The sequence below is a fragment of the Camelus ferus genome, chromosome 24 (genome assembly GCF_009834535.1).
Source record: "Camelus ferus isolate YT-003-E chromosome 24, BCGSAC_Cfer_1.0, whole genome shotgun sequence".
Taxonomy (NCBI): domain Eukaryota; kingdom Metazoa; phylum Chordata; class Mammalia; order Artiodactyla; family Camelidae; genus Camelus; species Camelus ferus.
The window spans coordinates 10,288,477-10,360,565 of NC_045719.1; the positions used below are offsets into that span (position 1 = coordinate 10,288,477).

The window sequence follows — 72,089 nt, forward strand, 5'->3', positions numbered from 1 at the left end:
TCACCTGATCAGCACAGTTAGGTCATCTGCCTAATGGACTCCTGCTGTCTTCTAACAAAAGGAACTTGGCAATAACCAATCTACCTTTCTTCCTAGTGTAACTTCCCTTTTCTTGTTCCCTTCTGTCTAAAATAGTCTTTCACTTTGTACAGCTCCTTGGAGCTCATTTCTGTCTGCTAGATTGGATGCCCGATTCATGGATTGTTGAATAAAGTCAAAAAGATCTTTAAAATGTACTCAATTGAATTTTGTTTTTTAACAGTGCATATATGTGTTTCCTTGCTAAAGTGTCAAAATCAGGTAGATTTTCTTCCAGAATTGTATGATTGTGGAGGTGCAACTAGGCAACCCTACAAATAACACATGATTTTGTATTTAGTTACTCTTCAGAATCCCTAGGAGAAAAATGGCTCAGGATAGAAAATGAAAGTATGTTGAAAATTTTGGCAGGTTTCCTAGAAATCTGGAAGCATGAGCAAGCTGTGGAGAAGTGTTAAGGGGGTTAAACAGATATAAATGGACAAACTCATACTAATGTTGAAGTGAATAGGGCAGGATGAACTATTTTGGGAGACCCCTGTGGCAGAAACTATTGATTACTTATCCCAAAGCAACCAGACCCTTCTTCCTTCCTGATAGATCACTGCATATGTTTAGAAATTGGGTTTATAGGAGCCTCTAACACCCCTCTTGAGCCCTAGAGGCAACCACTGTTTGGAACAGTGCATAGTAAGAATGTGGTCTTTGAAAAATCAACCTCTGTTTAAGCTGACCAAAAATTAGAAATTGAGGAGAGAACTGTCACTTGTTTCCAATTGATATACTTTGAGTTATCACATTCTATTTAAGAATATTCATCCATATGTCATCTTGAGCCAAGCTATGAGTATATGCCATTTGTCATAAAGGTGGAGTCAATAATGTGAGTTTTCTGATTAGTAATTATAAATAAGTAGATAGGGTTTACTAAAGAGACTTAGGCTGTACTTTGTACTGTAGGCATGTACTTTATAATAAACTTATCAGGCAATGTCCTTTTGAATTTACTTTAACGCTGAGAGCCTTCATAAGGGAGAAAAAATGATGAAGTCTGGATGTATAAAGTTTACTATTGTAAAAAAAATAGAATTTAGGTTAGATATGTATTAAGTTAAATGTATATGGGGTACTAGTGACAAGCAGGTCACAGAAAATGACTATGATTATAGGAGGACCTTATTCCCAGGCTTTCCAAGTCTAATTCAGTTTCAAATACGTTGTCCTATTGTAAGGACAATGTGAATTGATTTTTGGCTTGGGAAGGAAGGTCTGTCTGAGGATGTCATGTCCATTAACTCTGCCCTGCAGCAAGCACTCAAGTTGCTTGTGGGGGTGAGTGGGAAGGGAGAGTAGATGGAGGGGAACCGGGGGAGCACCTGTATCTACAGCCCAGAGGGACCTTCTCCCTAGACTTCTCCACCCACTGCAGTGGTCGCCTGCTCTTGGGTGCAAAGAGTGTTCCCCTTTTTTTCCTCCTCATACCATCCTTCATCTTCTACTTCTGGGAAAAGGTTATAGGACAAGTTTGGCCTCTTCACTGATCTCTCTCCATCTGAAACTTGGGCCCTGCCAACCCTATATGTTGTTCTGTGATCAGTACACGGGAGGCAATACTGGAGGAAATAAGTCTGCAGGAAGCTCTTAGAACAAGTACCTTGAAATATAACCCAAAGAATTGTGTTAGAATAGGTTCTCATTTCCTTCTTGAATCCTCAAAAGAAGAGGTTGGAGGGAGGGGAAACATTTTATACTTAGAAAATGACAGTTACTTTTAGAGTGGGACACCTGGAGAAAGAATGAGTTTCAGAGGCAGACAGAACTAGGTTTGAATATAGGTCTCACTTGTTGTATGACCTTGAACTTGAACGTTGCTGAATCTCAGTTTCATCCACTCTAGAAATGAGAATTCTGATGCCCTTGCCCAGTTGTGGTCATCAAGGTGGAGAGATCGCATACCAGGAAGAACCCAGCACAACACCTGGTGCACAGTTGGTGTTCAGTAACTACTGGAAAAGAAATCAAGGATTCTGCTACCTGGTAATCTAAAAGTGACATGAAAATATGCTTTGAAAGGACACAAGTATGAGAAAGGCTGTATTTTTGATAAAATGCAACCTGAAACCCACCAGATAATAAAATGAATTACAAGACATAGCAAACTCAAGGATCTAATTGCCACACTGAGAGAGGAAGCTTTTACTTTCATGATTGTGCTCTGAATTAGGACATTTGATTGATTAGGTTCCTAAGAAGATGGCTTTTTGAAGCCCCGTTTATGATTTAGTAGCAACATTATTAAAGAGTTAGTGTCCTTTCCCCTTGTGTGTCTTGGGGTTGACCATGAATCTTACCTTGAGAATCTCTCAAGTGAAAAAGATTTTTAGGTATTAAACTGGACTGCCTTTCCAGGGAAGTCTGCTCAGTTTGTTATGGGCAGCAACACAGAATCCAAGCTGAGCTACCTTTTCTGCATTTTTTTTTTTTTCCAGTTTAAGGCAGCTCTGTGGAATTGTGTTTCTCTGTAGGATGATTTCCTTAGCACTGATAGAGTCATACATTTTCTAGTTGCTCTAGTTTTTTGCTCATTTTTTTGTTTTGTTTTATTTTGTGAAACTGGATCATTTTAGGAAAACTGAGTACTTTAAGTGAGTCACTAGAGTTGTCTTTGGGGTTGGTTTTCTCTTAAGAACCCTCATGAATGGAGAGTTGAAAGTGACAGCATTGGCATGTGAATCGTATGGCTGAGGCAGGGGTGACAAACATCACGGGCTGGTTATTGTTTATATCAGTCGGAGTCATGAAACACAGACCATCTCTCTGGGCTGAGGATGAAATCACCTCCAAGGCATCAGCAAGGCTCTCAGTTACCTGGTGCCAAAGGAGACTGATGGAGGGTGGCCACAATGCACTGGTGTTTGAGCCCATCATGACCTTTGTCAAGGTAGATGGGCTGAAGTGTGAGCTTCCCAGCACTCCAGCTGCTCTTGAGATGCCTTTCCTGGAGGAGGAATTCTTCCTGGTTGGCTGTCTGAGGGCATATCTGGTGTCTAACTCATGAGAAAAGGATTTTTTTTTAAAAGAAAGCAAAGAACATCAGACTTTGGCCACTAACTCAGACATGGCTGCTCATTTGGAAGTCATGCCTACTACTCCCTGATGTTATTCATTGCTTACAGTGACATAGGACTTGAATCTGGGCCACTTATTGTCAAGTTTCCAAGGGTGTAGATAGTATTAAGGAAAAACACCTCAAATGCCAATTTTTATATAGATGAACAATGAGAACAATGAGGATAAGTCATAGAAATCAATGAACACACTTATATTTTGCAACAATTATAATAACCCCTATGACTAATAATTGTAGATTTTGCTGTTCAACCAGTTGAGCAAAACGATGGATAGTACTTGATCTACAGTGACTTTCAGCAACACCTCCAGCAGCTCTGTTGTCAGATGTGGGCTGTAGCTGCTCCAGGTCAAAGACACACCATCCTAAGGTGCCAAAGTCACCTCTACTCTAGTCACTCCTGTTTTTAAGGTTCTTAGCATATTTTTTTCTGGGGCAAGAATCAACGAGTATTCTTCACTTGATAGTGGAGTCAGGTGGGGTCCACACATGCAGGTGGGCTCACGGACAGCCAGCAAAACAGTGGGAAAGATAAGGGCTTTTCTAGACAGAGCTTCACCTGCTCCCCGAGCTGTTACCATTTTTGGTTGTCCATGGAGGCAACCACTCCACCAATGACAGATGCTTGAAATCATATTATTCAAATGCCATCCTTTAAGAATTTTAATCCCATTAAAAATGAATGATTGCAAATACATGTGACCTTTTATCTTCATGTATGTTCATAATTATTTATCTATTCCAATTAATATGTTATGTATTTCTTGGTAGTGCTTAATGTGTCTGAAGAAAATATTAATGCTGTAAGGATTTAGAACAAACTAATAATCTGATTTTGTTCTCTTGTAATGAGGTTAAGGTTAAATGATTTTCTGAGGTCACTATTCACTAATTCCATTTTTCAATGAATATCTATGCTGCTCCTCCCACATTCCAAACATTGGGCTGGGGGCTATTGATGATAACTGAAGGGCGATGGATAAGGCATGGTCTGTCTTCAAGGAGCTCACAGTCTAGAAGGGAAGCAGACCCACATCAAATAATCACAACTGAGTGTGGCACATTGACAACAAAGGGAGGCACTGGGTGATGGGCAAGGCTGGGACAAGGACCCTGAGTCCCAGCCCAGTGTGGTTGCTGCTTGTGTATGAGCCCCTTATCCTTGTGTGGGGGAGGACTTAGGAGTTCTTGGGAAAAGTAACACTTCAATGATCCGAGATGCTCTGTACAGCATAAAGAGCTTCATTAAAGCAGATTTATTTATACTTTTCTTATATACTGTTAGTTTCAAGCACGTATTAACAATGATTAACCTGCCTACCAAAATTAAGAAATAACTTTATATGAATACATGCTTTTTAATTCACAGTGGGCTGGATCTCACTTGCATTTTCTCATAGAACTCCAATTACCCTGTGAGGTAAGTCGAATGAGCTTAGTTACTATTATCTCCATTTTTCAGATGAGAGATCTGAGGCACAGAAAAGTTAAGGGACATTCCTTAGGTCATAGAGCTAATTAATTGGAAGATTGAAAGATGTAAACCTAGGCCTTTCAGACTGCTTGGACCCTGAGTTTTCATAGTCCGTATTACACAGAACTTCTTAGTCTCACATCACAGGTGGGCTTAATAGGTAACCTGTGCTGATCATTTCTTCCTTTTGGAGACTCTGGTCCCTTGGATCCTGCAGTACCTCATTCTGCACATTTCTTGTATATTTATGATTATTCTTTCCCAGTCTCCAAGGAGCTCTTTTTCCTCTACCCACCAGGTAAATGCTGGTGTCCCCCCAGGGTCTGTCCTTGACCTGTTGTCTCTCTCCACACTCTCTGGCCAATTACATACATTTTTACAGCATCAGTACTGCATGAAGTGACAGTTCTTAAATGTACATCTTCTGACTCTGATCTCTTTCCCAAGCATCAGACTTAACTATACCAACTGCCTGACGGACGACTCCCCTTGATGTCAGCAAGTACCCATTCCCTCTGAACCCTTCTTCCTTCCACTTGGCACTGGAAGCTCTGCCTTTATTCTTAAGTCACTTCATATCAGCACCACTGACCCGGACACCCAAGCTCAAAATCCATGAGTTTCTTTCCTCTTCTTTTTTCATCACATCTAACTGCATCACCACAGTCCCCTAAATAGAAGTTTTGAAATCCATTCCCTCTTTCTCATTTATGCTGCCACTGCCTTGTGTATTTAAGTGGGTTCTCTGTATATGTGAGGGTTTCTTGAGAGCATATTGAGGAAAAGGGTGAGTGATATACCTACTTATGCAATTCCCTCACTAATTTACTCCAAAAAATTTATTGAGACAAATAAATCTCACTGCTACTGGGGAAAATTGTGTTGATCCTTTTGAAAAAATTAAAATTGACCTGGAAAACCCTAGCCTTTCTCATACTGTCTCGATTAATTAACTATGTATTACATAGTGGTTTCAGATGGGATATTTAGCTGTTATGTAGTTGGAGAGCAAAGATCCAATGACAGTTTTTATCCATCACTCCCAAAGTAACCTCTCTCAACACTGCCACCTAGGATTCTGCTGAACACTTGCTTAAGGCTTTGATTCAGAAGATGTTTTGGGCACTTATAAGTCATTGAGTTATCAGACTTTTCCAAATGCAAATGTAAAAATTCTAACCTGCAGTAAGGTCTCAGCAAAAATGTTAGTATGTCTTTGGTAATTCTAGCAGTGAATTTTTTCTTCTTTGTCAACTTATTTATGTGAAATGCTTGTAATTTATAAAATTAGGTTTTCTTTAATAATATATTTATAAACATATTCAGTATCATATTTATGGAGTAGTCTTGCTGAAATGAATAAAGATAATCAGAATTGGAACTGTCTTGGAAATAAGCAAGCTAAGAAATTCCTGCAGAAGAATAGATTTCCTTTAACTAGTCAACTCCTTTGATGCAATTAAAATGTGATTCATTTTCCAAAATACTAAAGTATAAATATATTTCAGGAACATATACTATGTGTCAAGTAAAGTATATCTATTACATATTACAGTAGTGAGGAATTTATTCATGCTAAAAAATGTGCTGATTGTGAGGATTTATATTCTTATCTTGGTTGGCCTAGAACTTTGATGTTTGGTGTATCCAAAGTTTATCAGGAAAAAGAAGTGTGGTGGATTAAAGATGATTATAAATTCCTTGCCTTCCATCTTTCATTGTTTCTGCTCCTCTTGAATCCAGGATGACCCTGTGACCAGTTCTGACTGATAGAATGTGGCAGAAATGACTCTGTATTTCTGAAGTTGGGGCCCAGGAGTTCTGCGGCTTTCACTTTCCCTGGTTGGGAAGCCAGGATCCATGTCAAAAGTGTGATGGTACTAGCATGCTGCAAGGAAGCCCAAGCTAGCCACATGGCCACCAGGAGGTCCTGAGGTGCCAACTGTGTATCTCGAACCTTCTGGAACTTCTAGCTCAGTTGGGCTGTTGATTCAATGCCTCTGACTGAGCACCTGATCCCAACCAATACCACCTGGAGCAGGGAAATTACTCCGCTGTCTCTGTCTAAACTCCTGACCCATACAATTGTGAGCAAGTAAAAGCAGCTATTTTTAAGCCCCTGTGTTTTGGGATAGTTTGTTACATAGCAATAGATAATAAAAAACAATTGGCTCATACCAGCTACCATCTTACCCCCAGGAAGGTTTACTTAGGAAATCAAATCTCCTGATGAATAAAGGAATCAGGGCAGAGAAAATGTCTTCAAGGATGTCCAGGCCTACACTTCCCAGGCTTTTCCTCATTGGATCCAGGTATCATCTCCCCTTGCCAGTATGAGAAACCATTGCTCTCAGTTTGTCTCCTCATAAGCCTCATTTCACATTGTTATTAGATGTTTTTTGGTCAGTTCTTCTGATTACTGTAAGTTTTATATCAAATTATAACAGGTTTGTGTCAGGCAGTGGGCCTTCAGTAGATACTCAACAGGGCCATTCAACAAAATGTAGTGAGTCCCTGCCTTGTGTGAGACACTGAGCTGGGTACCAAGGGCACAAGCACGAATATGCAGGTATGATCTGATCCCTCCCTCACCGGGCTTATAATTTATTAATTTATTAGGGGGAGCAAGGTCACATTCAGATAATCATAATTCAATTTAGACTCTGATGCTAGCCTGGGAACACAGGAGTGCTTATTTCTGGCCTGGTGGGAGATTTCATAGGGAGAGTCACATTCCATCTGGGCCCTGGAGAGTGAGGAGTTTGGCAGGAGGGCAGTTTATCAAAGTCATTCCAACCAGGAAGGAGCAGTATAATTGAAAGTTTCTGATGAACTTGGGGGCCTGCAAGGTGGCCAGTGAGGCTAGGACATAGCAAGAATTAGGAGCGATGAGCTTAGAAAGGTAGGTTGGGATCTGATTGTGCAAGTCTTTGGATACTCACTCCTTAGAAAGGAGTTAGAAATTTGTCCTTTTAAAAATTATCGAGCTATGGAAGGTTGAGGGGAGAGGTGGTCACATCTGTGTTCATACACCAGTGGTTGTGGGTCTTCTTTTTCCTCCCATCCCATGTACTGGAGACCTTCATTCATAGTCAGAAGAGACCCTGGGGAAGGAAAAAATAGGTAATTGAAAGCAGGACCTTAGAGGAAGGCTGCTTGATAACCTGAGAAGTAGCTTATCACTTTACCACTTAAACATAGGGAAATATATTCAAATGCTTTTTGTTCAATTGTTTTAAAAACAAAAAGAGTGACCAACTCTTAGAAAGTGTAACATTTGCAGAAAGTGAGAAGATGTAACTTTGGGGAGATCTTTTTCCTGGTCCCAGAGATCAGAGTAGGGATGGTTCCCAAAGCTCTCAGAAAGGTCTTTGTTGTGGGGGAAGGTAGCAGTTTCCCAACCTGTGTCATGTTGTGTGCCAGGAATAATTACATATCCTCTCAATCACAAAGTAAACATTGCTCCTTGCCAAGTGTCCCCTTTCGCCTGAGTTTATTTAGAAAGGATTCTCTGAGGTCTTTGTAAGCTGTGCTTGTTTACATTTTTGCAGTATGATTATTGACAAACAGCTTGCTATCTGGTCATGTTTTGTGTGAGAAGTGAGGTTGAGGATCTGGATTCTGTCATTGACCTGCTGAGCTGTACACCCTCGGGGTAAAGAATGGGTCTTCCCCTGCCCTTAAGGAGCAAATAGTGCAGCAGGGGAGAAGGATGTGGCATGATGTGGAAGTCCAGAGGTAAAGATCTTTTTAAAAGAATATAATATAATCTATTTATTTTATTTTATTTTTTATTGAAGCATAGTCAGTTTATAATGTGTTAACTTCTGGTGTAGAGCATAGTTATTCAGTTATACATATATATGTATATATTTCTTTTCATATTCTTTTTCATTATAGGCTGTAACAAGGTACTGAATGTAGTGCCCTGTGCTATACAGTAGGGCTTTGCTGCTTATCTATTTTATATATGGTAGTTAGTATCTACAAATCCCCAACTCCCAGTTTAACCCTTCCTACCCCTTCTTCCCCCTCGGTAACCACAAATTTGTTTTCTATATGAGTCTGTTTCTGTTTTGTAAATAAGTTCCTTTGTCTCTCTCTCTCTCTTTTTTTTTAGATTCCACATGTAAGTGATACCATATGGTATTTTTCTTTCTCTTTCTGGCTTACTTCACTTAGTATGGCAATCTCCAGGTCTATCCATGTTGCTGTAAATGGCATTATCTTATTCTTTTTCATGGCTGAGTAGTATTCCACTCTGTGTGTGTGTGTGTGTGTGTGTGTGTGTGTGTGTGTGTGTGTGTGTGTGTGTGTGTGTGTACCATGTCTTTATCCAGTCATTTGTCAATGGACACAGAGGTTGCTTGCATGTCTTGGCTGTTGTAAATAGTGCTGCTATGAAAATTGGGGTGCATGTGTCTTTTTGAATTAGACTTTTCTACAGAGGTAAAGATCTTAACTACCACTTTATTACCACCTTATAGAGATAAATTTATAGTTTTTTCCCTTTGTGTTATTTATTTTGGGATTTGTATACAAGAATTAGGCTAGCTCTGTAAAATGATTCACAAAACTTTTTTTTATGCCATGGAATACTTTGTATAAACTTAGGAATTATCTGTTTCTCGACTGTGCATACACAGTTGGTGGGAACAATTAATGGGTCTGATATCCTTCTTGCATATAATTTATTGACAGCCTTTTCCCCTCCTTGTATCTCCACCGATTATTTGTTTATTTAGGTTTCCTGCTTCTTTCCAAGGGAATTTTGACAATTTGTATTTTCTTGAAAATCAGACATTTCATCAAGACTCCATAGTATCCTGTTGTCAGTGACTTCCTCTGTATCTGTTATATCCCTGTCTCACTCTTAATTCCATCTGTCTTAACATCTTTCATTTTTCTTTAATGAATTAACTACAGGACTGTCAAATTTATTTATTTTGTGCTCCCTTTAACAGCAAGCACTTTCTCTTCTTGACAGGCAGTGGGCAGAGAACTGTTCTAATAGTTTCATCAAACACCATCTTGAGGCCCCCTCTGTGTGAGAGCTGGGCTTTCTAGGCACATAATTTTCAGCTTTGATATTATCTGTATCTAAAGCTTTTGGCTGTGAGATGGGAGTCAACTTCTCCTTTAGTTTCACAATCAGGTATTTATCATTCCTAAGATCACGTGTAGTTTCCACTGAAATGATGAGACTATTGGGAAAATGGGGTCACATTTCAGGACCCCACTTTGCGAATGATGTGAGACTAACAAAGGAAAAGCAAATTAAAAATATATCTATTTGTATGTAAATGAATTACTTTGCTGTACACCTGAACCTAACACAATATTGTAAATTATACTTCAATTAAAAAAAAAAAAAGAACCCATCTATTTGCAGATAGGGTAAGAGGTGTAGTCTGTTATAATCTTCTTGTCCAGCTTCTTATCCCATAAATCCAGATCCTCTGTTTTTCCACATACCAGGAAGTTATATTCTCCAGGAAGTTATTGGCATGTAACTGAACAGTTGCAAAATTTTACCTGTAGCTCTATCTTCCATCACCACACATCTGATGGCCTGCATCTGGGCCACTTGCTGGGTGGCTTGTGGCTGTGGCTAGGCACAGAGGCAAGAAGCAGTGGGTTCAGGGGTGCAAGAGCCTCTATCCACACCACCTCACCCTCTGCAGGCCAGAAGTTGAAGCCTAGCAACAGACACCACCCAAAGAGCCCTGGATCTTTGCAGCTCAGTGGGGATTCTTTAAGGCCAGAACATCTCACTTGCCTAAAAGAAACAAACTTACAATAATAGAAGTTAAGAGAGGTGGAAATGGTGATAGATTGTTTGGTCTGCAGTGGTTTATCCAGTGTGATACAAGTTACTGCAAGTAGTACAGCAAGACTTGCATCTAGAGTGGTTTTCATGAAATGGACTATGGATGTGTGTGCACCCAAGACAATGCTAGGGGCTCCATTTATAAACAACAATTTGAGTATCAGGCCGACCAGAGTACCTTTCTAAAAGAAAGATTCAGCACAAGGTAGTAGAAGGACTTAGAATTGTAGTCACAGGGCAGGGATTTGAATCCCACTTCTATCATGAATGAATTTCTGACTCTGCTAAGTGTTTCTTAGTCTTGTTGAACCTTAGTTGCAACATCTCTAAAATGGAAATAATAACACCTACCCACCAAGAGTGTTCTAAAGATATAAATCAATGAAATTAAATGGAAAAAAAAGGTAAAGTACCTTACAAACTGTAAAGTACCTTGAACACGAAAGTTATTCATACAACAAACATTTGTTAAGGGATTGCCATGCACATAAACTGTATTAAGGATTACAGCAATTTGCCAGATATTTCTTTAAATATCTCATACTATTTTAGCTTAACAGTTGAGAAGTTTCTGTGGGAAAGACTTTCTCTGAAATAACTCTATTTTATATAGTATTTTCCCTATACCGCATTAGCTGGATTCAAGAGATACATAATGATTTTAAAACATCAAGGAGCATGAAGATTTTCAACACTTGCTGTTTGCTTTTATTAATAAAAAGAGACCTGTGCCAAGGGTGTATGCTTCAGTGAGAAATAATGAGAGAAAATTGTTCATGGGCTTACTTGGTTAAGTGCAATTAGGCTAGCCTGTAATTTTTGTATTAAACTGCTTGGTAGTTGGGAACCAATATTTGGAGCTACTCATTAAATAAATTACCTAGATTAAGGAGTTTTCCCTGATTACAAACATAGGAGCAAGGTTGTCTTTTAAACCCGTGGTCTCTTAAAATAGAAGGTTGGCGAAAATGCAGCCCTAGACCTTGGCTGCACAGCCCACGGAAGCTGCTGATTGGGCCTGATAGCACATCAGGGGAAGGAATCAGTGGGGCCTAGAACTGGGGGTGCTCCTGCTGAACCTGCCCCTTCTAAATGTGCATGACCTTTGGCCGGCACATCAACCTCCCGAATCCAGTTTCTTTATCTGTAAAGAAGAGTAATAATGTCCATCTGGACTATTGTGCAGAAATGTGGTGGTGATCTGATTTAAGATGCAAGTTTCAGGAAAAGCTGATTCAAAGGGACTTGGTGAATTCTCAAATGTCAATGTATATAAAATCACCTGGGAATTTTGTTCAAATGCATATTCTGGTTCTGGAGGATCCACAGTGTGGTCCTGATTCTGTGTTTCTGACAAACTCCCAAGTGATGTTGATGCTTCTGCTCTAAATACCGATCACATTTTGAGTACCAAGAGCTTCAAAAATAAGGACAATTTTAGCCCATTAAACTGCACAGTCTGGGAATAAAGACTGGCCTCAGTTTAGGCTTGTTCCAGGTGCTCAATAAAATTATGAAAGTACTGGTTTCCTTTTGCTTTTCCAGTGTTCTGTAATGTCAGCTTCACCTTGAGGCTGGCTCTCCTTGTGGTTCCAGGGTGACTGTCTGCAGCTCCTGGGTTTTTGGTTCAGACATTCTTGGTTGTGGCCAGTATAAAACTATGTTTGGTGTTGCCAGCCAAAGCCAAAGCCCTAAGATTCTTCCTGACTATACAGATGAAATAAATTGAGTGGCTTAACCTAGGTGATAGGCTCCACTTGTGGAGCTGGAAGTGGAGTGAAATTCCCAGAACCAAATGGAAATCAGGTCTATGGAAAGGGGAAAACAGATACTGGGGAGACAACCAAAGAATGTCCTTTTTGGAGTGTTTATCAAATCTGTTTTCACAAGTGTGATATGTTAATACGAAATATCACAAACAGATAGTTCGCACATGTCCCCATCTGATTTAGGAATCTTCTTTGAGTTAGGAAATAACAGTTTTTGTCAATACTGAGTATGTTTTGGAGATCATGACAGTCTGTTAGGGATTCCCAAGATGTATTTTTATGTATTAGTTTTGATAAATTTAATGTGGCTTGTGACAACAGGAGTCATTAAGAAGGATTGCAGTGAATAATCTTTCTATAAAAAGATCAGAAAATCCACAGCACAGGAAAATGCTTTTAAGGTGTTTTGTAGTTTGTTTTTCAAATTTTCAAATTTAACCATAAATTTAACTCTGCCATCTGGCTTGACTTGGAGGAGACTAAGGGAAATATGAGAATACCAAGAAAGAACACAATAGGAATGGGGCTGCTCTCCCCAGGACAGAAGGAATGGCTTGATGATTAAGACAAAACAAATTGAATTTATGAGAATCGTTCACAGTTAGTGATGGTAAACTTCTTGCAAATTTTGCCATTCCTATGCCCCAAGCTTTCACAGTATTGTTCTATCTTTTACTACATGCTTGTCAACCAACCAGCATACAAAAACTGGGAACCGTTTGTGTCAGGTCCAGAATTTACCATGGAAAATGTGCCAGGGATGAAAGGAAGTTCTCCTTAGGAAATTCCTCTCCATAGATGGACTTGCCCCAGTGCCATAATGGCAATGATGTCACCATGCTGTCAAATAAACTCAAGATTGAGTCTGAGCAAGCAAGAATCCTAACCAGATTATTTCTCACCAGTGCCCAGAGCACTGAAATTTACTACAGGCTTTGGAACTTTGTGTACAGATAACTCAATAGACAGGACTCATGAGTTTACTCTATTGGGCAATGTCTGTGGGCATGATAGGGTTCGTCATGGTTGGGTATAGATGTGGCACCAACTGGATGAGGCTACGGATCTAGGTGTTGGCCTCTGCAAAGCCTAGTTATTTTATAGGTTGTGTGCAATTAATAATCTTACCCAAAGAGTTTTATCAAAATTGAGGGTAATCTTGGGAACCCACAACTTGCAGTTGGTGTCAGAAATGGGGGTGGTCTTGTAGGGTATCCACCTTTAGCTTTGCAATTGTCATCAGAAGTGGGATACCCTAGAATGACCCTCACTCACTGACAGGTGTGGTTTGGGAAGAGAAAAGATGAGCGGTCCGGGATGAATCTTTGATTTCTGCATGGCTCCCTGGTCACCCAATATATGGAACTGCAGTTGTCCTGAGATCGGTTATTAGAGGTGAAAGTTACCAGTGGAATTTAGAGATGGATCCACCTTCCAAGGAGTTAGCTCACTGGATACATAAGGAAGTGTAGAATAGTAAGAAATAAGCTAAACATATACTACATTGGCCATTATTGTTCATAATAGCTAAAATGAAAATACAGAGTGTTGGGGCAGATCCTGACTCTGAGGTAAGCTCAGATTTCAGCCAGCCTGAGCCATATTTCTAGCCTCAGGGCTGCTACCAAGGGGAGAATTATGCTGGGACAACAGATTATACCCCTAGGACCTCTGGTTACCAAGTAGGCTGGGGAAAGGGCAAAACCAAGGAACTAGTGAAACCAGGGGTTATAATGTGAAGGAGTTGTTTCATTTTTGCACTGGTATCACCAGCTTCCTGAAGAACCATTCCTAAAATGGGTTGTGAGTGACTTAGAGGTGGGATCTTTGGTTTTGGATGCTGTGGAGTAGAAGAGCATGTGTGGGTTAATACAGGACCCAGCTGACAATTAAAGATGGCTCTATGTAGTCCAGACACACAGCAAGTTGTTTCCAAAAGGACAGCTAGCCTGGTGGAATGGATAAAAGTAGCTGCAAATTGAGTTTATCCTGAAAACAGGGACTGTCCAACTTTCCCTTTAAATGTGAAGTGGCACATCCTAGATGAAACGGCTGAGATGCTTCGTATGTAAGCCATGCTGGGATTATCAGGCTATTCATCCACTGAATATATGCCTTACCCAGGGCATAGTAAATGCTGTGATTAAAGGCATCCCTTTGGACATGGCCACTCCATGTAACATTGCTGCTTTGATATCCAACCACAGTTTGAGAAGCCCTGTCAGATTTGTTGTTTCAGCTTCCCTTATGGATTTTATAGATGTTAGAAAAAATTAGAATGATTCACAGGCAAATGGGGAAAGGCAAAAGGAGGATTCAAGGGCGTTGACTCAGCAGAGTAGAAATCTTTAGATGGTTGTTGGAAAATGAGATGACTAAAGTGGACGTTGATGAGTCAAAACAAGTATCTTAATGTAGTACTTTTGGAGGTTGGCTGGACCAATGGGAGCCTCTACTGATTCCTGTTGTTTAAAGGGCCTAAACAAATCTTCCCTATTAACAGTGTGTGGAGGAATTTGAAAAGCTGGAAAGCAAAGATGACAATGAGAAACCTGACCTGGAATCACCATGGACAGTGGTCTAGCATAGTAATCACGATGGAAACTGACAGAGGAGCCAGGATCTTTTGGCTCAGCCCTGAGCTGAGCCATATGCACATATGTGGGTAAAGGGCTGGTGGGGTTAAAGGAGAGAGAATGTTCTAGGGCTTCTTAACATGGGATCCCAATGCACTATGATTCTCAAATCTATTGGGAAGTCCTAATAAGATCTATACTTGGATTGGGAGGACATGGAGATGCAATGGTTTGAAGTGAAAGTTTGGATTAAAATTGGAATGTGAAGTGGTTATTTTATGTGGTGTGATTGCATTTCCTTCGCCTGAATTGGGTAAAAATAAATGACAAATGAAGAGCAGGAGAAATGGTAGCTGAGGGTAAAGAAATGAATAAATGGGTTATGCAATGAGGGAACTCCCTCATTACCTTGGTGACTTGAAAGAGGCTCAGAGCAAGAGAATAATATTATCTCTTAGCTCACCTGTACCAGATGCTCAGAAAGGTGAAGCTACATGTTTGCCAAGACCACCCCAGCTTTGGGAACCTCACAGAGTCAAATAGAGATCTGCAAACCTGAGTGGCATCACTTTGGGAGACATATTGGTCATTCCATATGATGATGAACTAGACTGAAGTTTAATGAATGAGTAGGATTCCAGTAATGTGCCAACGTTTTTTGACTCTTATTTTTCAAGTTACATCTGCTACAAAGGATATCATTTGGGAAGGAATTTCTGGAAACTTCTCCCTAATGAGCAATTGGACCATGTGGAGTACAACTTCTAGCCAGTTGATCATTGTGTAACTATAAGCCTGGATGATCAAATGCTTAGAAAGATTCCTGGCTATAATGAACGAAACACGTGGTGGCATGCCCACTATGCCACAGCGTGCTGTGCGCAAATACATTTACTCTTGTTTTTGTGGGTGGAAAGCTATTAAAGAGAATAGGAAAAAACTTTGGGTTCCTGATGAGAGCAGAGTAACAGGCACCACGTGATGGGTCTGAATTCCCCTGGGAACAGCCCCACCTTGAGATGAGGAGGGTTATGGGAGGTCTTAGAAACCTCTCAGCCCTGCAGTTGGCATACTCAAACTAAATGACGTCTAGCTGTGACACCACTCATCTAACCCTAGAATGGAAGACCCAACATGTTGGGTACAAAACTCAGGCCATTAGTACACAGTGGCAACAACATGCGTGGCAGATTAAACAATTCTGGCCACGAGACAGAAAATGACTTTAGGGGAGAAAGTTCTGGTCTAGGTATCTTGGGACAAGCTGAATTCACTTTTAATGAGGAATAGCATTCAGAGGAAGAATACTTTACAATGAGCAGATGAAGGGGATTCTTTTCTAGCAGGAAGGAAAGGGAAGGGAGTGAGCCTGGAAAGATAATAAAAGCTTTAATGAAGTGGGTCAGGCAGACTCGACAAATAATGCTGGATAATGCTAGGATCCAGTGTTGATAAAAGACTCGTACCCTGACCCAGTAGGACCTCTTGACTATTTTAAGACAGATGGGGGCAAAAGTAGCCATATGGCAATGGCCCTCCATCCCAGCAGCTGAGGCTCAAGGGCACAGTTATGGGAATCATATGCTCTCCAAACCAGTGAAGTTCTCTGGAGGCATTTGTGATTTACATCGATGCACCATGTCTTCCCTCACCCCTAGGATAGATCAGAATAAGACATACCCTGTAGTACAGTTAGCAGAGAAAGGAATTATTCTGAATACCAACCATGTCCTGCCCAGGGCCATAACCACAATTATTACAGCTTTCCGTACATTCTCCTGATGAATTATTGAGCCTGAATATGGTCTTAGAAACCCCTCAACCCTGCAGTTGGTATCAGAAGTGAGGGCATTCTTCAGGGCTATACCCCCTAACTTCACAGGTGGATTTAAAAATTTTATTCCTATATCCATGAACACCATCCACTTTCAAATATGTCTCTGCTAGAAACATTATCCTTTAAATGGTTCCTTGGATGCCATTACAACTATGGTATAATCTGTAGTAAAGCACCATTAAGATGGTAATACAGATATATGTGTGAATTAAAAAGTGACTCTAAATGCTTAGTAACCAATTTACTTCACATTAATAATTCAGGTATTTTTATTTGTTTCTAAACAAAAAGCAAAGAGGACCCAGTCCACAGAGTAATTGTAATAGTGTGCATAATTTTTATTAAACCAAGATAAAATCTTTTATAGTTCTTGGCTTATGAAAGTCACTCAGATTCACTTCTTCTTTTTTATTTTTCCTATCAGTTTTCTTCTTTCTGAAATTTTCTCTTAAACTGATAGAAACTGACATACCCTTTCATCCTACATCTCATCCTGGGGCAAAAGGAGAAGATACCATTCAGTGTCCTGAAATACTAGTTCTTTTAATTGGAAATCAAGCCACCCCTAACTACAGTACTGTTTATTCTGTTCCACCTGTTTCAAGTAAATGCGGTAGAGTGATCAGAGATGAATCAAAAAGAAAGAAAATGGCAAGACATGCTGCTACACAAATAATTTTAAAGACCCTTGAACTGCAGATTTTGAAAACTTTCATACTTGACAATGCTGGGTATCTGTGATTCACAAAGTGCTTTACAAAACAGTTTTCTTGGGCCCCATTTTGTAACTGGCAAAAAACAAAATAAAACAACACTTCACCCTACCCCTCAAATACAGCAAAACCAGGGGCAGGGCAATAGTAAGAGCTTACTCAGAGTCACAGAGGAAATCATGAAGAGTGCCAGATTCAGAACCAGTCCCCCGGGCAGCATTTTCCTGTTCCTTCATTTTTGCTGCCTTGATATTGGATTTCAGTTGCAGTTATTTAACTTACAGGCTGACCATACATTCAGAATGTCACAGGCACTTTGCTACAGATCCAGTGCTTTCTCCCTTAACTCTCCTTTCACTGATTTCACTCCATCAGCACTCGAAAGAAGACAAAATCACTTGTTGATGATTTGTGGGCAAAAGGATTGCTTATTTTAACTAGAACTTTTAAAAGTATAGACAAGTTTGAGTAACATTTCTATTTCAAGAAGCAATATTTTCTAACTTGTTGATCCCCAATTTTTACCTAAGTGGTATTGCAATAAAATGATTTATAATATAAAATAACTATATAATAAATATGAAATAAATATAAAATAAAATAATTTTAAAATGCACACAATTAAAATTGGTATTTTTGACACCTAGAATCCTTACAGAAACATAAAAAAATTGAATATTGCAAATTATATAATCCTCAAAAATCCTTTCAGAAATGGATTTCAGAATACCATTTTTACATTCATGTAGCTGGTGATTTATTTTTTTTCCTGGAAGGAAATCCCATATGTAAAATAACTGGTGCTGCATGCTTACAGCTTTGATATTTGTATCTGGCAAGCATATACTACTGAGTGCTGTGTGAAGACTCAGTCCCCACCCCATTTTCTCTAGTGGCACACCTGAACAAATGCTATTTACATGTCTATTCGTCTCCTTGTAGCACGAACACATCAACACATCCTATGCTTACCAAGGGCACTTCAGTTCTTTTCACATTAGCTCATGAATATCAGGAAGATTTACTCAATGCCAGTGAGATTCTCAAATCTCCCGATTGTACTAAATAATAAACAGTTTATTCACATATTTGGGTTAATTTTTTCTTTTTGATAATCATCAAAATGAAAAGACAAAATTAGCAAACTCAAACTCTTACAGAAAAACCAGGGACAGCAAAGATTATGTCACTTCGTCCCCAGGATCTAAAGACCTGGCTTGAGAATCACTCTTTTAAAGATGCATGCACAGGTACATTTTGATTTAATAATACTTGATCTACTAATAATTTTCATCATGAGGTAATTTAAATATTTCACTGGGTTGTTATAAGAATTAATGAAATAGTGTATGTGAAATTACTTTGCAAGTTATGAAGCGTTTGCAAGTACATAGTTAAGTTTTTCTACCTTTTTCATTTCCTTCTTCCTCAAAGACTGTTGTAAGACCCTCTGAATTTTACTGATATATTACTCTTTAAAATTTTTGTTGCTTTGGTCTTTTGTGTTAGTGTCTTGATCAGCTGTCTTCCATTACTTCAGGGGCAAGCTTCATCTGACTGATTACCACATTGACAGATAGACCTCACTGATACACCCTTCATGATTTCCTGGATGTTTGACAAAGTGTTTGACACACAGTGATTCAAAAAGGGGACTTCCTGAAAACTTCCTTTTAGAGCCCTAGAGTTTTAATTTATTCCACAGAATCTGATAATTGTGCTACATATAAAGAAATACATGTGGCAGCATGTAGTACTCTGCACTATATGTGTAGGGGACAGAAATGCTTCATAACAATATCTGCAAATTGTACTTATAGGAGAAGGGAAAAGGAACCAACTTCCAGGATGTGTTCTGCATCAGACACTTAATAGGCACTACCTATATTGTTGGCATGATTTCCTCATTGGGCAGGGAAGAAACTGAGATTCAGAAAAGTTCAGTAACTTGCCCCAAAACACAGAAGGAACTGAAGCAAGATTTGACCCCAGGTTATAATTTCCAAGTCTGTATTATTTCCCTGGTAACTGCCTATGGAAGAGTGAGTGAGAATGCAAGGAATGTAAAACAGGGTCTAGGGCAGAGCTGCCCAGGCTGGTGTTTGCCAAATCACTTGTGGCCTCAAATCCATGTTTCCAAAAGCAACATGTACTACCACCTACATCCTTGCCTTCTTTAGTTATATCTAGTTTCCCTCCATCATCAGCACTGTCTTAAGTGGTAGCTTCTTCCTAATTTGTCTTGAAGACTTGCTCTAACACTGGTTTTCTCTCTAGAACTGAGCTGGAGTTGGACTCTTGAGTCATTGAAATTGAGCCCAGGTGTGAGATATAATTTGGCTCCCATGAACCGGCTTGCGTGGCCTTGACAGCACAGCAACAACACAAATGCTAACATTTACTGAGTGATTATGACGAGTCAGGCACTGTTCTAACTGCCCTTTAAGTATTGATTTATTTAATCCTCACAACAGTCCTTTTTGGTACCTATTAATGCCATTTTACAGATGAGAAAACTGAGGCACAGAAAGACCCAGCAACTTGCACAAGTTCATATAGCTGTAATGCGACCACAGCAGACTACGATCCATTACATCCCCAATGCCATGTGCCGCCTTTCTGAGCAAACTTGGGTGACTTGCTACAACCATGGATTCCTCTGTGTGTGCTGTGCTTACATGAGCTCTTGCCTCAGGTTGCAAGGTGCTTGGTCTGGGACTCAAGTGTTCCACTCTCCACGCAGCCCCTGTGGTATAGAGCAGTTCTGCGCAAACAGGATGTGTTTAGTGAACAGGGTTGACTTTTTCTGCATGAAACACTGATGTCCAGGTGCCTACTTGTGAAAGCAGGGGGAGGTAGCCCATTCTTAATGGCATATTAATGCCTCAGGGTACTTACATCAAAAGTGCAACCAGACTTCAACATTGAATACCACTATGGGCTCACCACAACTAGTTTGCAAGATTCAGCCTCCACTCACCCATGCTGATGAGCTGCTGTGATTACCGATTTCCTCTTCCGGGAGAAGTTTCTAGACAGCATCCAGTAGAGGAGGCCACACATCTTTGCTCCAGGACATACATTCTAGCTGAGATGAGCAATGAGCTCCTCCTACCTCATTCTTCAGTTTAGAGCAAGTTGAATATATTCAACAGTTCCTCCCAGGCACTAATTCTCACCAACCTGTGTGAATTTGAGGGTATTTTGAATCCCTTCCCCATACAATGCCTGGCATGTAGGCAAGTAATAAGCTCTTTTAGGCCTGGATGAATGTCCTAGGTCCCACAGATGCAGAATCTTTTCCAAATTTCCCAGACATGCTTCTACCCACAGTCTCTGCAGGTTTCTTTCTGGCTAGTGCACCTGCTGCACAACCGTGTCTGAATGCTAGAAGGATGGTGGTAAAGACGGGAGACTGAAGGTCTGGTTCTTCAATTTTCTGTATCCATTTCAATTCCTGATTCCACTAAGGGACAAGAGAGCCCCAGTAGTGACCACTGTTGGGCATCTTGCCTGCCCACTAGGCCTCACCTCAGAGATTTGATTTGACTTAGGGAAATAAAAACAAGTGACATTTTTTTTGCACCTGAGCATTATGTTTCAAATTCATACTGGTTGCAGGTATTTATTGATTTTACTTTGTTTGTTTATAAAAATTTCAAAAACTCACTTTGTAAAATTTGGAAAGTACAAAAAAACATAAAGAAAAAACAAAAATTGCCTGTAAACTCACCATTTGGAAATAACTACTCTTATTTAATATCTTTCTGAGTTTAAACTATATAATAGTTACATAAGTGAGATTGTATTGTGAATAGTCTGTCCTATTTTGCATTTAACACTTACAGGTATTTTCTCATGTAATACAAATTCTTCATAATGATCATTTAAATGCTGTATGATATTCTATTTTATGGAAGTGCTTTAGTTGATTGAACTAATTCTTTGTTTTTAGAAAGTTAGATTGTTTCTAGTTTTTTTTTTTGCTTTGTTAAACACTATTATAACAATTATCCTCATATAAATTTGTGTTCCCTTTTTATTCCCTAAGAAAGTATACCTAGAAGCTATTCTCTCTCTTAAATTACTTCTAGTGCAGTATTTCCTTTTATTTTTTAAAAACTCATCCTGCATTTTCTTAAACCCACTTTAAATCCAAAAATATTTCTTCAAAGAACCTTCATTCCTTCATAACATTTCCTCCTCATCAGTCACTCCCAAAGACCCTCATTTTGGGTCATTGAGGACTGTCCATGTAGCATATTAGCAAGATTAGTAAAACTCCCCTTCAGTCATTTAAAGAGTTTCCTTAAGCTGCAGCCAGACTGATACTCTCAAAATTAATCCAAAATTAAGCTTCTGTTGACTGGTTTTGATGCTGTTTCCACATCTGGCCATCCCTGACTCTTGCTGACCTCACCAGGGTCTACTATTTATTTTGCTCAAAACTGCCTTTAGCGAAACTGTAAAGGAGTGGGAGGCTGTGGCCCTAGAAGTAATAGCAAGATGGTACTTCATCATAATGTTCTAACCAGTAGTTGCTTTTCCCTTTTTCCTGGAGCTGTGTGTGTGTGTGTGTGTGTGTACGCACACACACACACACATTTGTGTTTTATGTGTACATGTGTTTGCAGACACTGGTAGAAAGGAGTTTCCCATAGGTGTTTTAGTTACCAGAGTCTCTAGCTATCTGAGGCAGTACCAGACAATGCCTAATGCTAGGTATCTAAGAGCATAATGGATCCTCACTACAGAACCAGCATGGATACACCCTACCCTAAAATTCTATCCTAGTCTGCTGTTCCATTCTTAGTGCTAAATTTATGATTTTCCTGAAAGTTGCAAGTTCGATTTGCAATGAATTAAAAAATACTACTCCAGGGTATTATGGCCATAACAAAGGAAAGTCTCCCACCCCGACCCCCGACCCTGGCCCTGCCCTCCAGGCTGCTCTGTGATAGAAATAGTGGCTTGTCAAGGACAATTGTGCATGGAAGATGTGTCTGTCCATCCTTGTCAGGCTCAGCCTGCCTCAGACCAGGCCCTGCTTCCCATAGTCAGAGTCAATGGTGCATTTTCCTCACTTCTGAGGAAAAGTAACAAGCACTTTGGTTTTAGGAATCAGATCAAGAGTGACTCTCTTTGAAGCTTTCACAAAGCCGGCAAGAATTTCACACCATTTTGAGTGCTGCAGGTGAAGAATTTAACAGCTGGTGGGAGTGCAAATTAGAGCCAATTATAATTTGATTGACCTGCCTTGACAATAAAACTGTCTTCCTTAATTTAAAACGCCTAGCAGGATCCTCTCTGCCCTGATAAGGTGGTGATTTCAAACGAAGAGCAGCTCAAGCTAGGAAATTCTTTAACAATGCTGTGACAGTAATAAAGATTTATTTATATAGCCCTCCTTTTTTTTCCTCTTGGACTGAAACGACAGTGTTCAAACTGAGGGATAGTACATCTTGTACAGAAGCGACAAAGGACTGGGCTTGGCAGAAACGGCTCTTGAGGATGGTGGCAGCAGAAATAGAAAACCCATATCAATTTTGGGCAGCAGTGAAGGAGGGGGAAGTGTCTCGGTTCGCAAGTGTGATGCCCGTTGCCATAATGTTTATGAAGAAACCAAATGTAGGATTGAAAAGCATATTCTTTAAAACCGCTTAAGGGGGCATAATGTTTTCTTTCTGTTTGATTTTGGAAGCTAATTTATTAAACAGGTCAAAGAAGGCTTTGAACTCCAGCTCAGACTCACTCTGAGCTGAGGTTCATACTAGCTTGGGTTTGCTGCACTAGCTAAGCCTTATAAGGAAAGAAATGGGTTGCTCTGCATTTTTTCTTTGCCTTGAGTCGGACTCTGGGTCATTTTCATTGACCTCTAACCCTGATGCAGTGATCTCATGCCCCAGGCTTCCCGTTCTTGAAAGGCGGTGCTCCAAGGAGCCAACCTGGGTCACTACCAAGCACAGACTGAATGATCTACCCTGCAATCCTACCTTTACCAGTTTGGGCTTACTTGGGGCTCACTTGGTCTTGGGCACATCACCCTTTTGGTCTTGGTTTTTTTAATCTACAAAATGGAAATAATAAAACCTCCCTCGTAGGGCATTGTGGTGATTATTGAGTTACAACAAAGATTTCTCCTTGACCACATTCCAGCCAGACTCCTCTAAGTCCTCTTCTGTACTCTGCCTTGACCTTGGCCTTTAAAGACTTGAACAAACACTAATATAGTTTCTAACAGCTTAATGCTGACCCCTAGGGTGACACTAGCCTCCATGAAAGTATCTGCCTGAGAAAACTCAAGGCTACCCAAAGAATTTACTGTTTGTTCAACCAGCATGTGAAGCTGGGGCCCCTGTCTCCCAGCCTCTGTGGGAGGGTAGGAGCCTGACTATGATGAACACCAGTTTTAGCAAACCTGGGTGGGTTGGGACAAAACCCCCCTTCATGCTTTTTGTAATTTTCATCCTCCCTTCAAAACACTCAGTTGTTTCTGTACAAATCAGTTCAAATGAGCTGAATTCAGTTCACCCTGGACTCTTTTCCCAGTTGCAATAGTATATTACTGATTGAAGTTGGTCCTTACCACGTTAACTAGTGTCCTGCCTTGTGGCTCTTTGACAGATACCATATACGGAATGTCTCGGTGTGATGTCTTGCCCAAGCGGCCCCAGGAAATGGGAATAGTTCTACCCGTTAGGACCTGCTGCTTCTTCTCTCCACCACGGAGGCTGCCCAGACTTATTGCTTTTATCTCTGTTCTTGCTGCCAGTGAAACTTTGCAATGAGGGCAGGAGGTAATTTGGGGCATAAGGAGGGCTATTCTTGATATTGGACTTAGAATGAATTTCGCTAAGTGACAGAGTTCTTCCTGCTGTGGAGGTTCTTATAATACTAATATGATCAGGGACCCATTGTCTGTTAAACATACCTTTATGATTGGCTTAGAAATTTAATTTTTTATCATAGAGTTTACATAAAAGTAAACAAAAATGTTAGGGAAATAGCTGTAACAAAGGCCATGAGCTTTACATCATAGCAAAAGGCGTGGAAACTTTCAGTTTTTGGATGCACTGTATCAGTATTGGTACAAGCCGAATTGTACTGCCTTCAATTTTATGACAAGTAAAGTTGTCAAAGGGAACAGAAGCTTGAGTTCCAAACAATCAACTAATACACAAACTTTTGGCTTATGATATTGTAAGCTGTATACTGCATGTAACTGAGCCTCATCTTAATGGCCACGAACCATCAGGAAGCTTCTATTTAAGGAGGATGGATAAAGTGCCTGGGCTTTGTGACAGTGTTATGTCTCCACTTTTAAGATTAATTCTGGATGAGGATTGGGGTTTCTGGAAATTCAGGCTTTATAAAATGAGAGCTTTCTTCTATTATTATTAATGTGGCTTCCAGGGTCACTTTCTACTAAAAAAAATTAAGTACTAATAAAGATCTATGTGGTGATGGTTGTTTGTATCCTTGTACACATCCATGAAACTGAAATTTCTTGTGGGTAACACATCTGATTAAAAAAAAAATTACCTATAGGAATATTAAATGGCAGGTGAGGATCCTAGTAACCAGGTCCTGGAGTGCCGCCAACCCCCAAGCAATGAAAGGATGATTTCAGCAAGCAGGCTTGACTGCGCTGGACCTGTGCAGATGATGGAGGGAGCAGGATGCTCCAGCAGCTGCTGTCTCGTGAGCTGAGACGGGGCATGCACAAGGTGGGCAGACAGATGCCATAATGACCCACTAAAGAATAACCACGTGCAATACAACATAGCTGTGAAATGTGGGGAAACAATGGCAGCAGATGGACAAAAACCTGGCTCACAGCAGGCAGGGAGAGGCAGCTCATTTATAGCAAAAAGCTCAGGGACGAACAGGAATCCAGTCCTATACCAAGCCTGAAAGTAGCAACAGGCCCTGTAAGCAGCATTCATCCTTTTCAAATATTTATTGACTGTTTGCTATGTACCACCCTGGGCTAGGTGCTATAGGAGCACAGGGATGAACACAGGCTTACTGACTTCAAAGAGTTTAGAGTCATGTGGACATGCAGTGGGCTTCTGCTTATATGATACCATTTGTGAATTAGGTGACTGATACCACTGACATTTAACATTCTTCAAAATCTGTTTATTCTTTTCCTAGCTCTTAGATGGCATGACTTCAAATCCAAAGGAGATGGAGTTTTACAGGAGTAGTGGTTGCAAGCAAGATTTGATAAGCCACATGTCCAGCAAGTTTGTGCTGGGATTGTCTGATAGCTTAGATTATTCATGAAACTATTCTTCAGTTTATAGTCACATTGCACAGGGTCACCTCCCTATGAATACACTGCAGGGAGGATGACCAGCCCTTATTGAATTTTAGCTTTATCCAAAAAGGTATCTGTGCAAGAAGGGGTATTGTAGTTTCCAAATACAAAGGACAGTTCCATTCTGTGTGTGTGCATCTGTACACACACACACACACACACACACACACACACACATTCTTGGTTGTCTTGTATTCTTTGGTTCCTGGATAAATATTCTCTATCACCATCAACATCACTGAGTTGGCAACTAAAAACAACTAAAAAAAAAAAAAATCCTTTCTTGGCAATTGAGTACTTTTAATTACCAGAAGGGAAGCTGTTTTCATTGTTTATAATGGGCATTAAAGAGAAGGGATTAAAGTGCAATGTGAGCTTTGCTTAAATAGGGAAAAATCTTGCATTCCAGCTAGAATAGTTTGCAAGAGGTTATGCTATGAAATTGTTGCCCCCCTTGTGCTTTTCCACACTAGAATAGACTAACATGTCTTGAAATAGTTTGGCTTTGACCTGCAGAGAGTGGTACAGAGATGACAGCCTATGAATCAATTATTAAAATAGGTGAACTTTGGCATCTTCTAGTTTGGTGGATTTAGTCTTGACTTTATCACCACGTCATCACCAGTTTTATCATCCTCCGAAAAAGCAAAAATAATGTTGTGGAGTCTATAAGGCATACACATAGAGCTTTATAGCCACATCCTAGAATACATATGAACCATCTGCCGTGAATGCCTTAACCGTAGGTATTGTCTATGTAAAAATAAGAGAGAAACTTGTAATCAAGAATAATTTCTAATTATGAACAATTTAAATATAAAATAATAGAATGTGTCTAATACCTTTATCTTACATAAAGCCGGACAGAAATAACCAAGATGATTTTTGAATTTATCCTTATCATATAAATTTGACAATATCTAAGGTTGAATATAGAGCATCAGGAAATCTTGTACTCTGTAGGTAGGAATGTACAACCATTTGGGAGAGCAATTTGGAAATACCTAAAGAAAGCTGAAGATATGTATACCTTATAAATTTAATCAGTTCACTCTTTGACAGGTGTTATCCATTTTAAATTATAGTTATATGAGTGGAAGTGAATTTGTACAGCTGTGCAGCCATCACCCCAATCCTGTTTTAAAACATTTCCGTCACCCTGGAAGTTCCCTTTTGGTTGTGTGCAGTCAGTATCTGCTTCCACCCCACCAGGCGCATGCAACCGTTGATCTTCTTTCTGTTACTATAGTTTTCCTTTTCTAGACGTGATGTATATAAGTGCAATTATATAATATATAGGTTTTTTTTTTTACCCTCCTATCTGGCTTCTTTTAATTAGCACAATGTTTTGAGGACTATCTATGTTGTTGCATGTTATCAATAGTTTGTTCCTTTTAAATGCTAAATAGTATTACATTGTATGGATAACCATATTGCATAAATCCATTTACCAGTTGACAACAGTTTGGATGGTTTCTAATTCCTGGCTATTACGAATAACACTGGTATGAACAGTCTTTGTCTAGACATGTTTTCATTTCTCTTTGGTAGATATCTTAGGGTGAAATTGCTGGGTCATACAGTAAGTATATGTTTAACTTTTTAATAAGCTGCTAAACTGTTTCTCAAAGAGACTGTCCCATTTTATATTCCCACCAATAACATATGCAGTTTTCAGTTTCTCTGCTTCCCTGTCAGCACTTGGTAGTGTCAGTCTGTCTGATACCAGCCATTTTTATAGTCATTTTACAGAGATATATCATTGCTTTTAACTTGTATTTTCTAAATGACTTACTGATTTTTGAGCATTTTTAACATGTGCTTATTTGCCATTCTATATATCTTTGGAGAAGTATCTTTTCAAATCTTTTGTGATTTAAATTTTTAAAAATCTTACTATGGTCTTGGAAGGGTAATTTGTATATTCTGAATAGAAATTGTTTATGAGATGCATGCTTCACAAACATTCTCTCCCAGTCTGTGGCCTCTATTAATTTTTTAATGGTGTTTTTGAAGAGCAACATTTTTATATTTGCTGAAGTCCAATGATCAATTTTTCCTTTTCTAAATGGTGTATTTGGAGTCACATCTAAAAAATATTTGCTCACTCTAAGTCACACAATAATTTTCTCCTAAAAATTATATAGTTTTAGTTCAGTCTTATATTTGGGGCTATCATTTTGAGTTAATTTTGTGTTTGGTGAGAGATAAGGGTCAGGCTGGGTTTTTAAAACATTGATAATGATCTATCTAATTGCTATTGATCCAATATCAATAAAATATATGAATAACCAATATAATTTTTAGAAAATGTTATTATTCCTCCATTAGATTTCCTTAGCACTTACTTTGAAAATCAATTGACCATATATGTTTTGATTTCTTTCTGAACTCTTTGTTCTCTTTCATTTATCTATGTCTATCCTTATCCCTATACCACATTGTCTTGATTAATGTAGATTTACAGAAACTTTTGAAATCAGTTAATGTAAATTCTAACAGATTTGCCCTTCATTTGTTTTTCAAAATTGTTTTGGATGTTGTAGGTCCTTTGTTATTTCCATATAAATTTTATATCAATTTTTAAATTTCTATAAAAACGCTTGCTGGGGTTTTAATAGGAATTGTGTTGAATCTAAAGATTAATTTGGGGTGACGTGCCGTCTTAACAAGTTGAGTCTTTCAATACATGGATGTGGTATATCTCTCCATTTACTTAGGCATCCTTTAAGTCTTGAATTTTTTTTTGTTAGATTTATTTCTAAGCATTTTGTTATTGGTGATGTTTTCATGAATGAAATTATTTTCTTAATTTAATTTTTAATCAGTTAGTGCTAGTATATGAAAATGCCCTGGATTAATTTTTGCATATTGATCTTATAACCTATGACATTACTAAAGTTGCTTATTAATTCTAGTAGCTTTTTTTGACTATTCCTTAGTGTTTTATGCATGTAAGATTTTGTATAAAGACAATTTTACTTCTTCCTTTGTAATCTGAATGCCTTTTATTTATTTTTCTTGCCTTATTCCACAGTGTTGAATAGAAGTGGTATGAGCAGACATCCTTGCCTTACTCCTGTTCTTAGGGGGTTAACATTCAGTCTTTTATCACTAAGTATGACATTAGTTGTAAGTTTTTTGTAGATTTTTAAAATCAAGATGAGAAAATTCCCCATTATTCCTAATTGTGTGAGAATTTTTATCACTAACATGTGCTGTATCTTATCAAGTGATTATTGTACATCTGTTGAGATATTTTCTCTCATGAGTCCATTTTAGTAATTTGTGTCTTTATAGGAATCTTTGATTTATCACAATCTCAAGTTAATACTGATTTAATTTGAACAAAATATAGCAACTTTGCACTAGTAGAGCTTCATTTCCTCATCCCTTCTTAGTGCTATTGCCATGTATATTATAAGCCTATCTTATAGGTATAATTGTATTATAATTACAGTAGTGTAATCACTGCCTTAAGCAAACTTGTATTTTATACAAGAAGAAAAGAGAAGAAAAATATATACAATATTTGATCTTTTATATTTACCCAGATATTTACTTTTTCTAATACTCTTCATTCCTTCCCATATGTCCCAGTTACCATCTGATATCATTTCCCTTCAGCTTGAAAGACTTACACTTTAGTATTTTTTTTGTACCACGGGTCTGTTATCAAAGAATTTTGTCAGTTTCTGCTTATCTGGAAGTATCTTTATTTCAACTTATTTTTGAAGAATATTTTTATTGAATATATAATTCCTTGTTGACACATTTTCCTTTCATTTGAAATTTGAATTTATTTTGAATTTATTTCATTGCATTCTGCCTTCCATTGTTGCTGATAAGCAGTTATCAATTGTGTCGTTACTATTTTGTACCTGGTGAATCATTTTCTTTTGCTGCTGTGAAGATTTTCTCTTTATTTTTGGCTTTCAGCAGTTTGAAAATGATGTATCCGTATGTGGTTCTCTTTGTGCTTATTTTATTTGATGCCTGTTGAACTTCTTGGATCTGTAAGTGAATGCTTTTTCACCAAGTTTTGGAAGACTTCAGTTTCTTGAAATTTTTTTATCTTTTACGTCTCTCTCCTCTTTTACTGAGACTCCCATTTCACACATGTTGAAATGGGTGACATTACCTGGAAAGTCTCTGAAGATGTGTTGATTTTTTTTTCAATTTTTTTCCTTCTCTGTTCCTCAGATTCAGTAATTTCTATTAATTTACCTTTAACCATACTCTTTCTTTTGTCATTTCAAGTCTGCTGTTGATCTTATCTAGTGAATTTTTTTTTTAATTTTAGTTACACACTTCTAGAATTTTCATTTCATCTTTTATATAACATTTTGTTTCTCTGTAAAAATTCCTTATTAGTTGACTAACTTAGCATATTTTTCTTTAACTTCTGAACACAGATTTCTTTAATTCTTTGAACATAATTCATAATAGCTATGTGAAGTCTTGTTTGCTAAATCCAACATATCAGTTAACTCAGGGTCTGTTTCTGACGACTTCTTTCCACCCCTAAACACAGGCTGCACTTTTTTGTCTCTTTACATGTCTAGTGATTGTCTAGTTATTTTAGCTGAATACTGGACATTTTATTTACTATATCACAGTAACTCTAGATTCAGTTTTATTTTTCAGTGTTGTTACATAGATTGATTAATTGATTGATTGATTAAATGCTTAATAATTGCCTGGACTTACACTGTAGAGTTTGTTTTTCTCATAGTGTGCAACTGCTGATGTCTCTGACTATTTATTTTTCCTATTTTTATTTTTTAGCCTGGTTCACTGGAGGCTGGGGGTTGGAGGATGTCATTTCTCCTTCTGTTTGTTTAGTGATCAGTCAACAATTAGGGCTCAAGTTTTGTTCAAACACGTGGAACTCATTAGATTTCCACCCTCGAGGTGCCTCCCATTGAATTACATGTGACTGAGGAGCACACTCAAATCTGCAGCCAGTTCTCAAGGCTCCCTTGGTTTTTACATTTCCCAAGGGTCCTTAGGATCTCCTCCACATGTGTGTAGTTTGTCCCTTGGCCAGGAATGTGAGGAGGAGAGCTTATCTTAGTCCTTTTATGATGCTCTAAATTCCAGTGTCTCTCTATTAAATTTCTGGCTGGCTGGCTGCTCACCTTAAACTGGGAAACACACCATTGGTCTAGAAAAGCTACAGGTTTTTATAGTCTATCCCAAACTAAATCTGCCCTTTTTAGCTGTGAATTACATGGGTGTTTGCCCTCCCTCCCCCACCTCTGCTTCAAGGCAAATCAGCCTTTGATAGCAAAGTTGACTTTTTTTGCAGCTAGCCAAGTTGGTGTGGCTATAATTCTTGCCAACTGAGCTGGGGGAGGGGAGAATGGGAGTAGCCCCAGGAAGAGGGCACAGACTCACCATTCTTACCTATAGCTGTATCATTTTGTGTGTTTCAGAATAAATGTTTCTTAGTTTATTTTCTGACTTTGGTAGGTGTCCACATGCTGAGACAATTTTTAAAGACCACTTTGTCCATTTCTGTACTTATTTTCTGTGAAAGGAAATCACCTAACCCCTTCATGTAGCCATTACTGGAAGATCAAGTTTGTTTTCATAACAGATTTGTTAGAGAGCAGCATTCAATAAATATGTGCCAAGCATGGTTTATTGAGAAGCAGACTGTGCTGGAGAGTCTTCAGAGAGTGCTGAACGCTGCATCTCAGGATGCCAGGTTATTCTGGGAGCCCCATAAATGTTTGTTGAATAAAAAAATGATCTAAAGCACCAACATTTTCTTTGCTTTAAGGAGAGAGAAGTTGGAGAGTACTAACCCAAAAATTCCTTTGAAGGTTTGTTTCAATAGTAAATGTATTGATTTACTTGAGGCATTGTATTAGATTGTGCTAAGATAATGAAAAACCCTTTCTCTTCTACATCGTAAGAAGCCTATTTCAGAGGTACAAAACCACTTGCTTTTCATCTCAATTTAAAGGAAAAAAACAAGCAGAGACCACAACATAGGTAACCTTTTCCTGTAATGGCTCAAACCCCTTTCTAGTTCAGACTTCTGCACAAGCTTGTTAGGTTTGGTGATGTTCAGAGAACATGTCTACAGGATGTTTAATTATCAAATGCTTCCATTTAGGTAATAAAAATTTCCAAGTCTGAAGGAAGCCAATTTCATCCAGGTATTTCTGAACTATTTGGAGTTTATTATTCTCTTTAGAAGATTCATTTAATCTGAAACTAGATATCAGAGGTCTCAGAGTGGCAGCCTGAATCCACCCACAAACTTTTTTTTTTTTTAGGTCCAAATAGTGCTCTAACAGTATCTCTTACTACATATTAAAAATCAGAGATTTCATGTAGCAGTGCAGATTTTCTAATTTGAAGACCTCACAATACAGCCTCATTCCCCCAAGACAGCCATCAGCTGCAGCCCCTTCAGAAGTGCATGAGCTCTGCTCTCTAGTTTGCCTCGGTCCTGGCCTTGCTCAGCCAGATTTCCTCTTCATTTGATGACCCTGCCCCTGTAGACATCTGATTTCATAACTTTTGGGATTGTGGCCTCAAAGACTGGGCTGCTACTAGGCAGACATGCTGGTATCAGTGGAGGGTTATGTTGTATGTATTTATCATAAAAGAACTTGGGTCAGGTAGAAAGCATTTGAACCCAGGGTAGAGAAGAATTTTGTAGCCAGAGTATATACCATGACATAAATTAAAATCGAATTGAGATGATATAAATGCCATTCATTCATTCACTCACTTATTTACAGAATATTTATGGACTGAGTGGGTCTGGTTCAACATTGTCTCCCTCTAAGACCAGATTGGTTCCTAATGTATAATAAGCATAATATAATAAATGTTCCATACATAATAAGTGTCCTGTATGTATTCTATGAATAAATGAACAAGTGAATGAATCACATTAATTTTATTTCATATCCCTGGAAAATGAGTAACTTACTTCCTTAGTTTCTCCCCTCCCAGCAATCCTCAAATTTCAATTTTAATTGATTTAAAATTGGTATCTAGTGGTATTAATAAATACTTTCATGCTTCATTAATGAAAAAAAGGAAGGGGAACAAAAACCTCCCGAAATAATCTATACCTATAATTGGGACTGAGCAGTCTATGTCTCATAAGGCAGAAAAACCCAAATTGGTGGAATCAGGTAGCTTATTAATATAGAGAAGACTGTGCAGCCTTCCATTTCTACGTGAAACTGGGGGGAGTAATATCAGAAACCAGACTGGACTCTTTCCTTGAGAAGCATGTTAATACTTTAGTAACTGAGACTAGAGACCATGCAAAATACAAACCAACCTCAAACTGACTAGGTTTACAAGCCAAATTGGTAAGATCTGTAAATACCAAGGAAAATAATTAGATTTTACATTTAAGATTATATTCCTTTCTCTGCTCATGGTGTAAAGATAATGTGGTCAGAAGCTCATAGTATATACCCATGCTCTGGTAACTCCGCTCTGGGAGGCAAGACTCTCCTGAGAGAGGGAGGGAGGGAGAGAGAGGGAGAGAGAGAGAGGATTGGGAACACTTCATAGAAAAGTCTGGGACTCTGCCACCCAGCTCCCAGCCCTGGGAGGGTCCATGGCAGATGTTTGGAAAGAGGCAGCTTGCTGGTCCCTCAGCGGCATCCTTATAAAGTCAGCTCTGGTAAGTGATATTCTTGATACTTGAAGTTTTGCCAGAAGTTAGAATATTGCTTTTCTCTTAAATCTACACATGCTGCTCAGAAGCCACTGGGTTTCTATTTGGAATTACAGACATCCCAGCAACAATTTCCAAACAACATGTAACATGTATTATCCATCCAACCACGTGTAGATATTTGGACTTAAGGGGACAATGGCGCGTCATTGCATCAGGAATCAGGAGGCCTAGGGCCCAGTTGTATCTTTGATTCTGTATGACTTTAGCAAAGGGACTTAACTTCACTGAAGCACTTCTCTTCATGGCAGGACCCCCCTACCCCCAACTGCTGCTATCTCCATGGATCCCAGAGGAAAGTAATTCTAGAGCTGCAAGACTCACAGTCTCCTGGCCAGGGTGTTAGACTCCAACCTGTGTAAGAGATCCTGGTCTTTTAACAGAACTAGACATGTCCTCAAGTAGAGAATACTGTTGCAGAATTTTAAAAAATGAATTGGAAAGCCATTTGTAATTTGCAGTAAGAAAAGGCTTGTAAAGTAAGTCACAATGCAAGAGTCTAAAATGAATAAGGCTGCCGATTGCTGACTATGAATATCTGAATACGGTGCTACTTTCTAATTGCTTCACACTTGCAACAGAGAGAAATAAAATTGTGAGAGTGTGAAGTGTATAAAGGATTCTACCGCTCTCTCGGGGCTCAGAGACCCACAGATTGGAGAAAGTAAGTAAGTGCCTTTCTGACCATTGAATTCCTCACTCTTATTGCAAGTTAGAAAGCTCTAAGGAGGAATTTAATGAGACCAGTATGAGCCTCGGAAAAGGGAACCGAAACCGCTGGGGAGACAGCGCCACCTAGTGTCCACATAAAGACTCCTTGGCGATCGTCTTTGCGGTAATTGGCCCCAGTTAACTTCTATGAAGTAGGGCAAAGAAAATAAATCCATCAAAGCTCACTGAGTAACAGAGAGAAGTGCCAGCTGAAAGCATTTTTGACTCTTGATGCCTTCAAAAGCCAGGGAACTTAATCCTTGCCTTATGTTTCTTTCTTCGTGCCCAAAAGCCAGCCAAGCTCGTCACTAAACCAAGGGAGGTGAAGCAGGTCACTAAGTTTACAGTGTAGTTGGTAACTGGTTTTCATTTTTTCTCTGCATCCTGGCAGCAGGAGATAGGCAGCTTGTTATAACTTAGAGGGGGCTCCTGGAAAGCTGCTTGCTGGGTGTATTTCTGTAGGCGTGGGCTCGCTGGGAATATTATTACCTCATGGAGTCACGGATTTAATAGCATTTCTTCCACTTCATTCAGCACAGCACTGAGTTACAGTGACTCCGGCTTCAGCACATTACAGACACACATTGTTCCCCATAGCATCACATCTTCAGGGTCCCATGTGGATCCCAGCCACGCTGCCTGCTGTCCGCACCACATGCGCCCCAGTCTCACACTTCCAGGTTTCTGGCCAGAGTGTCCTCGACTCCTTCCCCACCGAGCTGGTGTGCACCTCTCTCCCCACTCTTGCCCTCCCTTTCCTTCTACTCCCTCTGTGCTGTTGTAGTTACTGTCATTTTGGAGCACCTATCACATTCCAGACACTGTGCCTGGCGCTTCACACAAAATTTGTCATTTGAGGTGTTTCTGTGTCTATCTGGTGGGTTAGGAGACTGTGGCTCCGAGTGAATTGAGAGAGGAGTGATCTGCTTTCCCCGCTACTGCTTCTAGTCTTCAGACATTTCTTCCACATGGAGGGAACTTCACCCCAATAACGCTCCTGCTGACTCTTTATGCCCCTCTCTTAATCCTCCCAGAAGCGGAGATGAGTGATTTAATCTGATGGTGGGCTTGGAGGGAGAATGGCATTTCTGTAGTCCACGACCTATTCCCCTTTCCCCCGGGGGCAAGGCTGCCTGTGAGAGCATGAATTCTGGTTTGTTTCCCATTCTGTACATTTCATGGGGCTGATTCTGCCCTTGAGCTGCAAGTCTGTGCAGTCTTGGGGTTCAGCAGAAGGAAAGCCCACTTGCCTACAGATAGAAAGCACAACCACTACTCCTAACTGTAGGTGAAGTTTTCACCTCCCACCCCTCTTGGTTCAGAACCTTGATATGTTCTTTATTGGGGCACCTTGAATGCCTAACACTCAGGAAAGTATTTCGTTGCTAAATGCAGAGCAGAGGGTTGGGGTTTGTTGAAATCCAACATCCGTTGATTCAAACTTAAATGAGGTTTTTGTTGTTGTTGTTGTTGTTGTTGTTGTTGTTGTTGTTGTTGTTGTTGTTTTTGTTTTTTTAAGTTCAAAACCAGCTTGCCCTGGTGTGGAGAATGTATGTTCTGGACTGGTGATCAGAATATACGAGCTCTGTTCTGGGCGCGGTGCCTTCCAGCTGCTCTGAGCTTTGGTTTCCCCATCTTGGTGTCTGTGATTCCAAGGTCAAGGGACCATGATCTAGAGGTACCGTCAAGAGGTGATGCTCATCTTTGTGCAAGAAAGAAGACCCACATCCACTCAAAACAAGCTGCTTTGTTTGACTCTCTCCTTGGCGAAACTCATGCTGTTCTCCAGAGCGTTCTGAAAGCATTTCAGATCATTCATGGCAACACTTGTCTAAGAACCCCTCTTTCCCCTGCCACACTTAGGAGCAAGTCTGACCCCCTTTATTTGTTGTTCTACATCCTGAGTAGGGGACAGCCAGTATGTTAGGTTTATCATTTTGAGCCCAGAACTGGGACTCCTGGGCTGACAAATTTAGTTTCTTCTTGATTTGTGAGTTTGTTCTAAAGTTACTCACTTGTATCACAGTTATACATTTACTAATTTGGCCTTATTGAGAAGAATGACATGATGTGGACTGTGAGGAAAGTGTGGAGCTTAAAGTCACCTAGAGAGAAGTATAGGAGGGTAGCAGGGGCATTGCTTCTACTCAGAGAGGACAAGACTAGGATACGGAGAAAGGGACGCAATGGACTTTTCCCAGTGTTATCCCTGCAGTCTTGCTCTTTACCCGGACCCTCACCTTAGTTGTAGGACATTTTAGCACCATTTTAGGTTGTCATTTCCCTTGAAATGATTACTTGCTCCTCCAGGCCTTGATACACCGAACACCACCTGTGCCAGACGCCATCTGTATGCCAAGTGACACCCGGCACATTCACCCCAGGTTCACCTCTCTGTGCCACAGAGGAGAGTCAGAATGGGCTTTGCCCTGGATTTGCTAGAGAGGGAGGAGTTGGAGTGGAATGTGATTGATGAGATGCATGCTGGTTTTAATGCTAATTCTAGAAACTTGGTAAATAAGAGTCTATTTGTTCTTCATCTCTTTTCCTTGGTAAACTCATCCCTTCTGATATACTGATAATTCCAAAATATGTGTCCCTAGCTTGGACCCCTCCTCCAAGTTGCAGATGCATCTATCTCTCTCTCTCATCTACCTATGATGTATACATATGTATATTTATATCTCATTGCCTCCGAATCAGAAGGAAACACTTGGTTGCCCAACAGGTATCCCAAACTTAGCATTTCCCAAACTGAGCTCCAGATTCTCTCCTCCTAGATCTGTTCTTTTCTCAGCCTTCCCCAGCTCAGTAAGTGGCGTCTTTCCAGTTTGGTCCATCTTGGACCAAACCTTGGATTCATCTTTGACTCCTCCTTCTCTTGCATCGCATGTCTGATCTGTGGCCATTTGTGTCCCCTGCCTTCAGATTCTCTCCAGGTTTTGACCATTCCTCACCACTTTCACTGTACCACCTTGCTCCCAGCTGCCTCCCTCACTTGCCTGGAATTATGCAGTAGCTCTTAGTGGGTCTCCCTGCCTTTTTTTTTTTTGCCCCTTCCCATCTATCCTCAGCCCAGAAGCTCATGTGATCTTGTTAAAATGCATCAGTTCATGTTGTTCTGCCCAAAACCTTCCAGTGACCATATAGGTCAGTCAGACAGTCCTCTAAGATGCCACCATTCCTTCTCTGCTTTCATTGCCTTCTCGTTCTGCTTCTGCCATGTCGGTGCCTTTGCCTTTCCTTGAACATGTGAGGCAGGCTCTCACCTTGGAATCTGTGCACTTACTCTGTGCTCTGGGTGCTCTCTTCCTCTGAGTCCGTGTGGCTTGCTCCCCACCTCTGGCAGGTCTTTGCACACTTTTGAGAGCCCCTCTGGCTATTCTAAAATTGCACCCTCACCACCAACGCATCCCCACCGCCGACTCTGCTTCATGTCCTTAGCCCTTATCACTATTTAATATATTCTTATGTGCTCTGTATTTATACTGTCTCCTCCATGAGAGTGTAAGCTCCATTTGGACAGGATTGCGTTGATTTTCTTCCCAGCTTTATCCCCAGCAGTTAGAGCTGGGTGCTTAATAAATACTTGTTGAATGAATGAATGAGATGACGAGGAGAAGGATGCAAGAACCTCCCCTCAGGTGGGCCTTGTGGATGTCGAGCAGACAACAAATTATTTGAAAAACAGGGCATGGTGTGCTTGCGGTGATAGGAATTCACTCAAAACAGCTATGTTCTGATACCAGAAATTATATTATTAGAGGTTTATTTTTCTGCTTAGACTTATTATTTAACCTCATTTGATCAATCACTTTTTTATTGTGTAATTGCCATGTCACAGTGTTGGGAGCTGAGGGTACAAATATGGTCCATGTTCTTGTGTCGAGTAAGACTAAGGTGAGAAATTTACATATAAGTGGATCATTTCAATACAGAGTGGTGAGAAAATGCTGAACTGCAGCATATCATTTGGGGTAAGTAATTTAGGTTTCATTAGTCATTTTCACCTTAGTTTTTTTTTCACCAGTATTTTGATTGGCAGGGATAGAAGGGAGAAATTATATGCATTTACTCAAGAAGCACATCGAAAATAAGAGGCTTTGGGAAAAGGTAATTGAGGACAATCATTGTTAAATAATATTTTGATGACCTGTCCTCCTCTATTAAGAACTTTCTGTTCCATTTAAATACTCAGTGCCAAGTAAATTCTCTCTGCAAAGGGAGGTTAATAAAATCTTCCTTTCATGAAAGGAATAGTGAGTGCACAGTATGACTGGATGACCCCCAAGTCTTCACCTTGATCTGTGCATATAACCAACAGCTCATCGTAACAAAACCCTGGTCCTTGTGGTGCCATTGGAGGGTGTGGCTGCCCACCACTCTGTGCAACTTGAGAACCTGAAATTCTGCTGCAGTTGTTTGCTGGGTACACTGAGGTCAGGGAAACTTCTAAGCAAAATCAGAAGCATTTCTGTAACCTGGGACTTTAAGCAATGACGATGATTTGCTGAGAGCTAAACAACCTTTATGCAGTTGACTCTATTTTTCTAAAAAGTTACCTCGAGCTCAAATGCTTAACCATCCTTCAAGTGCCAGAGGTTATTTTTCTAGAAAGAATTCCTTGGTATTTTCCCCGCATCCGGTCTGGATCACATGAGCCCCTTCTGTGGGACTACAGCATCCTAAATTTCCTTTACTACAGCTTATGCTGAGTTAGCCAAGCTTTGCAGATTGAGTGCAGTTCTCCAGACTGTCAAGACTGCCCAAGACTTTTGACACCAGCTCCAAGTGCGCCAGGGACACCTTCACTTTAGCCAGCTGGGCACAAACTTGGGGGTCCCCATAGACTTTGAAAACCCACTGGAAAGACTCACAGACTTCACTGACAGCACTATACTTAACCAGTCAAAAGAAGAGACACACAGGGAGAAGTCTGGAAGTGTTCCAAACACCAAGCTTCCGCTGTCCTTAGGGATGTGTTCTCTTCCTGGCACATCCACAGGTAACAATACGCAGAGTACTGCCAACTGGAGAAGTTCACCCAAGCTTCAGTGTCCCAGTTTCAACTGAAGCTTCATTACCCAGGCATGACTGATTGGTCACTGGCTTGGGGTTGAACTCAATCTCCAGCCCTGTTCCCTTCCCTTCCCTTCCCCAGGGGTCAGGCTGGCATCACGTGGATCAAGCCCCATCCCTCCAATCACATGGTCGGGCTTCCTGGACTGGGCATCCCCCATCCTGAGCCATCTGTCAGCACTAACTTTCAGGTGTGGTTGGGGAGAGTCAGCAGGAATAACAAAGACATTCCTACCCTGGGAAATCCCACGGGTTTACAGGTTCTCTCCCGGAATCTGGGGATAAAGGCCAGCCCAGTTCTTTTATTACCGCCAACCCCTGTCATGCTGTATTTATGGCTGCATGTTTATCCGTCTCCCTCATTCTCATGCTGCCTTGTTCGTCATTGCTTTTGCACTTGACACAAAGCAGGTGCTCGAAAAATGGTGGCTGTATAATTGAGCAACACGCTGCATTGTTAGATTGACCTTATTCTGGCTTTAATTCTAAACCATTACCAAAAGGGAGTTGTTAAAATCCTAAGGCATGGTTCGCTAAGGTGGTTGTCCTTGTCTGACTTCTCTTTGTGCTTTGCTTCCCTTTAGCCTCCAGATTTTCTCCTGTATCTCATGCCAGTCCACTCCTCACACTGTCCAAGCCAGTTCAAGTCTGAGTAATGGCTCTCCTATGCTGAGATTGATATACTTCATGCAGTGTGGGAATGAACAAAGTCTCCATCAGCTGTATCCCTGTAGCTCTAGCTCCCAGCTACTGCACAGATCCTGGCAAATGCTGGAAAAGAATCAAGTTTCCTTTCTTAAGTACTTGCTCACGAGAAGCCATCTGCTTTGGTTGTTTTAATTCATTCTGCTGCGGTGGTCTGGCTAAAGTGGGATGACATGGCAGAGGGGTTTCAACTGTCCAGACTTTACTTGATATGAAAGCTATTTCCAGGCCAAGTTATGAAGCAGTCACTTTGTAAGGCAAAAAATCTTTCTTCTTCTTTATGACTCAAAGCACCTTTATTCTGTGATTACCTTTTATGTTGTGTTATTAACTATCTCCCTGACTACCTAAAGCATGCCTTCCCACTGGCTATGCTAGTCTAAGGTTTTATTTTTAACCTTTTTATGCCAGCTGCTCTGTGGAATGTATGGTGAAGTTAACAGGAGGACATGGCAGGGGGCACTGGACTTGGAAGAGGCGAGGAAAGCAAACCATCCCGTGGAGGGTCCATGACAGGGAAGGAAGAAGAGCTGGCACCATGAATAGAAGGACATTCTCCTGCTCCCGCCGTGGCTCCTGACGTCTCCTTGTCAGAGTTTTGCTGTGCCAGCAGTGACGCGGTGTCAGGCAGCTTGCCAGCTTCCGAGCACACGTTCTTCTCTGGTGCTAGACTTGCCCGTGTGTCCAGGAGACGTTGGAGAAGCCGGTGGTGGGTAGAGGCAGGTTCATTTAGGTAGACTACAAAGCTGCAGCCCTACGAAGAGTTAAGATAGTGTAAAAATGCTTAAATATTCCATAACCTTTTCAGAAATTCGAGAAAGTGAAGATAAGCAAAAGATGTTCTTATCCTTATAAAACACTGTAAAATATATGAAAAGGCCATTGCTGTTATCCAAGGTTGGAAATGTTCAAAGTCCAACTCTTGGAGAACCCGTGATGCGAGAGACAGCGGTGGTACTTTTCTTCTGAAAAACGTCCCTTTTTCTTCCCTTCATCCTGTGACAGAGAACAATACGAGCATGGAGACAATGGGGCAGGCTTGTGGCTTGTATAGGGAGCGTGCTGCTGGCTTGTGGCGTGAACCCGAGAGATGGCAGCTCTGTGAGAGGTGGGGTGAAGGGGAGCCGGGCCCCCTCCAGCTCCAACCCCTGGCGCAAAGTCTGGCTTGCTATCCTGTGTGTGGAGTAACAGTGACATCCTGTGGCCGGTCTGGTTGATCTAAGTGGCTCCTTTCTAGAGAAGGAAGACCATTTTGTCTGCACTGAAAGGGGAGCCCTAGATGGCCCCATCTTGAGATGAGACACAGAAGAGGGAAGGCAGGCTTCCCACAGCCGGCTTTCCCGCGCCTCCCTCTTGGCCACTGTCTCTGATTGAGGTGGGGGAGATTCTTGGGACGGAGCTTGTGTCTATTTTCATGCTTGATCAATTTAAATGTTACCATTTGAGTGTTGAGTGAACCATAATAATAACCATGAGCACAGTGTGAGAACATAGTGGCAAGAAAGAGAAGCACTTTGCCTCTTTTTAAGGCATCCCGGAGGACTAATGCAGAATACTCTGTTACTCAGAAATGCCTAAACTGCTTAACATTTAGCTGCTGCTGCTGCTTCTCCTTCTTCTTGTTTTTGTTATTAGTTGTGGATGAAATAAATTTATTTTGACCTTACTTAAGGGGGAAGAGGGCTGGGGAAGAAAACAACTCTGGTCTTCAGTTATTCTGACATTCCTGGGGCCCTCCGCAGTGTTGGATGGAGGTGGGACCCCTGCACACCTGGTGTTGGGTGTGATGGAAGCAGCGAGTGTGAGGCTTCAGGGCCCTGGTGTGGGTGTGAGCTCACAAACTCATTCTCCATAGGGATGCCCAGCGCCACATGGTTTCTATTGAAAGAGGCTGCTGCCTTGAGACACACTTGACCATGGCCCTTTCTTAGGGGCCCCCACTACCACTGCTCAGGGGGTAAGGCAAAGGGAGCTTGGAAGGTAACGGTTTAAGCTCCGGAGCACACAGACCTGGGTTTCTTGCACTTGCCGGCTCTGTGACCTTGGCAAATTCCTTAAGTGCCAGGACTCACACTTTTCTCAACAGCAGGAAGGGGTTAGTAAGACGCACCCCTTCATGGGGTGCAGGGATGAATCCGTGGGATAAGGCAGGGTGACCACCCACAGACATGCTGGGACACAGTTAGAACCGCATGAGGAGCTGCTGGGTTGATACTGCTGCCCCCCAGGTCTGTGCCCTGGGCTGAAGGCAGTTTGATAGGAGGGCTCCCCGCCCCCACTTCACCGAGAGCCAGCCAAAGGTCTCTGCAGTTGTCCAGGGCAGCAGGTTTGGGTTGAGGGCAGGAGGAAGTGAGAAGTGTGTTTGTGTGTGTGTGTATGGTAGGGCTGGGTCGCTGGGGTTTGTGGGGAGTGTGTGTGTGTTGTGTGTGAGGTGTGTGTGTGGTATGTGAAGTGTGTGTATGTAGTGGTGAGGTATGTGTATATGGTGGGAGTATATGTGTGGTGTGTATTTTTGTGTGTATGTAGTGTGTGTGAGGTGTGTGTGGTGTCTGGTGTGTGTGTATGGTGGTGTGTATGTGTGTGTAGTGTGAGTGGTATGTGTGTTGTGTCTGTTTTCATGTGTATGTGGTGTACTGTGGTGTGGCTGGTGTGTGTGTGATGTATTTATGTTGTGTGGGGTGTATGTATATTTTATGTGTGTAGTATGTGTGTGATGTGTGTATTTGGTATAATGTATGTACGTGTGCATGTGCAGTGTGTGGTGTATGTATATGTGTGGTGTGTGGTGTATATGTGGCGTGTGTGTGTGTAGCGTGTGTGGTGTATATGTGGGGTGTGTGTGTATGTGGTGTAGTGTGTATGTCTGCGTGTGCGGTGTATGGTGTATGTATATGTGTGGGGGGTGTGGGGGGTGTGTATGTGATGCGGTGCGTGTGCTGTGTGCAGTGCCTGTGTGTGCCTGTCACACATCTTCATTGACCCGTCTTGCCGCAGCGCAGCGTGGGCAGTTTGCCACAGCAGAGTGAGATGTGAGGGCTGCCCAGAGGTGATCTACGACTCTTAGGAGAGGAAAAGAAGAAACAAAGAGGCAAGGAACAGGGGTTAGGAAGCCAAGAAAATGCCAATAAAGGAAGAAAATGGAGAGGATTAGTGGAAAGTAAGACTTTCAGCATTGCGTATTCTCCTAGGCCATTTTAAAGTTCTCCAAAATCATGATAACTTAATTCCTGTGTCAATAACGGTTTCACATACTTTTTGTTGAGTGGCAGAAAAAAGGGCAAGGCCAAGTTTCCTCCCACAGGGCAAAAATCTTGCAATTTTAGTCCTTAGGTGACTTAACTGAGAGCATGAAAAAGATGGCTTGAAGCTATTCGGATGTCTTTCCTAGCTGATCAGCCAATTGTTGGGGGAGGGGAGTGATAATTTCTCACTGTCTCCCTAAGACAGAGATAACTTCCTGCCTATTTCTTAAGTTTCTTTTTTCCTCCTCCTCCTTCTTGTCTCCTCTCTCTGTTTCTTCCTTTCTTCGTGTCTCCCAATCTAGGGGATGACTCAGTCTACACAAATGGCGTTTACTGACTTTGTCTTGAAAATGTTTGTCTTCCAATCTCACAAATTTCTTTCTGCCTTTGGGCAGCCACCCTATTTCACAAGCTTCATTCAAGTTTCTACTTTTTCTAAGTGACAGATGGATTTCCCACATCCTGGCTGTAAAAGAAAACCAACTTGTTTGAAGATAGATTCACTTAGGTGTTGATAATCATAAAGGGAAAATAATGTCATAGGATCTATTGGAGACAGAGTATGAAGTTACTGCACTTGTGATCACTGGGGAAACAACACAAGCTGAAGTCTTTAGGAGGTATTTGAAAGGCATCTTGGCTTGAAGTTCTGACTGTAGTGATGAGAAGCAGAGAAATAAAGCAAACCAAATTTTTCCTTGCTTGGATAGAGGTTTGTTTATCCTGATCATGTGAAGTCTGAGCCAGAAATCCCAGTGATTTTGACCGCCCCTCAGTGTTCCTCTGCACTTGGGCAGGGAAGCTGCTGAGATGGGCCAGTTTGTACATGTGATGCGCAGGACAGAGCTCTCTTTTGGGAAACAAATGCTTGACATTTCTGATTATACAAATAACAAAGCTAACGACACATCACATTTATTTGTGAAGACACATTAAGCCCAACTTTATACACTAATATTTATACTTTCAAGTATATGGCCTGGAAGAGTGGATGCAATCCAGGGAGTCCCTTCATGTAATCAGTTTATGCCCATATGGAAAGCTCCAGGCAGCCTGGGGACGGTGCTCACACAATCCACTTGGCACCGTTCCCCTTACCCTCCCTTCCATTCTGTGCTTTTCCTCCTCCTCACCACACTGCTGTTTCTCCAGTTTAATGAAGAGAGAGAGGGCTGGAAAGTCACTGGTGGGTGGGTGGCCTCTATGATTTTCCATTCCCTCCTCCTTGCCTCTCTCCTTCTGCAAAGGTCGAGCTCATATCAGAAGGAATGGAACTGTTTCCCTCTCATATTAGGTCCAGATAAACAGTGTTCTAACTTGTCTCCTGAGCATCAGTAGAGGTGTTTTTGATTCCAAGGGACAGAAACCCCAATTCCCACTGGGCTAAACATTAAATGAAATTTTTGGGCTCCTATATTTGCAGTTTGTAAGTAGGGGATCTTCAATGTGTCTCCAGAGGTCCAGTAGTATAAACCAGAACCCATTTCTTTCCTTCTTTCTGCTCTACCCCCTACATTATCAGCTTCAACTTAAGGCTGGCTCCCCTCATGATCACAAAATGGCTGCCAGTGTCATTGGAGTGGTTATATACCTCCCGATCCATGGAGAAAGAGCATGGAATAGGGGGGACAAGAAACAAAGTGTGCATGCATACACAATCAAGTTTTTTCTTCTCCTCCTCTCTCTCACTCCTCTTCCCCATCCCCTCCCCCTTCTTCTTTCCTTCTTCTTCTCCCTCTCCCCTCCCCCTCGTCCCCTCCTCCTCTCTCCCCCCTCCTTCTTCTCTCTCTTTCCAATAAAAATCTTGGAAATACATCCCAGGTATCTTTCTGGTTGAATACACTTAGGTTCTGTACCTGTCCTGAGCTAATTGCTGAATTGCTATGCCAGGGAATATCAGGTGCTTATTGGTTTCTGCCAAAAGGACCTACAGGAGCTGGGGGAGAACGGAGGTGTGTAAAGAAAGCAAGGTGGCTCAAATGACATGCTGTTACTCAATGTGGAAGGGATTTCTGCTGCTTCTTCTAATTCTATCTTTACAAACTGTTTCATCGTCATGGCCTGTGAGGACCCATTTGTCTGGAATGTACATCATACTAGGATTGACTTTATGAAGTCAGCCACCTGTATTGTTGGTTATTTGAACTATGTCCACAGAGTCTCCATGTCCCACATTTCTGTGCATTTTTGGTGTCCTGTGGGCAGAGCCTCAGAAACTCAGTGGAAGGATTGAAGATAAGTAGGTCACTTAGCTGTGGTAACTTCTTCCTGGAATAGAACCGTCACTGGGACTGAGGCTGTGTAGAGTCTGGTAGGTGGATGAAGCTGTATATGCCAGGTGTTGGAAGCTTGAGCTAAATGAGTTCATCCTGTTCTGGAGGATCTTCTTGAGATCGGGACCACTGGCAGAGCAAAGTGTCTTTAGATAGTGTGCTTCTGCAGCTGAGTTGGGTATTTCATCACCCCTTTCCCTCCTTCCCCTTCCATTACTTTTTTTTTTTTTTTTTTTGCACCAGAGAAGGAAATCAATCCACTGGCACTTCTGTGCTCAAACGGTTTTGGTTACAAAACTTGTAAGCAAACCAGGAATTGCATCTACTTCCTGCTGGGAAGAACAGAGAGGCAGAAGAATTCTAGAACCAACATTAAAAAACAAAAACAAAAACAAAAACAAAAACCCACCAATTCTCATCTGATTATTTACACCGGTTTACTTATGAAGCAAGTGATAAGTGTCAGGTTAAATTCCCACTCCCATTGGTAGGGTGGTGGTAGTGGTTTGGAAGTGCTTGAAAAGAGATGTGCCTGTCAAATGCTAGTGATGTTAGGTGCTTGGCAATCAAATGGAGAGAACACTAGGTCTTGTCAGCTGCTGTGAGATGCTCTAGCATTAAGTGAAAGGGTGTGGATTCAATACCATTGAAGTCTGACCATCATTTCCTACCTTCACCACTGATGAAAACTGAGAAGAGAAGCAGGACATGAGCACAGCTTTTCCACCTGGAGAGCAAGAAGAGACCTGGGGGAGACCAGTGTCCACCACACCCCAGTTCAGGGAACAAGCTTGCATCATCTCCATGGCAACTGCTGGACACCCCAGGGTTCATGTGCTCGTGTAAGGCAGGTTATTGGGGTGAAAGGTGCCAGGGCTTGAAGGGGTGCCAGATTCCTCAAGTCTGACAGGTGAAGACTGATTCATTCATTTTCCTTATGAGAGCAAGCAAACTTGGACTTGGGTCTCTTACTTCTTGGAGTTCTGATCTGTTCTCATGCAAATGAATGGATTCCATTCTAAGCTGACTTACCTCTTTTGAGATTTCTCTTGACAAACAGTCTCCTTTTGCTTTATACATTCTTTCCATAGCAGTATTCATATATTTAATCACTTGTGTAAGCTTGATGCAATTCTGTTTCTTTAAGATGAATTTGCTTACCCTTGTTCTTATGTATTATAGGTGGTTTTTCCAGTTGAACTATTGAAGGTAATTTTCTTTCTGAGATCTTTGTAGGGGTCACCTTATTTTTGACCTTCCTGTCTATCCTTGACCATTGCCTTTTTCTTCTCTAGTTTCCATCACATTACTTCCCCTTGGCTTCCCTTTAAATCTTCTCCACCAGCTTAACCTCCATGACCTACTTCATTGGGTAGATCAGTGGAATGCCCCCCAGCCAGGCACGTGCTCCAGTCCTAGCCATACCAGAGAGGGCTGGTGAGAGATGCCGCCTGTAGTGAGCCTTGCCTAGAGGACCCTCACAGTTGAAGTTGAGAAGCTAAGGCTCCCCTCTACTCCAGGTATTTCCTCCCTTCTCTCCATGGTTCAGTACGCTTTCCCCTGGACCTCGTCCCTTCAGTACTTTCTCTCTGGTCTTCCTTCTGTCTACTTCTGCACTACAACTTTCCCGTTCAGTGGCTGTCAAAGTGTGGTAAGTTTGTCTTAGAGGAAAGTACAGACCTTCCCCTCAAAAGGCTCTCTGTGGGCAACATCCTGACCCGACTAGTGGTGCTGAGGGTAAAGGGAACCACAAAAAAGCCACCCCAGGATATGCCACTCTGGCCTAAGGATTGTTTTGAGCTAAAGACAACTGAGAACCAGCAGATGCAGGAAAAGCTCCCTAAATGCCTGAAAATAAAGTATACATTTCCTCTTTTGTAAAGGACATTTTCATTTATAAAGGAAATTTCCATTTATAAAGGTAATCTCAGAGAGCTACTCCCCAGAGACAGCTCTGATCACCTGAGCGACTCTTATCTGCAAGACAGAGAACCCTTATTTACCATACATTTCCTTTGCTCCTTTGCCCATCATAACCTACCTCCACCACCTAGAGACCCACTGACTTTTCCTTTGTTTAGTCTAGGATGGTATATAAATCTCAGTCATCCGGCTGCCTCCTTGAATCTCATTTCTTTGTGAAACTCCTGCATGTAAGTACCTAATGACACCTTCCCCCCAACTCTTTTTAATCTGTCTTTTTATCAATTTGATTCTCAGGCACCCATTGTTGAATCTAGAAGGGTAGGAGAGAGATTTTCCTTTCCTACAGTGGCCAGAGCAAGTCTTTCTGAGCTGGCATCTTTCAAGATGTCAGTCTTACATGTACATTATAAATATTCATCTTTAGTCTTTCAAAAATGTTATTTAGTGTATCTGTGACTAAGGTTCCCATCCTGGAGATTGGGCTGTGTTTACATTAAAATGTGAGATGTCACTGTCATCTCCACGCTTCTTCCATATTATCTACCTCAGACCAGAGTCATGTTGAATATTCCAGGCGTTGCAAGAGCTCAAGCTTCAATAAAGATTCCATCAGAGATGCCACTCCCTGAGGGCCAGTGGCTCCCCCTCAGCCTCTCTGTTACTTTCATCTCCATTGTCAAAAAGGTGGTACCAAGATGAATGGCATTTTCTATTCAAGTTGGTCTATCTCTTTTTCCCTGCTTGGTGAAAGGAGCGTTGGAAATGTATTAGATGTGAGATGTGGTAATTCTGCTAAGGATAGAGAAATCCTGACTGCACTGTAGCAAGAGAACAGCTTGATCAACCCCAGCAGAGGCAGACGTTTTTGTCTCATTGGAAACTCTCCTTATTCAATGCTTGAACAGCTCTTGGAACAGCAGGACCCTGGGAGTGTCTCTGTGTACAAAAGACAAGCATGGTAGATGTTAAACTGGCATTCATTTATTGGAATCCATTTTGGGTATTTTTCTTATTTCTCTCCCGGGAAGACATCGTTGGTGGCAGCTTTGAGTTGGATACAGTCATACTTCAGACACTTACACATCTTGCTTCGAGGGAAGTAGGTCAGATTTGAAAGTAAAGTTGATATTGCTGTCATAGCACTAACAAAAGATATTCTCATATTCTTGCCATAAAATTCAGAGAGATTTTTTTTTTTCGGTTTTGGTTTTGGTTTTAGTTTTTAGCTACAAAAATATCATATGTATTTGATCGGCACTTGGAAGGGTGGGGTGCAAGCACGGGATGCATACATCAGTCACTGGAAGAGTGTCGCATCAACCAGTTAACACAGACCATGTCTACCTCCTCTACGTTGTGTCCTTCTTGTGCATGCTACTGATTGATATACCTCAGGGAGGAGATTCTTCTGACTCAGACACTAAGCAAGTTCCTAAAGAAAATATCAGCTTTAAAAGGGAATAGAGGAAATAGCAGCGGCAGCAAAAAGTCTCTAATCTTTCATTTATAACAGCTACTGAACATCTGGAGAGCAGGCGGCTCCTTTAACCCCCGGAGTGCAGGAACAAATGAGCACCAAAGGGCATCCCATGCTAATGTGGTGCCATTAATTTGAATACAATGGAGGGCCCTATAATAAACATCTTCAGAGCCATCTGGGCATTCCTTTACACCTTGCCCAGCTCCTCCTTCAGGTGCCAGAGGCACAACTTAACAGGAGAGGAAGTTCTTTGGAGGCTGAAGAAGAGTGAAGATATCATTAAAGAGCAACGCTAAGTTTCAAAGAAAAATGTATAATGGCCGAAGTGAAAGAAAGATCAAACAGTGTATGGAAAAATGTTTTAAACTATCCATGGAGGTGTTATTGAAATTAATATTTATGTCTGTTTCTCTCTAGCGCGTGTGCCGTTTTTAACCAAGTATCACTGTGTTGTGGAAATAGAAGGAACCCCATGCATCGGAAATGATTAACGTGAAGTTCCTATTTTGGGGGGCAGTGTAAGGTCTGGAGTTTAAATGGAATTGTGCAACTCTTTCTAGCACCTTTCTGTGGGGCCCACCATCTGAAGAGTCTTTAACTCCGTTAAAAAAAAATAGAAATAGAGATTCTAATACCTGTTCTTTTTCCTTCTCTCAGTGGTCTCATGGGATAATGTAAACATTTGGGGAAGTTGCTCTGAATAGAAGCCTGAGATAAACAATCAATGTATGAATTAATGTTGTGCAGCAGTTGTAGCAGCGGCTGCAAGTTTTGAAACAGGAAAGTATTTCTTAAACATGTGCTTTCCTTCGATCCAGAAAGATTTCCTCACATGTCCCTAAAGCAGAGGCTGCATGCTGGCATCCGGGGACCATTTCTGGCCCACAGATGGGGCTGGTTGTCTCACGTGGGCTTTTGAAAGTTTTTGAAGTAGCTGCCAGCGTTGACAAGAATATCTGTATTTTTAAAATTTCTCTTAACAAATGGAAAAACCTGGCTCTGATGGTGCCCTCAATCCAACATGGCAAAAGTCTGTTGGAGAGGAGAGTGGCTGGAGCCCCTAGACTAGGCATCCTTCCTCTGGTTGCTCTGTTGGGCTGGGTTTGTTTATAGGCATCAGAGGATGTACTGCTTTTCTGGAGGAAGCTATTGAAGGTGCTTTTCAAAAAATAGAGGAGCATGCCGTATTAGTCAGGATTCTCAACAACCAATAGGACAAGTGTGTGTCAATCAGTCAGTCATACAAGCAGACTTATTTTAAGGAATTGGCTCACTTGATTACAGAAAATAAGGATTCCAGACCCAGGAGAACTGATGGTAGACATGACTCCAAGTTCAAGTCCAAAGGCAAGAGAAGACCAGCGTCCCAGCTCAAAGACAGTCAGGCAGAGAGAAAATTCTTTTGTACTCAGCTTTTTATTCTATTCAGGCCTTCAGAAGATTCCATGAGGCTCCCCCACCACACTGAGAGGACAAACCAGCTTTACTCATTCTACCGATTCAAATGTTAGTCTCATCCAGAAACACCCGCACGGACACAAGACATACCCAGAAAGAATGTTGAACCAAACATCTGGGCACGTCCTCGGTCTGGTTAAGATGACACATAAAATGAGCCATCACACACATCTAATAGCCTTTTAGCGTGCATAAATAGAGGGCAGATCTCCTACGTGTCTGTCATTGATCTAGAACCTTGCCGAGAAGGGTTGGGAAGTCCTCTCAAGGAGGCAAACATCTAGTGTGAGGTGAGAGGGCTGGAGAAAAAGTTTAAAGCCAGGCAGGCCCTAGATAAAGAAAATAACTATACAACTGCCCCTATTAATATCTTTCTCAAAGTTCTGTGTCTTTTCACTTTTGACATCAACAAGAGCCACTAAACAGTTCTGAAAGTCTATTACACTTGTGATATCAGGCAGCTACACAGTGAGTGATCCACTCTCCAGGATCCTGGATGATTAAAGGAGCATGGGAGCCCTGCCCAGGATCTGGGTGCAGAACCTTTCCATGGAAACCCTGGTGAAAGGAGAGGCTGCCCTTTGGGGACATGTATCATTCTATATTGGCTAACGCTCCCTGAGTGTTGGAGACATTTAAGACTGGATGAGAATGAACAAAGGTCCTTAAAAATACTGCAGATCATATGTAGAATTTTGGTCTAACAGCTTAGAGATGGTGAAAACAATTTTCATTCAAAGGCAGATTTAAGGGCACTAGTAGTAATTCCACTCTCCACTTGCTATGGATGAGTTGGGAATGGATAGATCAGCTAAACTAATTATTTTTCATTAAAAGCCTTGAAATGAGGTAGCCCACTTACAAAGTGCTATCCACCCCATGAAACATAAGAAGAATATATACGTTTAGTTCTCTGTAGACAGTTTCTTTTTTGTCCTTTGATAAAAATCATTTAAAATGAATGACCACTTGGTGGCTGATTTCCATCAGCATTATTCTGTCGAATGATGAAGATCTTGAAATCCTTGCCCTGTTTGCTTTTTGCCAGTGTTCTGCCTGCTCAGCCCCCACCCAGGCTGTGGGCATTCCTAGCAGGGCTAAGGAAGAACTAGAACAGCCGTTCCACTGTCTCTCAATGAGAACTCCCTCTCCAGGGCCCTTGCCTACCTCCTGCCCTTCAGACGGGGAGGCCAACCTGTCCAAGTGGGCGTGAGTGGCCATGATTTAAGCAGTGCCAAGCGCTCCGCTTTCCGCTGGGAGCAGAGTTCTCTGCCTCATAGCCTTCCTGGCCATCTGGGCTGGGAGACGGAGACCACCGTGGCACCAGAATAACCTTGGCCAGTTCCTCCACAACTTCTGCTTTAGGAATTGCCATGCCCAACACCGTGGTGTGTGACATCAGGAGCGCGGACACAGCGTGACCTGGAGGGCACTGCCCTATCTTCTCACCTGCCGTGCTCCTCTCTTCCAGCCCTGCCCCCACACTCAGCATCCTGCCTCCTGAGCCCACAGGAGGAGCGCTTCCCTTACCAGGATGCCAGGCAGGCTGAGCTCACACACACACTGAATGCCTGCCTTCCACATAGGAGCAAAAGGGCTCCTGCAATGGCCAGTGAGGCTCAAACTCACTGTGTCCTGCAGGGAGCGAGGGGCAGTCAGGCTGGAGAGAAAGTTTGATGAGGTCTTGGGGGAGAAACACTCTGAGATTTATTCTGCTGAGCCTGGAAGTTTTACTGCACGTGGTATCAGTTCCCATTACTCTCTTTGTTTTCATGAGCGAGTCTTCCCCTTTCAATCTATTTGCCGGCACCACTAGCTATGCACAACTAGCTATTATCCCAAAGACTCCAACCATCCATTAACATACTATCTTTAAGTGTTTCACATGGAATTTGATGATCTTCCATGATCTTTTCAAGTTGAATAGATCCTTAAGCCCTACAAAAAGATTTTTTCAAAGTGTGTGTGTATGTGTATGTGTGGAGTGGGGAATGTGGGGGGTGTGTGTGTGTTGTATGTGGGGTGTGTATGTGGTGTGTGTGGTATGTTGTGTATGTGTGTGTGGTATGTGTGTGGTGTGTGTGTGTGTCGCACAGCAAGTGGGGTACATGTTTCATCTCTCCTGCCACCACCCTAGTCCAAGCTACTGAGTTTGTCACTGGAATGTGTGCTAGCCTTCTAACTAGTCTTCGTGCTTTGGCTTTGGCTTCTTCAGCCTACTCTCCACATAGCAGCTGACGTGGTCTTTCAAAAATACAAATCGTATTTTTTGCCTTCAGTGAACTGAACAAATATTTATTGAACACCTACAGTGTTGGGCACTGTTCCAGATACTAGGAATATTGTGGTCAATGAGATAGGTAAGCACCCTAGCCTATCTCCTTATGGAGCTTACATTTTAATGGCCCCATGGCTCTTAGGGAAATGTCACAGCCTTAACATGATTGATTATAAGGCTATGCCTAATATGGCCCCTGCCAAGTCCCTTGCTTCATCTTGTGCCTCTCTTTCCTGCCCCCTCCACCTTCTTCCACACTGAAATATGCCAAGATCCTCTCCCCTCAGGACTTTAATGAGGGCAGTTGGCTTCTCCCCACCCTGTTACCTACTTTGCTACCACACATCTCAGCTCAATCCTTTCCTCAGTGATATCCTCCCTGGCCCTCACAACTAAATGAATTTCCTCTCTGATATTCTTTGTCTTGGCACCCTTCTCTTTTCTTTCATAACATTGATCACACAATGTATTCCATGATCCCAATACTATATGACTGCTGTCTGCCTTCCCTACTAGACTGCAAACCTCTGGCGGGTGAGAATCTGGTCTGTTTTGTATTTTGTTACATCACCTTTTAAGTAGTACTCAACAAACATTTGGAGAATGGATCAGTTAATGAAAAATAAGAACAGTGGACCATGTAGACAAACTGAAAATGGCTTTGTAGGTATACCTTAGAAACATTTAGATTTTTACAGAATTCCCCAAGTTTTAATTTCTTTTTCTTCTTTTGGAGAGGAAGGTTGATCCAAATCATATTTCGTGACTGTCAAGAATGAGAGGAGTCTGAGACTTTAACTACTTGTAAGCGAACAGGATAGCTAGTCATAGTTTCATGGATTCTGACAGAAGCTATGAGATTCCTGGGTCAGAGGCAATGGACCTTATTACTCACAGAACCATCATTATATTTGTGTCAGTTCCCCCTCCCCTCCATATCCCACAGAGATGATGGGAATGGGCTCAGATGAATATGTCACAGGAGAGGATTCCTGAGTGAAGGGAACTTGAGTCCTTAATAATGGACAGTAAACATAATGCCCTTTGCTCCAGAGGAAGATACTATCTTTATCTTCTAAGACCTTAGGCGAGTCTACTTGTTGTTCTGGAGGGAGATACTGTCTCTATCTAACAAGGCTGTTTGCTTTATTCTGGAAGACAGTCTGGGAGGAAGGCATTTACTGCATTGCTCACCAGAGGTGCAGAAACATTAGACACTCATGGAGAATTTCCCCCTAACAATATCCATTCCTCATTCTTATACTATCTTGGCATCTGGCGAACTTTCCACGGGTATGCCAATCCTTTGGTGTTTGCATGAGAGGTAATGGAAGTGCAGCCACACACTACTATCTTGCTAGACTTATTAGAGCCACCTGGTGGAGGATGGCAGTCCTAAAGGTCAGTTAAATTTAAGGTGCTTGCATCATTTTGGGAAGGTGGCACCTGGATGTTTTCCTTCATGAAGAAGGGTCCAGGGAAATTTATGAAAGACAAATGTCACTAATGTCCCTCACTCCTCCATCCCTCCTGGACTCTGAGATGTTCTCTCTTCAGGTGCCAAGGTTGTTATTTTCCTTCTGTGGCCACAAAACTGGTGTGTCCCATTCTAGGAGCTGTAGTGTCAGTTTTCTTAATTATCCCTTATACACACCAAAACCTTTCATTCAGAGGGGTCAAGTGTGAGAGGCACAAGGGCATTTTAAAGAAAACTTAGAGACTCATCATCCCCCAGACTTTGGCATATGTGGGCCAAAGGGTACTCAAGTGGTCATAATCCTTATGCTCTGTGACCATGTCAGTCCAGTGAGAGAATCCTGGTGGCTAAACTATAACCAAGTTTGAGTCCCTAGGTCGCCTCTTGGCTGTGCTACCACCCAGAGGGTGGGCCATCGAGGCTGATGGGGATTCCGTTAGGAGACAGAAAGGAGCTTCATGCCCAGGAATGGTCGCATGGAATCCAGAATTTTCAAAATAGGTTATAACACCCAACCATTTTCATCCTAATTATTACCTAGGAAGTAGCCAAGAGAGAATCATCCCTTTCTGGAACAGCCACATTCAGTGACCAAATTGCCTTAAGAAAGTAAATTGTAAGTTTGGGATTTGTAGGTACTAACTACTAACTATATAAAATAGATAAACAACAAGGTCCTACTGTATAGCACAAGAAATTATATTAGATACCTTCTAATGGCCTTTAATGAAAAAGAATAGGAAAAGGAATATATACATATATTCATATACATATATAAATGAATCACTATGCAGTACACCAGAAATTAACACAACATTGTAAATCAACTATACTTCAATTAAAAAAAAAAGAAAATATGTGAACCAGGAGGAAGTGATGGATACCCTTTCAACTGTCAGAAATACCACATACCTGTAGATGGTAGGGACCGTGGAAGATCTATTGAATATCTTGACCATTAGCCTGTAACTGGATATGATAAAAGGTTCATCATTGTCAGACTGAAATTAGTCCAGAAGGCCACAAACATGACACAGTAGCTTCAAGGGCTGCAATGTGGCCTTCCTCACTGGGAGATAAATGGTGAAACATTTGGCTGGACTCACGTCCCAACATCAGAAACATAGAGTCCTTTTCTTTGTGCCTAGTCCATGATGGCGGATGTGTTGCTGTATTGGGAAGACGGTGGATCCAGGCAATGATGGTGGCAACCTGGACATTGCAGATCCAATCAAAAGTTCGATTCCAGTCTCATCAGAGCACAGGCCCTTACTGTGGGCAGCAACAGGAGTGACCCAGATGGTTTGATTAGCAGCCATGGTATGTTTCCACATTTCATGGTCCCAAAGGGAGGTGTCTTTAATCTGCCAGTCTCTAGTTTTCCAAATGGCAGAGCAAATGGCTAAGCCATTGGCAACAACCCAAGAATCAGGAGAAATATAATCTGATTCATCAAAGGAAGTATTGGCAGAGCTATGAGAATGGCTTTGTGTCTTGCCCACTGAGCAGAGCAACCACATCCCAGTTCTGTGTAGCTGGCAGGGAGGCTGAACAGCTCCAGCTGGCCCGGTGGACACCATCAGGGAAACCTCTGTCAACCAAGGGCTCCCCACCAAGCCAGGGGCTTTGCTTCAGGTGGTGGAATGAGGGATAAAATTTCCCCAACGGATGGCTACCACTTGTTCACATAAAGCCAAGGTGTGCTGGTACCAGACTGGCTTCATTTTTTTTTTTTTTTGACAAATGGGGTATGTTGGGGCTCTTAATTTCTTGGTCTTTGAGTTCCAGTTGACCCACATCAAAACAGGAATACCAGAGTGTCACAGGCCCTAGTAGGTCAAGTGTTCAGTTTCAATAAGAGCCCTGTAGCAAGTTAACAGCTGCTTCCACAAAGGATGTAGCTATTAGTCACATCAATGAGATGACAAGTCCAGAATCCCAAGGGGCACCTCTGAGTGGAAGCTGCTTCCTTTCACCAGTGGCTCCAATAGGCAAAGTCATGAGTCACTGAGACTCAAGGTCACTTTGGCTTATTTTGCTCACTGTGAACCTTGCTCAGATCCCATCAGTTGAATTTGGGTCCTTGCTTCTCCTGTGGGACCAGGGATAATTGTGACTTGAGTGCCTGTATCCCGTCATGCAGTTAGTCTTTCTCTTTCTCTAGAACTGCCTAGTATACTCAGTTGGGTGCACGCAGCTTCTGTTCCCACCCTTAATCATCTTCTTTAAAGCAACTGCAGTAAAGGTAGAGAGAGTGAGGGCTCGGGGGTGTGTAGGGTCACTAAGCAAGGCTTTCCCTTCACTTTAACCTTCCTGTGGCCGCTTGCTCCCATTCCCAGCTCAGCTAACCAACTCCTAATGTTTTCAGTTCACCTAAAGCCCTACTCCACATCCTCATTGTTGACACCACTCATTTCAGCTTTGGGGACTCCATGCTCAACAGTCACAGCCATGTTGCCTTTTGACTGGGGCTGTGGGCTGGCCTCTTTATTGCAGTGGTAACATCTCTCCTCTTCTTTTCTGAAGGAACGATTTGGGTGCTTGTTCAATCCTACCTCTTTCTGTTCATCCTCTTAATATTCACTAATATGTTACTCCCCATTTGCCCACCACATTGGTAAGAGAATTCTACTCCATCTTAAGGGGTCTTCTCATATCCTTTGAACGTGCCCATAGGGCCCTTTCTCCTCTTCTAGAAAGCAAAAGCAGGTCTGCGTCAGCATCCTGTTCTCATCACTAATACTACCAAGAACGGAGAAGAGTCTGAGATTTTACCATACCTGCAAGCTAACAAGTTAGCTGCTACAGTCTGCAAGGGTTCCCCCCAAAATTATATGTTGAAATCCTATCCCCCCAAAAGATGATGGTATTAGGAGGTAAGCATTTGAGAGGTTCTTAGGTTATGACAGTGGAGCCCTGGTGAGTGGGATTAGTGCCTTAATAAAAGAGGCTTTAGAGAGCTCTCTTACCCCTTCTACCTTGTGAGGACACAGTGAGAAGGCACCAGCTACAGACCAGGAACAGGGCTCTCACCAGAAAGGGACCAGGCTGGCACTTTGATCCTGGACTTCCCAGCCTCCAGAATTGTGAGAAATGCATTCTGTTGTTTCTAAGCCACCTAGTCTGTGGCATTTTTTGTTGTAGCAGCCCAAGTGGACTCACACATTATCCTGAGTGTCGTGGATGCTGATGGAAGACACAAGACTCCTGGGTCAGACAGCATAGCCCAGCAAGCAGCATGAACATCAGCATATTTGTGTCAGTCCCCCTTGTCCTCAAGCCCTATAAGGGAGATGCTGATGGGCTCAGGTAGATGTCTGTACATACAGTAGGCTGCATTACAGGAGAGGGTCCCCAATCTTTTATAATGGGCAGTAAGCCTGTCTACCCTTTGCTCTGGGGAAAGTACTGTCTCTGTCTTCCAAGGCTATTTGCTTTATAAATGCCCTTAAACAGATAGTTCAGAACAAAGGACAGTTATTGCCCCACTTGCAAGATGTATTGAGACCCATGGTGAATTGTGTTCCAGGAACAATCAATAATGGGTCATGGAAAGAGCTTGTTGAATGAATGAATGAGTGAACAATTCAGATCTGGGTTCAAATCCCAATTCTATTCTTAACATCTTTGTAACTTTAGGAGTGACTGAATTTCAGTTTCCTCCTATGTAAAATGTTGTAATAACAATAACTCTTGGCTGGGTGCTTACTATGCCAAGTACTATTCTAAGTGCTTTTAAGATACTATTTTATTTAATCCTTATGATAATGTTAGAAAAGAGAACTTTCTTCCATTTCATAAATGAGGAAACAGGGTACAGATATGTTAAGTTACTTGCCCAAAGTCACACAGCTAGGAAGCACCAAAGCTAAAATTTGGATCCATACAATCTACTCCAGTTTCTGTGGTTTTAAGTACCCCTGCTTCCTACACAAGACCTAATAATAGTCCCTGCCTCACTGGGGCATTTTGTGACGACTGCACCAATTGTTAGGTGATTAAATCAAGGACAGCTTTCTTTTTCTTTCTACAGTTGCTTTATTTAAAAAGACAAACATCAACTTCTTGGAATCCTCTTTTTAGAAAAGGATTACTATTACTTTATCAAGTAAAAATGGAAAAATATGCCCCCCCCACAATAATAGGGGAGAAAGACTAAACATGGGGTACCAAGTGGTGACAGGGATTAACCCAGCCCTCTACAGGTTGAGGAGGAAGAGCCACCCACAGTGGTGCCCGGACCCCCAGGGGTCTGTGAAAGTCTGTGTGGAACTGCAGGCTCGGTCCCTGAAATAGCTCTTCCTTCATCAACTCCAGATGAACCAACCCACAGAGACAGCAGCGTGAACGAATTGCCTGAGAAATACTCAGAGAACTAAGAATGGGGCCTCTAATTCATAGCAGCCTAGAACAAGCAGGTCTCTTTGTGCTCTTGTCTGGGTGTCCTAGTGGTGGTAATCTGAGCTGCCTGCTATCATCACCAGAGACAACCATCCTGGTGTGGGGCTCCACTCCATCTCCAAAAAAAAAAAACAAAACAACCTTGTGGTTTTAAAAGACTTGGCCAAAAATGTAACTTAAAAAGCCTATACGTTTAGTGAATGCATAACAAGTAAATTTGAAACATGTTTAATGGAGATATATTTATGTGCCATTAATTCTTTTGGAGGCTAGTTGACGCATCCCTGTATAGCACTGGCATTCAATAGATACTGACGTCACACTGCTTAGAATCGTTCCAAACAGACACTTGGGCAAAATGAATAAAATGACATTTGATGAATTTCATGACCCAATTATTGATTCCCAAGGTATATATTTTCTTTATAATTACATGCTCTTTAGATAAATATGAAAGATTTTTGGTGTAGATTTAGTAATCTTAAAATTCTCATTGTAATTCACTTGGCAATGGCCCCTACTGGGACAAAGGTACATTATTCTATTAAAGTGCTGTTAACTGGGCTGGAGTGAAAACTAGAAAAAGAAAAGGGTAAAGTACACTTTTCCCATATTGCTCCCAATTTACAGGTGCTGAGAAATCCTGATCCCCAAATAGGGATAATGAATAGAAGACTTTGCTGTATTCACTACTACCTAAGAGAGCTAGAATCAGTCAAAGCCCAAGGAATCATGGTGAAGTTGTGCTCAAATGGCATTTTGTACCTTCCACTGTTACAGCGCCTCTTTCTGTCTTATTTCTTTACCTGCATATGTCCTCTCCTGGGCAGTCAGTTCCCCAAGGGCCATGACCATGCCTAAGTCATCTTTGCAGTCTCATGTCTAGAAAAGACAAGGCTCACAAGAGATGGTCCCGCTTTAAGATCTGGCACCTTCTTTCCTTCCATAAACATTACTTTTGCTTAAGGCATACACGACTTATTACATCACGCGATACCCCTGGTTCTCTACACATACTGCTTTGTCTACCAGCAATGCTTTTTTCCCCATATGAATCTTACTAACTCCTACCTGTCTTTCAAAACCCAGCTTGAGAATCTTCTCTTCCTGAAAGCCTTCTGTGACTCCCGCAGTCTGATTTCACACTCTCTGCCTGTGTTGCCCTGGCATCTGTGTAGATGTCTACCTGAGCTCTCACCATCCTATCTGCAATTGCTGACGTGCTTTGTGGGCACAGGTCCCGTACCATTTGGTTCTGTTCCTCTAGTGTGTAGAATAGCTCTGAACTCTGGTGATCCTCGGATAAATGGGTGCCTCATTCTTGAGTGGATAAATGGATAAGGGGCAGAAAACAAAAGCAAGCAATGTTAACATTTAGACATTTGATGGTTCTTACCCTAGAAGATTAGGCTTTGATGAAATTATCCTAGAAAACACTATTAGAAGTGTTACCTACTTGATGGTCATGACTCATTTCATTTGGTATCAAAGTTGTCTCTAAGTCTGGGAACTGAAAGATGCTGTGAGTTCTCCACCCATCACAGCATCACTTATCACTTTAGTTGTCACTGGACAACTCTTTTATGAGTCTCTTGTTAGGTAAATGTATTACAAATAATATTCCTTCCTTCTACTCTGTTAATAGTGTCTTTTGATAAGCAAACAATTTTATGTTTATAAAGTCCTAATGCACCAATTACTTCCTGCATGGTTACTGTTTTTCTGTGTTGTCTAGTTTAAGAAATCTTTGCTTACCCCCAGGTTAGGAAGTTATTCTCTTGTGTTATCTTCGAGAAGCTTTATTGCTTTTCCTTTTGCATTTTAGGTCTATCATCCATCTGGAATTGATTTTTGTGTTTGGTTTGAGGCATGGATCAAGGTTTCATTTTATTCCCATATGGATATTCAGTTACCCCAGCACCATTTATTGAACAGACAATCCTTTCCTTACTGAATTGCAGAGGGCCTTTGTCATTAATCACGTGACTGTGTAAGTGTGGATCCATTTCTGGACATTCTTTTCCGTCCCTTTGATCTCTTTGTCGGTCTTTGCACGATACTACTTTTAGTTACTATAGCTTTATAATAAAACTTGATATCTGATAAGTTAAGTATTTCAGCTTTGTTCTTCAAGATTGTCTTTACTACTCTTGGTCTTTTGCATTCTATGGGAACTTAATTTCCATAAAAGTTGATGGAATTTTTATTGTAATTGCATTGAAACAACAAGTCAAATATCAAAAAGAATCAAATATAAATTTGGGGGGAAATTGACATCTTTACAGTATTGTCTTCCAGTTATTGAACATATATATTCCTCCACTTATTTATTGTTCTTGAATTTCTACTAGTAGTGTTTTATAGTGTGTACAGTTGTATACACCTTTTATTAGATTTATTCTAATATTCGATGTTTTGTATGTTAATTTAAATGGTATTTTAGTAATGCAGTTTTGTTACTGGCATATAGAAATGTATTTGATTTTTGTATATTGCATTTACAACAGCCTTGCTAAATTTACATAATAATTTTAATAGTAATTTTTAAAAGTCATGAATTGGTTTTGAACTTCCGAATTTATTGAAATGACCAGAAGTTTTTAACCCTTTTTTATAATGTGGTGAATTCTATTGATTGATTTTAAACTGTTAAGCAAAGCTTAAATTTTAGGAATAAACCCGACTTGAACATGATGCATTATCCTTTTAAAATATTGGTAGATTATATTTTCAAGTTTGTATTTTTGTGTTTTATGCCTATGTTTATGTGAGATAGTATTGGCCTTTAATTTTTCTTTTTTTGTCAAATTGTGTTACTAATATTATAATGGCCTTATATAATGCGTTGAGAGGGATTACTTTATTTTTATTCTCTATAAGAGTTTGTGTAAAATAGGTGTTATTCTTCTTCCAGTTTTTGGAAGAAATCACTGGTGAAACCATCTGGCTCTGAATTTATTTTGTCAGAAGTTTTTTTTTTTTTTTTTTTTTAATCAGTGTATCAGTCAAGGTCCGGACAGAAGATAGACATCCCATGGTAATTTGAACAGGGAAAACTTATTATAAAGAACTATTTACAGTGTTTTAGCTGTTAAGAAGGAAAAAAAAAATAGAACTCTAAAGAAGATACTTGGAAGTGGGTGTCCCTTCTCTTAGTCTAGGACTCAAATCTGTGGAAGACGGCATGGCTGCAGCCCACTGGATACTGGAGAAATGTTCTAGGTTTCCCTGGGGGAGAGCTGGTCCACAACTAGTGGGCTGGGGCTGGCAGACAGAAATCCTGGGTTAGAAATGGCAAACTGGAAGCTTCTAGCTGAGTGCTAGCTGACCAAAGCTGCCATAAAGGAAACTTGAAGTAGGAACCCCCTAATGGGATGCAGACAGATGGGAGGCTGATGGGCAGGGAACTGTGGGCCAGGGCTTGCAAGCTTGTAGGTAAGTGCCTCTAGATGTCTGCCTACTGCTGGCCGTGTGCACCATGGGAGACCTGTGAGCACGCTGGAGCCAGGAAGAAAGGGTTTTTCCCTGAAAGTAGTACCCTCTACTAACAAGCTTAACATTATGCTGGCCTGTAAAGGAGAAATGTTCCAGTATCACAGACAAAACAATGAAGGGTAGATTTGGAGCTGAGAGATAACTGTCATAATTAGATTCAATTTTGTAGGCAAATATGGGAATATTCAGATTTTCTAATTCTTATGTCTGCTCTAATAAGTTGTGTTTTTCATGGAATGTCCTTTTCATCTAAATTTTCTAATTTAAAGTCACAAATTTGTTTCTAATAACCTTTTATTATTTTAAATGTCTGTAGGATCTGCAGTGATAGTCTCTTTATTGTTTTTAATATTGATAATGTATTCCTTATTTTCTTTTTTCTTGATTAGTCTAAGTAGTTATTAATTTTATTAATATTTTTGAAGATTCATTCTGTTACCTTGATGATTTTCTCTGTTGTATATTTAGTTAATGCTTTCAACTTTATTTTTTCCCCACCTACTTCTGCTTTTCAGTTTTGTTTTGTTTTGTTTTTACTAACTTCTTGATGTGAATGCTTACATTGCAGGTGTTAAGTCTTTTTTCCGTTCTAGTTCATGCATTTGAGGCTATGCATTTCCTTTGAGCACCCCTTTACTTTCATCATGGAAGTTTTGATATGTTTTTATTACTGAATTAATAATATTTTCTAATTTGTATTGTGATGTATTTTTTTCATTTATCCTTGGGTTATTTAGAAGTGTTTTGCATATTTTCAAGCATTTATAGATTTCTAGATCAATCTCACTGAGGTCAGAGAATGTATTCAACATGATTCAGATTCCTTTGAAATCTGTTGAAGACTTCCTTTATGGCCAAACATGTGACCTATTTTAGTAGACAATCCCAGCACACTTGAAAAGGATAAAAAAGGATATGTATTCTGAAGTTGTTGGATGCAGTAGTTTGTTATGTCAACTAGGTTAAGCTTATTAATAATGTTGTTCTAATCACCTATAATTACCAATTCTCTTAGTCTGCTTGTTTTTATTAATTACTAGGAAAGTTATAAATGTACAAGTATGCAGATTTATTCATTCCTCCATTTAGTTCAGTCAGTTTTTTTCTTTAAATATTTTGAGGCTATATAAATTGCTGCATATAATTCTAGGATTATTATATTATATATTCTGTGGAGTAATTCTTTTGTCATTATGGACTATCTCTCTTCATCTCTAGTAATACTTAGTACTTTAAATTTTATTTTATCTGGTATTATTATAGCTACAACAAACATCTTTTGGCTTTGGAGTACATAGTATGCATTTTCCAATCCTTTACTTTCAAACTTTAAGGTATACTGCTATCTCTTGTAGGCCTATATATTAAGATTTTATTTGGTCTATCTATTCTGATCATATTAACCTTTAATTGAAATGTTTTTTTTTTCATCTGGTGTAATTACATGTGTATCCAGATTTAAATGTGTCATGTTATTATTTGTTTTCTGTTTTTTGAGCTATTCTTTTTTTTCCATTTATGACCTTCTTTTGCATCAATCATGTAACTTTAAAAATTACTTCATTTCCCCCATTAGTTATACATTTTATTATTATTATTTTTTTAGCAATTCCAAAATTCACTCTTGAGTGATAAATGTCTAGCTTAAATCAATATGTTTAACTTATGGACAAAGTCTTACAATAATCTAATTCCATTTATTTATTACTCACTTTTGTGCTATTGTTATGTATTTTGATTCTACATGTATTTTGAATTGCAAAAGATATTATTACTATTGTTACAAAGAGATAATAGTCATTTGGAATTACTGAATACTTATCTTTGCTGGTTCTCTTTGTTCCTTCCTGCATTAGCGTATTTCTGTATGGGATAATTTTTTTTTTTTTCTGCCTTAGTTTTTAAAATTTATTTTTATTTTTTAAAAGTTTGTCCCTGCTGGTTACAGTGTCTTTAAGTGTTTTCTTGTTTGTTTGAAAATGCCTCTGTTTAGCCTTTATTTCCTTGTGTACACAATTCTAGGTTGGCAATAGCTTTCTTTTAGCTTTTAAATACATCATTCTATCATCTTTTTTCTTCATAGGTTGTGTTGAAAAGTCTACCGTAATTCTATTGTTGCTCCCCTATATTCTTGTGTATATTTTCTTTTTATGTTTATAAGAGATTCTTTTCTTATCTTTGGTTTTGTAGCAATTTCATGGATACAATTTGATTTGTATTTATCCTGGTTAGAATTTGAGTGTTTCTTCAATATGTTAATATCTTTTGTTTGTTTTGGAAAATTCTCAGAGTATCTCTTCTGTTATCTCTCTCCTTTCCTTTTCAGACTCCAGTTACACTTATGAAAGTTCTTTTCATTGTGTTCCATATGTCTCTGAAGCTCTTTTTTGGAACTCTTTTTCTTTTCATTTCTCTGAGGAAATATTAATCCTAATATTTTCTCCTGACCTATCTTCCAGTTGACTTATCCTCTCTTCTGCTATGTCTAATCTGTTTCTAAACCCATCTATTGAATTTTTAATTTCAGTGTTATTTTAGTGAGCCCTATGTTTTCTAATTAATTTTTAAATAAGTTCCAGTACTCTGATCAATGATTTCATCTTTTTGTCCTATTTTGCTTATGTTATTTGTATTTTTAAAAATTCCATGTCCAATAATTCAAATATGTATTTTTGAACCTGTTTCTAAAATCTGAAAAAAAAAACCCAGCTTTTTTTTTTTTTTTTTTTTTTTTTTGTCATTTGTTCCTGTGTTCTGGCTTACTTGGTAAATTTGATCTAATGCCAAGCATTATGTATGAAAAATTATAGGTGCTATGGATGATATGTCTCTTTAGAGAGGATTTGATTTTATTCTGACAGACAGATAGACCATGGGCAGATCATCTTGATCCACTGGACTTATGTTTCAGACTCAATGTGAGGGCAGGTGAACTCTGTTCTGTTTCTGCTTTGTCTTTATTCCTTGAACCTACCTCTTTGAGGATCTCAAAGATAAGCTGGTGTGTTTATTAGGGATTCTCTTTCTTTGCAGACTGTAAGCTTCAATTTCTGTCTTCTTAGAACCAAGAGACTACCGAAATATCTACTTAGATTCTTAGCATTTCAGCAGCTGCATTCTGCTTGGTTTCTTGGCAGTTTGCCTCACACATGTGCAGCTGAGAAATTGGAAAATGCCTCAAGGAATAATTGCACATATACTATTCACTTTACATTTCTGCAGTTAGTTTTTCTCTCGGATCAAGTTCTAGCTGCCTTGGTAGCCCTGTACACCAATTCTCAACTTCTCTGTCAGTGAGAGTGTTATAAACTCTTGGCTGCTGCTCTTTGCTAAGCATCTATGTTCCATCAAGAAAATTAGCACGTGCCCTGAGGGGCCCAAGTAATAACTAGTGTAGTGCTCATCGCCATGTGTTTTCCTTTTCTCCAGCATTTTGGTCTTTCAAGACTGAGAGACACTTGCAAGGTACAGTGGGACTCCCACAGCAAAAAGTCTGTATAAAGTAACTGCAAAAACAACAACAACAACAACAAAAAAAAAACCAGGGGATGGTGGTGAGGATGAGAGTAGACAGAAGAAGAATAAATCTAGAATCATGGAAATTGCAGCCAGATGAATCCCAGCAAAGTAGGCTCAGGTAAATCCACAAAAATGCCCACAAGAGACCAAGAATCTGCTTACACATCTGCTTGGCCCAAAGGGTTAGAAGCCATCTGCTATGGACTGAAAGTTTGTGTTCCTCCAAAATTGATATGTTGAAGCCCTGACTCCCAAAGTGATGGTATTTGGAGGTGAGGACTTTGAGAGGTAATTGGACATGAGGATGGAGCCCTCATGGATGGGATTAGTTCCCTTATAATAGCACAGGGAATTATATTCAATACCTTGTAGTAACCTATAATGAAAAAAATATGAAAAGGAATATATGTATGTATATGTGTGACTGAAGCATTATGCTGTACACCAGAAATTGACACAACGTTGGAAACTGACTATACGTCAGTTTAAAAAAAGAGAAGACATGAAAACTTACCCTATTCTCTGCTCTCTGCCATGTGAGGAGACAATGAGAAGATGGCCCTTTGCAAACCAGGAAGAAAGCCTCTATTAGAGACTAGATTAGCCAGTACCTTGATCTTAGACTTCCCAGCCTCCAGAACTGTGTGAAATAAATTTCTGCTGTTTAAGCCTCCCAGTCTATGGTAATGTGATAGCAGACTGAGATGACCAGGACACCATGTTAGGGCTAGACCGGTTCAAGTAAGGGAACAGCTTTCTTATTCTCTCTTTCCTCCCCAAACTCCAATCAGTTTGGATTATTAACAGCAACTAGATAATATGGGCTAGTTAGAGTAAGACAAAAAGAACCTCATCCTATCTTCTGCTAAGAGGTTGGCCTGCAAGATGTTCCTGTCAAGAGTAAATAGTAGTGTTGGAGAATTACCTACACTCTTCAGTTATTCACTAGGTTTTCCCAGCCCAGTTTCCAGGAGATAAACACCCGAATCACCGAAGCTTGGGTTCCAGTCAGCTCTACGTGGCAGCTGGACAGGAGCTCTCAGAATTCTGAAGGGCAGGGTGGGTCTGAAGGCTGGGAGCCCAGCCCCTGCTGAAGAGGATCCCTGAAGAGCACAACTGAGCCCAGTATGCTCACATCTTCCCTGAATTCTGGACTTCTCCAGTCTGGATTTATTAATTCTACTCCATTTCTAAGCATTAAATAAATATGACACCGAAAAAAGGTGTTTGTGTTCCAGTGACAAATATAATCCATTTAGTTGTTAAACGGGAAATTCCAGAATCCTCCTGTGGCCTTGCCTCCTATTTTGCAGGAAGAACTTTTTCCCCAAAGACAGAGTTGACTAGAGCCTCATGTCCCCAGAGGGCCCCACTGGAAGCTGGGCTTTGGAAGTTCTAACACAAACATACTCCCACCCACCTGGCTCATGTACAGACCATGAACAACTTGGCTTTTCTTCCGAGCAGAGCAGTTTTCTGTATGAGTCACTTACTTCTGTCTCTTTATTTTGGACTTTTTGCCTCAGGGGATCACGAGGATCCATCCAGTACTGTGCTGAGAATGCTTTCAGCTCTCAGTAAACAATGAACAATAGAAAACCTTCTGAAAAGGCTGACTCCCCTCCTCAGTGTGCATAGGAACCTGAGCCTGGTACCCAGTTCAATGGAAAACCAAGGACCTGGGCCAAAGGAACACACTGATGCATAACACACAAGGGAATATGTAAAGAATTGAAGCTTTGCTTTCTGAGCAAGAGAGACGGGTCAGTTCAAGTCTGGAAAACACAGCGTCCCAGTGCTGGGATGTCTTGGAAAGTCTTCCATGGGAGTAGTCATAATCCCTAGACCATTTCTAGAGTTGTTGTCGGAGTTCCTGCCTGTTCTTTGAAGAGTGGGCACACTGCAGAGAACCTCTACCTGTGAAGAGGAGGTTCATGAAAAACAAGAGGGCTCAGGGTGGCAGAACAGATCACACCTTTTCTGTAAACATCCTTAGTTTGGTGCTTGTATCTTCCAAAAGTTTTCCCTGGTGGCTTTGGAGTAATATCATAAATTATTTGATTCTCTGCCTGTTTTTAGATCTTGGAGAAAGCACTTGGGAACAAAAATATGTCCCTGTACAAGCCAAGTATAGTAAATGAGTTTTTATGCTTGTGGAATACTTTTAATATTGTGAAATGAGAAAGGCCTCTCTTTTGCCATCTTAATTTTCTGACTATGTGAACCATTATTAGTGTCTTGGGGCCCCTGGAAATAGCTAGGGTCCCTATTGGTGCTTCCTTGAACGTGGACTCACTAACATTTATCTGTCTAAAGTGAAAGGTATCTCTAATGATCCCAGCTGACATTTATTCAGTGCCTTTCACTCAGTGATCCCAAAGAGCGCCCCAGGCTGATTTACGGGCTGTCCACGGAGTGGAAGTGAATGGTAATGACCACGGTGATGAAGATGGTGATGGATCACCCAGGCTCTGGCATTTGATATGTCATGTTGTTTCTGGGGCGTTTCCAATTTCCTGAGCTTCCCAGTGATTAGAAGCATAAGGGTAAGAGTCCATTTCATGCTGCATTTCTCAGTGGAGATGACTCTGATTGGGGCCTTGGGAGGTCTTAATTCTCTGCCTCCTTCACACAAATTTTAGTAATCAGCAGAGAGCAGACATTATGAAAGGCTAGAGTGGGGCCAGTTTGCATCCCTCCTCTTACCCTTACCTCTCTTCTTGTAGTCTCTTCAACCACCTGAAACTCTCTTGGGCTTTTCTGCTCCATGGGGAGAAAGGAGGAAGCAAAAGCCAGGATAAAGTCTATTGGCTTAGGAGGTTTATGGTAACATAATCGAGCACAGGACTTTCCAGTTTTTTTAAGCCATGGAAAATCCCCCTCCCCCCCTTTTTTTTTTCAAACAAAGTCCTGTGGGGAATTAGCAGATGAAGCAGATAAGGGTGAGCTGCTCTGCTCCATACCCTCACTGCCCTGCACCCCATCACAGTGGCCCTTGAGACCTAGTGAAAACCACAGGCTTCCTGGGATGCTGGGTTGTGAACTGTACACAGGAGATCTGAATTTCTTTCTAGTTTCCCCACTGACTTTTGAGTAAAGCTATTGAATACCTGTGTTCCCTGTGTTTTACCTTTAGAGATTAAAGACTCTTCATTAAATATTACAATTAAGGCTTTTAAAACTTAGGACGCCAAGTGTATTAGAACTATAATTATGATGGGGGTTAGAAGGTTCCAGGCATAGTTCTAAATGCTTTTGTATATGACCTCATGTAATCCTTATAATCTCCCAATGGGGCAGGTACTATTATTATCTCCACTTTAAGTTGGAGAAACTGAAGCACAGAGAGGTTATGCAGATTTCCCAAGGCCTCTCAGTTTGTAAATGGTACAGGAGGCAGTTCAACACCAGGCAGCCTGACTCCAAAGCACCTTGATCTTAACCCCTGACTCTGGGCTTTTAAACTGCGTTGCACATTAGAATCACCTGAGGATGTTAAAAAAAAAAAATCAGAAGCCCAAACTACATCCCAGACCACTTAGATTACAGGCTCTGGGGTGGGACATTACTGACAGTAGTTTTTGAAACTCCTTTTATGAGTTGAATTATGTCCTCCAAAAAAGATATGTTGGGGCTCTAACCACCCATACTTCAGAATGTGACCTTATTTGGAAATAACATCATTGCAGGATGTAATTACTGAATTAAAAATAAGTTCATACTAGAGTAGGGTGTGCTTTAATCCAATTTGACTGGTGTCCTTATGAGAAGATGGCCATGTGAAGACAGAGACACATAGGCATTGAAGGCAGAGATTGGAGTCATGAAGCTGCAAGCCAAGGGATGTCAAAGATCGCCAGCAAGCCACCAGAGGCTAGGAAGAGGCGAGGAAGGATTCTCCCCTAAGGCTTCAGAGACAGTATGGCCCTGCCTACACCTGAATTCAGACTTCTAGCCTCCAGACATGTGAGACAATACCTTTCTGTTGTTTTAAGCCACCTACTTTGTAGGTCTGCTGTGGCGGCACTAGGAATCTAATACAGCTCCTTATGTGACTGCAGACAAGTTTGACAATCTCTGCCACATACTAATTCTCTTTCCTTAAGAATTTACTGTGCGAATGGGGGAAAGAAACCCCTATTAGATAACCCAGTCTGGTGTAGGTTTGCCATCCTGTGCTAACACTGGGTGTGCCACCTTCTAAAGCACGGATCAGTGTTGATAAGGTATGGAAGATGGTTGGCGTGAGGGGAGATTTAGAAAGTCATTCTCAGTGCTCCTGTTCATGGAAGAAACTGTAGAGGTGGGTGTGCGCCTGGGCATAAAGTAAGAGATGCTCAGACAATAGAGTGGAGGCTGGAAAGGAGCAGAATGCATGCTTCTAAAGACAGTGCAGTCCTAAACCTGTGAAACCAGCCCAGGGGGAGAAACAGCAATCAGTAAGGCTCCCTGCAATCCAGAGATACAGGCACAGGTAAAATAGAGTCCTATGAGACATAGCTGGGTGTCTGGAAGAAGAGGATGTTGGAATGCCACAAAAAAAGGGATGTTTAAACCTGAGAAATGGGTTTTGGCAGGTGGCTATGGGTGAAGGCTGTTCTAGGCACAAGGGGCACCTTAACAAAGGTGGGGGAAGAGGGAACAGGTAGAATGGGGACTGGTGAGTTGTGGGTGGACTTCACGCTTAGAGCAAGCTGGAGAACAGAGCTTGGATAAAAGGAAGGACATCCAGGAAGGTGAGTTAAGGCAATTTTCTGAAGGGATTTCAATACTGCACTGGGAAGTCCCCCAGGCTTCATTTTTGGAAGCACTGTGTAGTCATCAGAGGCTTTTGATTAGGGAAGAAACACCATTATTAACTTAAATGATCTTGATAACATTTCAGAGGGTCCTTTTTCTGTGACCAAAGCTGAGGTGTCTCATTTAATTTTCCCAGTGACCTTGTGAGACAGGTACTGTTATTATCCTACCTTAAAAGATTTAGGAACTGAAACTAATAGAATTTCAGTTATTGCCCAATTCACATAGCTGGTCCATACAGGAGCCTGGATTTGAACCCTGGCTCTCTGATTCCATAGTCTGTGCGCTTGTCTAACTTTTGACTCAGGATTCCTAGCGTTGGTGTTGAAGAAAACTAGCCCCATTGTCAGGATGAGGCAGGTGGCCGGTGGAAGGCAGGAGGGAGAGAATGGGGACAGAAAGGCCAGCTAAGAAGCTACTTCAGAATTGTGTGGACTATCTCAAAGGAAGACCAAAAATGATTTAGCAACTTGTTGTGTATTAGGGGGGATATCTCCCCACTCAAGGATAATTGAGTAACTGGGAGAAAGATGGTCCCCGTACTGAGGTAAAGAATACACGAAGAGCTGTGGGTTGGGTGGCAGAAGAAAATGAAATTTCTTTAGAAAATTCAAAATGAGGTACTTAGAAAATGAAAAGTATCTATGTCGGAGATATTCAGGAAGTACATGAAACGTGATTTAGAGGTGGTTACCCTGCAGGAGAGATGGATCACTGTACCCAATCCTGAGAATTTAGAGACAGTACTGTAGAGACACTCTGAGTGTGGTATTTAAGCCCATGGGCTCTGGGACTCAGTGGGTTGAAATTCCTAACCAGCAGTTTATTGGTTGTGTCTTCTTGGACAAGCCTCAGTTTCTTTGTGTGCCAAAGGGGATAACAGTAGGACCTATTTCATAGTATGGTGCACATGACTAAATGAGATAAGACAGGTAGAACATTTGGCAGGAAGCAAAGGCTTAAGAAAGAGGCATGGTGTTACATTTGTCTTTGTTTCTTGTCACCTTGAAAGCCTTCTCTTGACAATACATCTCCCTCTGTTCTCCTTATTCAACCTTCAGCTTAACAGCTTAAGTTGAAATTTTCTTAAAGATCAATCACTCCACTAGCCCAAGTATGTTTTGTAGCCCTTTCTTTCTCCTGGACTCAAGTGTGGATGTGATTTTCTTCCAGTGTAGCCACCTTACTTCGTTGTGTTCTGTGCCTCAAACCAAGGAGGGGACCAGGCAGCCCACACTGCTCAGTCCAGCTGGTTATCTTCGATGGTATAGCTGGTTTATTGACACCTCAGTTATCTCTGAGCATCTTTAGGCACTGAGTCAGGGATTTTCTTTGTTTGCTGTGTGGACAGTGCCTGGTACATGACAGGGGCTCGATGTGTAAATCTGAGGAATAGCTGCTCTTGGTAGGCAGCGGTGAGCTGAATCAAATAACTATAACAAAAACGTAAGATTGGTTTCCTGGTCTTTTAATTTTGGAAAGAGGTGTCTGTCACAAAGGAAAGAAGTATGGAGGAAGTGATTCACTGTTACCATTTCAATTTCTTGGTGCTCAGAAAAAGGAACTGTATATCTGGAGAAAATAAAGGATATGCTGGGTGGGTGAAGGTCATCTGTTGCTGGTGATTTGGGGAAGACTGAAGCTAGAAGCCAGTTTGAAAGAATGATTTTTGTGGATGAGTGCAATAGCCTCAAAGCTGATGTCCTTCTGCAGGTTGTTCTTCCTTCCAATCCATCCTAAATATTGCCGTGATTTCTCTTTCTTAAAAAAAAAAAAAACAAACCACCTTTATCAAGTCACCCTCCCATTAGAAATATCTTTAATGACTTCCTTT

General features: G+C 40.9%; 1 pseudogene; it reads right to left on the reverse strand.

Annotated features, from left to right (window-relative positions):
• Positions 1 to 9,580: 9,580 nt before the first annotated feature.
• Positions 9,581 to 51,777, reverse strand: LOC116659502 (annotated as a pseudogene).
• Positions 51,778 to 72,089: the final 20,312 nt, after the last annotated feature.